This window comes from Crocodylus porosus, unplaced genomic scaffold, assembly GCF_001723895.1.
Source record: "Crocodylus porosus isolate Cpor-Errol unplaced genomic scaffold, CroPor_comp1, whole genome shotgun sequence".
Lineage (NCBI taxonomy): Eukaryota > Metazoa > Chordata > Crocodylia > Crocodylidae > Crocodylus > Crocodylus porosus.
This window is the reverse complement of record NW_017728907.1, coordinates 34,891,224-34,963,312: the sequence shown is the minus strand read 5'-3', so window position 1 is coordinate 34,963,312 and position 72,089 is coordinate 34,891,224. Positions and strand designations below refer to the sequence as shown.

The window sequence follows — 72,089 nt, the reverse complement described above, 5'->3', positions numbered from 1 at the left end:
TAGCTTTCTAAGTTGATGAACATCCAAATCCAAAATAACATAAAGAACATCAGGTTTATTCATTAAATCATGTCCCATCCACAGTCAGAATACAAGAACAGTATTTGGCTCCAATCATTCCTTACACTATGACGTTTTGCGCTAGTACATCAACACAGCCACAAAGCAGGCTATAGCAGCTTCTCCAAAATTTCTCTTTCATAAGAAGAAAATCCATTTGCTGAATGGTCCCTGTTGCAGCTCTATTCTGCTACCTTTCACAGCTTTTAACATGGGGATATGGCTGGTCTACCCCAGCACTTGGGGAATCTCCTGTTGCACACCTCTTGGGACCATCATCTCTGGACATCATTTCTACAGTAACCTAGAAACTGCTTTAAGATGTAGCAGAAATATGAGGTGACATACAGCCCATCACCTAACACCTAGAGATCCAAATCCAGTTGACATGGCTCAGAATCAGGATGTAGGATTGTAACCACAAAATCATGTAAAGATTTATTAGCATGATCCTACTGACATCTTTCTCTGAAGTTAGGTATAAAATATTAAAGCTTTTGTTGGCTAATGAAAATTCCTGCTAAGAACACTCCTATTTCTGACCCCATATGGAGTACTCTTAATTTAGTCTCATTTGGAGCACCAAATGTTCTAATTACATCGTCTTTATCTTCTATATATTGTATTAGACAAGCAAATAGGAAAATGTTATATTTATAACATTGACCAACATTATTTTTTAATCACATCAACAATGTTTCTAGATAATAGCTCAACAATCCTCTTCAGGCAGTCTATGTTATGTTATGTTAACACTACCTGAGAGCTTTACTAAGGAATTCTTAGGATGTGCACATTTCTGTTTGTTTTTTAAAAGACTCAGGCACATAAGGCCATGAATATTTCTTCCCCATCTGCTCCATAAATTTTTCTGTAAGGCTTATTGTAGAGCACAGTAAATGAGTTATACTTGGTCAGCTGTTGCTTTCCATTTTTGTTGCAGTCACTTAATATGTTGCAGATAGAGCCCATGCCTGCATCAGCCTATTTGATTTCATTTCCATCTAAATGAAACAGTTAGATGGAAAATCTGAATTACTATTCTGGTATCATCACCCAATGACTCATTTACTCTTGCTATACTTATATCTGCCCAGAAAGCTAGAAAAGACTTGGTGAAGCCTTTATGTTATTTTCCTTATAACATTATATAAAAGTGAAGTTTTTCCCTTTAATTTCTATCATCTCTGAAATTCAGTATAGGGAGATTTCAAGGATGTTGGTTGTAGCTGTGTTGGTCTAAGGACACAGGCAGACAAAACTCTTTGGGTAGAGGTAATATCTTTTATTAGACTAAATATTTGCAAACATGTTTTTTCTTTGCAAGCTTTCAGGATCACATGCCCTTCATCAGCAAAGGAGAAATTAAAAATAGTACGAATTCTCCCAGGTAGAAAAGCCAATTTGTAAAAAGCTGCTTTGTGAGAATGCAAATGAGGAGGAGACAATGACTGGACCAGGCACAGTACCTAGGGTTTTCAGATGGCAGGCAGGATGTGAGGTGCCATAAATCTGATGCTAACATTTAGTTCAGGCTTGGAGAGTGTATGTTGCTGTTGAATTTGGAAAGTATAAGGAGATCAAAACTCCAAAGCACTGCAGAACTGGCATTGTTATCTGAAATTCTCATCAAGTGTTGAGGCCACCTTTCTACAATTGGAAGATATTCCTTTTTTTCCTTCCTCTCTTTTCCACTTAAGGAAAATAAGCAACTTTTGAAGGCTAGTCTCAAATAACATAAATAAGTGTATTGCTGTCAGGAAAAACACACAATGGTATATTTCTGTATAGATAGGAAGCATAAAACTGAAGGTCAAGTATGTTCCACAGCTAAGAAATAAAGATTTAAAAGCAAGGAAAAGATTTAAAATTCCCAACCACTTATTTCAAACAATTGTCTCCTATCAAGTGGCTTAGAGCTTAGTTAGCCAACCTGATTTTTCCATTGCTCCTGCCTATTTTCTAGCATTTGCTATGCACTGAAATGAATCTGAAAGACAATTAGAAACACAGAAAAAAAGGTAAAGCATAGTCTACAATCAGGAAAATCAATTCATATTTCAAAATGGAAGCAGCACTGCCAGCCACCCCCACCACAACAACCAACCTTGTTCTGAACAACACATTTTATAAACTGGATTTGGGGCAAATAAAAGGACTAAGCTGCTGTGCCTTCTGCTCTGCAAATGTTGCCAGCCTTGGAGAGTTCTGTAGGCCAGCCTTTGAGTGCCAAGTTGGAATACCCTTCTTGTTATGGCTCAGTGAAGACAGAAGAGGGTCCCAGTGCCTTCTTTCCCTACTAGCTCATTTGCAGAGAAGAGATCAGCCTTTACTGTGTACTCATTCTCTGAACTTCTCTGCCAGTCATTTTGCTTCTTTGCTTGTTTAAATGTTTAATTGACTGAGAGTCTTTTCTTGCTTTGGCCACTGACTGATAACCCCAACTCACTATTGCTACTGGGAAATTCACATGATTAACCCTTTTGCTAAAGTAACCGGAGTGGAATTAGAAGCATCTCTCTTGTCTCTTTTATACTAGGAGCGAGTACAGAAAAATTCACATGTAGAAATACTTGGTTGGCATGGCCATTTTGAGTGTTGAGTATATTGCAGTAGGAGGGATCTGTCCTTTACAGAAGGCTCTAGCATTGGTTATGTCTTCTCTATTATGAATATTTTAGCATTCCTCTTCCTGTTCAGTTATAGTGGGAATGTTAATTTATTGTAACTTTGTCCTCTTGTCCTGAAAATCTCCTTTCACTTTGTTTCTGTAAAAATAGTCAATCCACATGATGACCATTCCGTAAAAGTGGTCAATCCTCAGGTTCCTATGTGCAAAACAGGGATATTAGCACTGTCCTACCCCAGAGGAAGAGTATAAATACAGTAAGATTTAGAGGTGCTCAGCTACTGAGGGGATGAAGGGCCACAAGCGTCTTAGATAAATCCAAGTTTTCATAGGATAATACCTACTAAGGACTTGCTCCCAACAACACTGACTTCCAGGCATGGTCCTATGGGAGTCAAGAAACTTACTCCTTAGCAGCATCAAAATCTTGCCAGAAGTTGCAAGACATTCACAAATGATAAGCTACTATTTACTGATTTCATTATAACAACAGAGTTTAAAAGATATTTGTTATGACATGAAATCCTAATATATCAACTTACTGGACAGATTGTAATGATTCCTGTATTTCTGTGCTTCCATATGGATTGCTTATGTTGGTAAAATGTCTAGCTAATGGTGTGTCACAGTGTTCTGCTTTTAGTGTTGCAATATTAAGGCAGGAGTCACCAGATGCTGCTGCAATGTACAGTTTTATAAATTTATTTTACATGGCATGAACGCAAAGTTTGATTACTTTGAAAAAGTACCATGCTACTAGTCACGTGATGCTGTTAATTTCATGGGGAACACTTGCAAACAATGTGTCTGCCCTCTCTCTTTCCCTAACACAAATCACTTCTTGGTGCAGATTCTGGGAATCAGGCATTGGCATTTGGACTGAGATTTCTGACAGAAATTACATTTGTGCTGTTTGAGACCATTCAGCTTGAGGACTGGTATAGCAAATGTTAACAAACAAGCACCTAGTCTGGACCCATTCAAAAGGGGTTTGGATGCTTATCTTGCTGGGATTATTTGACCCCAGCAGACCTCCTGCCTATGGCAGGGGGCTGGACTCGATGATCTCGCAGGGTCCCTTCCAGCCCCTAATGTCTATGAAATCTATAAAACCCAGTACACTAAAAAATACCAGACTCCCAAGTATGAAAAGCATTCAGATGGATGGTAGGTGTAGCTGAGGTGTGAAAACAACTAAAACAATTTTGTAATCACCTACTGGCTAATATAATAGTTTGAGATAGTGGAGATGGCCAGGACATAAGACTTCACCAAATATTTGAGTTTATTTGAGATGGGGAGAGCAGGAAAAGCTTGAGCCAAGGGATCTATTGGCCTCCCTTTTCAAAAAGCAAGTGGGAAGTGGCCATTCTAAATGAAATCTAGGAAGAAAAAAAAGATTGTTAATCTACTTGACTTCTATTTTAGGCCCCCTGAAACCTGAATTTAAAGCGTACCTTTACCAACTTCCTCAAACAATGATGGAATACTTCTTTGCAATCTATGTAACTCACCAAATGTAATGTTTTCAATTGTACCTGTGAATAAGTGAGTGCAATGAATTAGATGGGCTAGGTATGCATCCAATACATGCTATAGCTTGGCTTTATTCATGTTTTATGGCATACTCCCACATTAGATGAATTAGGGCCATATTCAAGGTTTTTTTATGAAAAGATGATGTGCCTATGTTTAAGCAAATTTAGTAAGTCCCACTGGGTGATGTGTCATTCACTGAACTGGGCTTATAGAGTCTGAGCCAGATGGCTGATGCAGAAGCCTTTTGCGGGAATACATCTCTATAGAGGATGATGTCGCACTGTACTTGCTGACCAGGCTGTCACTGAATGCAACTCCGTCACGGTATTTAAATCACATTACAGCTTTCTTTTATTTTCATACCCCCTTGTGATTTTGTCTGGCTACATTCTAATTGCTAGACTCAGTCCAATGCAGTGCAGCGCACTGATGTGCCACAACTAGCTGCCCCTATTTATACTAGGGAAAATGACCCCTATACATAAAACCCCTATACAGAAACCCCTCATACATAAAATGTTCACAATCCTGTTGAAAATACCATGATGAAGGAACACCCTATTTCTTTATCTTGTATTTTCCACCCTACAAAATAAGTATTATTGTGAGGCCTGCCTTCTTATTTATACCTATACAACATTTTAGAAACTGTACATACCTGATGCAGTTGAGGTAGGCTTCACGAAGTACTGTGTTATTACTCTCTCATGCTTTTGACTTATGAGTGATTGTTAATGATCAGTAACTTGTTATGCATATAAGGGGTGCAAAATATACATGTCTCAGTTATTCTTTTAATTTTTCATCTTCCATCAATGAAAAACTATAATTTATTTACTAGAAGACAATTTTTAAATGAGGTATGTTTCACTGACTTCTGATAATTGATTATCAGAAAATATCAAACAAGAATTAAGTGAGAGAAGTATCACAGCTCTATTTCCCAACTACTATCCTTTTTCCTTCAGAGACTCACTTCGTAAAAAAGAAAATTAAAAACAAAAGAGGTAGAGAATGCACTACATGTACCAAGGAAAGCAAAAGACTAGAATCAGGTGTGGCCTAGCCTCTTGTAGCCCTGGTACAGCCTATTAATTCATAGCCTTGAACATCACTTGCCATTCCAGTATCAGAACTAGCCAGTAATGAGTCAACCATTCCACACTGTATGGCAGTTTCATAGTCTGTCCCCTGTTCTGTAGCTGTCCATTTGAAGGAGATCCCCAAGCTCATTCTGACTCCTGACCAAAACAAAACTCCAAAGTAGTGGAAGGTTGACAGTATACTTACTATTTCACTTGATTTACTTCCTTGAGAATAACACTGAAGTCAACAAGGAGCATAAAGCATAGCACAGGGCACTTCCAATCTCGGAAGTGGGTTCTATGGACCTTCTTAGAGAAAAAGAGAAACAGATATAAGATAAACCAGCCACATAATTATATCCATTACACACCTAGATTTCTTTATGGGACCTCTCTTCATTATAAACTACACAGTTAATATTTTTCTTGGGAGAAGGAAAATCACAGTTATGTGCTGTGACATTTTTAGAGCGGTGGCTAACATATCTGAGAAACAAAAATCAGTACAAAACATTAATTGCACACAGACATGTGCCAGTCTTTCCAGGCAGCTAGCATATGAAATACCTGAAGTTCTGAATGCATCCAGTTCAATTTTTACTTACTACTTTTTGATTTTAAGAAGATTGGACTATTCAACCCATGGGTAGTAATAACAGCAACATCACTGCTGACTGGTAAGATTAAGCTAATGTATTCTACTGTGAGAACATGAAACACAGTACCTATATTTGAATTTAGGCAACTAAGTAGCAGCCTGATTCTCAGGGATTCTGAGCATTCACAGGCCACGACCAGTCCCCTGTAAAATCAGGATGTATTTTTAGGTGCCTAGCATTAGACATCCATGTTTTTAAATGTTGGTTGGAGAACTTTGAAAGAAGTAAAATTCTACCTTATTTTAGGCTATGAAGTCTAGAAGAAAGTAACATAAGAAAATATATACTTCAGATGAAAACACGGAGAGTATGTGCCATGTTGTAAACCTGGCTGTTTTGGGGACTGGTATTCTATCATTCTAACCTGTCTCTATCTAAAGTATAAACATCTTTCTTTTGCAACATGCCCACTGCTTTAAATTTTTTAAAGCAACACAAAGTGCCTTTCTATCTCACCAGTTCACACCATCTATAACCCACTCCAATGCACAACACATGTTACAGAGAGTGGAGATTTAAAGCTAGTCCTCCCCCCTCCCTGCCCTTTATTAAATTATGTGCCAGCTGCTACATACTGCAAAGAAATTATGCTAACCTGCAGGTTGCTGATTTTGTTTGCTGCTAGCAGTGTGGGGTTCAGATACTTTTGGCACCTTGCCAGATAAAAATCTGAAGTCACAGTTTAATTTAGTATGGAGAATTTCATGACATCTATTGCATTCATTATTTACACTTTAATTCTAGATCACTATCCCAGTGAAAATATCAGTTCTCCCTTGTTTAAAGGGCTTGCTCAGGAATAATTCAATCAAATGCTCAGTTTCCTAGTTATTTCCCTCTTTTAAATATAGCTGTTGGTAACAATTTCTACATATATCTAAGGAATGCAGAAAGAAGGAAAATGGGAGGTTCCACTCATCTATCTCATTCTAAGCAAGGAAATTCATGAAGAAAGATACTATGATCACCAGACTGAACAACAAGAATGCATCATAAACATCTAGATTACTAATTATTACAACTCTGACCCTTTTGTTATTACCAATTTCTTATTACCATAATCTATCCAAAAATTATTTTAAAGCATGAACAAATAGATGTGGAGGTCTATTTAGAGGTGAAACAGGAACTACTTTATTTTTAGGAAAAAAGTGACTATCAAAATAGGTAATAAGCCATAAGTAACAGGTATCCACACTAGCTATATCCCATCATTTATTCCCCATAAAATTAGTAAGCAAAGCTTTTGTCCTGACATATTATAGAGACTAGTAGCAGCCAAAGGCATAAGAGTACATACAGAAGGATAAGAAGAAAAGATCAAAGCCAGTACAGGAAGAAAAATGACCAGAAAAGATCCCAAGAACAAAGGAGGCAAAGGGGGAGGGGATATAAACAGGGATTGCTTAGGTCCTGGGGCAGTAAGGCAAGTAGCGTGCTTTATTAACATCCTCTGATGGCCAGATCAAAGAGCTCCATTAGTTTCAATAGAGGGGGTTGCTTGCCTATCGTTTCAATGGAGAAAATGACATAAAATGGCAGAAATCTTATAGGGGAGAAGAGACCTCTAAGGGGGAAATTGTAGTCTTAATATGAAAAAGAGATCGTGAGTTGAGGCCTCATCACTGTCAAGGCTATGACTGGTGCTAAAGTATGATAAAGAGAAGGTTTCATTAATTCACAATGTGACTAATCACAATGCCATCATTTTAAAAAGTGACAGTAAAATTAGTCTAGGTGGCAAAATAGATAAATATAGTAGCCTTTCATTTCTGGTGACTTGGAGCTAAAGTCTGTATTTGCCCAAGCCACAACATTTTCTTTTTATAGGTTGGAATCAAACTTGCTTTCTGGAGCATTCAGCTATGGCAGAGATACTGCGTGGCCCTTTAGAAAGCATGCTAAACTTTGAAGGAAACAGTAAATTCATCCAGGTGTTAGATTTTATGGAGCAAAACAAAGTGGTAGCCTTATGGTAACCACATCGTCTACTGCTTGCAGTTTCTCTTTCAGATGATTTATTAAGCCTTTTCCAACTTCAGCATCCACATAAGAGCATTTTCCTCTCATCTTCAATAAGGTAATTCTTTTTCATGGAAGAGGTAGCTGAAAGTCTACCTGTCTTGTAGTGAGCAGAGTTTATATGTGGATGACATACATTTCCTTATTCAGCTTAGCTGCAGCTTAATCTAGGTAACTCACTCTGCTTTGTCAGCCATTTCCCCTACCTGGAGTCTGAACTAACCGAGAAATTAAGCTTTTGGCAGTTACTACTGCAGCAGTGACTGAAGTTATTAACAAGCTGTATTTGAATGTGTTACACAAAGTCATATTTAAACATGATTTGTGTCTATAGCTGGGTAAAACAAACACATCACCAGAACTAAAAATGAAGGAAGCCCAACGATCTGGAGAACAACCCAACTACAACACTCCAAAGAGCACAGATCATTGTGACAGATCAACATACAGCACCCCTGCCCCAAATTATATTTAAATGCTGCATTTCAACAAGCAGCAATCCAACTATCAATTAACATTTGTTATACAAGCCTCAGTTCTGAGGAGCACTTTTTTTTACTGAGCTAGACAATGCTATTGAGAATTCAAATATTGTTATTAGAGATGTGGGAGAAAATCTGTTTTCTGGCCCTGCGTCCTACACAGAGTTCATTTAAGGGCAATTCCAAGACCTGTTGATCTCACAACTACTGATAATGTTTATTTCTGTGGCCTTTTCCATAGAAAAGTTTACCATGACCCCATGTAGGGATCCCCCAAATCAACTGTATCAAACCTTGCTTTCATATGCAAGCTATGCTTTCAGAGTGATGCCTCCATGCCAATCATCATTTGAATTGAACTTGCTTCCACTTAAGCTAACCACTGTTTTGGGCTCCACAATGTAGGTAGGACAGACAGCATTTGCTGCTGTATTTGTACAAGTGATTCAGATAGTCCTTTTCTATCCTCCACAGCTGTCTGGTGGCTTATCTGGCCTGGGTCCTGCATTCCAATACCTAGAGGTCACAATGGCCAAAAACACTTACCTGCACTACTTAGACATCAAGGATCTTCTGTGTGAATATGAAAGCACAGCATAAGAGTAAATTTTCTTACAGTCAAAGGGTTGTCTCCTGGCCTAAGAACAATATTCAGACTCTGGTTTCAATCTGGAGAGAGGTGGCGATGCAGGGTGACCAGATGGCCAAGCTTAGTATAACCAGGACCAGACAAGGATGCCAGGAAATTAAAGGCTTAAGCTACAACATATGGTAAAGCCAAGAGAAAAAATAGCAGTCTGGCTGTTGTGGAAAATATGCTTACTTTATAAGGAGGCTGTTTGGCTCCTGCATTTTTGCTCCTCCAGAAAGCTTGAAAATGCTGTGGATAGCAGTAAGATATTAGTAGGGGAGTTGGGGAGGAGGAAGAGGCAGCTGGGAAAATCAAACAGCTGCTCTGAGAGGTGATAGATAACTTACCAGCAATAATATATATACTAGGTAATTATTAGTATATTAGCTAACTAAGGGTGGGCAAGTGGAGCATGAGTCCTGGGCACTGAAAGAAGGGTGGGCACCTGAACACAGGTAGCAGGGAGTGGGGGCAAGAGCCTTCTCATCAGCCCCCCAAACAAGCCATGGAAACAAGGCACTGCTGCCACAGGTCCAGTCACCAGCCAGGGAGTTAACATTGCTAGGTGGCAGAGATCTTCTTACAGCCCATAGCCACTTTTCACACCACTGCTTGAGATGGGGATCAACAGCAGTGGCGGCTGCAATATTGGGTCATGAGAAAATTCATACATCTGGCAGCTGCTGGCCATGCTTACACCTCCCCCCCGCAGAAGCAGCAACTCCTTGCTAGCTCAGGATCAGGGATCCTCTTCAGGAGATAGTTACCAGTGTGAAGTGAATTCAGCAGGTTCGGCATCTGGGGGAAAGAAGTGTCCACATTCCTGTGAATGACTCCATTATTTATGAGAAGAACAGAACCTCATGCTAGGGCAGCAACGTACACCATCTCCCTTGGTTCTCCAACTGCATTCCTTATCTCCAGTTCTGAGTACATATAATATCTGGCTGGACTCTTCTTGGTTCACCCATTTCAGTTTTCTGAAAATATCTTGGGTCACTCAGACTCCATTTCAGCTGCAGAGGGCACTGTTCCAGGTTAGGTATGCTGGTGAAACCATGCATGCCATATGATTGAAGCCATGCAGGGAAAGCAGGGAAAATACTTAGTAAGTCACACAACAACTCACCATTTCAAAGAAATACATTGGAATATTTTATTGCAGGAGATCACACATGGAGCAATATGGCCAAAATGTTTCCTTTACATTGAATCTGCTGACCTATGAGCCAAGCAGTGGCATCTACATATTGCATTTAAATATGTGAAATCATACCACGGTCTAATACAACACACTGAAGACTTTCCATGCTTTCTACCTTCTCATTAATGTATTTACACCCCCATAAAATACAATTGTGAAATATAACTGATGTACTCGTAACACAGCCCACCAATTCCCAGGCTAGTAACTGAAATCTAGTGGAGTGTTGCTAACTACAGCCTCTCTTTTATCCCAGTCCATAATTACTGTATCACAAACACTCTTAATAAATGTAAGCGCTTGCTATTCAGTGCCATTCTGCTCCTGTTCACTATGCAACATGGTCATGTTAAAGTTTAATCTATGAACAAGTCCTAGAAGAAATTATTGGGTACGGATGTCATGTGGGATTCACAGTGGGACCAGAAAAAGTACTGTACCAGTCTACAAGCTGGTTTTGTTTCTATCACTTTGCAATTTTTTAGCCAAGCCTTATACTGTTTCACAAGATGCACCTTTCTGATCCCCGGAGTAACTGTTAATGATCTTCCCATAATACATGCTTACTTGGAAGGACTTAGAAGACCTCCTGAGCTTGTCTGGGAAGAGGCTGGGACACAGAATGGGTACATGGTACTTCTGTCAATGCATCTGGAACACCTCACAAAACTCAGCTGCTTAAATCAGGGATTAGCAATTCATGCCCCATGGTCACTCTCCCTATGCTGTCACAGGGAGAAGCAGCAGCTGCAGGACCTCTCCCTATGCCACTGTGGAGAGAAGCAGCAGCTGAGTCCTAGTGCCTACTCACTTGCCACTGTTTTGAGTGGGGTCATTCTGGCCTGCAGCCTGAAAAGGCTGCCGACTGCTGGCTTAAATCTATTTCAGGCTTGTCTGGAACTCAACCACAGCCCCCTCAAGGTATTAACCTGTACATATTTTCACTACAAAAGCAATTATTCCTGGTTCCCTCCAGCTGATAATTCTAGGATAGCTAATCACCTTCCTCTTGCTGAGACAGGTGTCTCATCCTCACCGTTTGGCACTGCAGTGTCAGAGTGAAGTCAACAACAGTTCTAGAACAATTCTCTCTCATCCTCAGGTTGTACAGGCAAAGCTGGCTGACCCAAGTCAACCAGGCAGCTCTGTCCTAATGATTACGGTACACCTGGTGCATAATGTGAATGGGACAAGTAGCAATAGGACCCTGATGAGGTCAGGGAGCTGCTCAACTCCTAGCTTCTGCAGGGTCTGCCCAAAACACACCACCAGCTTCCAGCAGCTGCCTCAGATTTCTTAACTGCTCTTAGAATCATAAAAAGTTAGGGTTGGAAGGGACCACCAGAGGTCATCTAGTCCAACTCCCAGAAAACTCTAGCATAGCTCTTCAAAAACTCTAGTATAAACCTCTTTGAGACATTCAAGTTTAAAGCATTAACTATGGCTTTTCTTTTCAGAATTGGCTTAGGAAATGGCACTGAAGCCATGGGACTTATGGAAGGCTCCTAAAAAAAAGAGCCTTTCCCCCCACACATCCCCAGGCTTCCCACAGCACCTTAGAAATCTTTTCAAAATTTTTATATATTGATATATACCCTTCCAAGAAACAATTGCTTATGTAAGCCTGCACCAAAAACAACAGGCAGAAGGGCAGTGCAAATTACCATGCTGTAAAATATCAGTGCAGAAAAAGAACAAGATTGCAAACAAATGCAAATAACTGTGTAGCTGTTTATCAAGCCGTGCAGAAGTCTAGCCATTAATCTTCAAATTTAAAAGCCTGATTCTAGAAATTGAATTAGTTCTTTCTCCTTCCAGTATTTTAAGATTAAACCCTCATGCTCCTCAAAACACAGCCTTACATGTTAAGGCATTACAAAAAAGCATTACTCTGTAGTGTTTACACTCTGGATTTGTTGTATTTGTATTTATTTTGTTCTAAACAGACATTTTTTCAGCTAAATTATGCATGGTATGGTTTCACTGTATAGTCCTACTTAGAAACACTGAACTTACCAGTTAGCTAGCCTCAGAATGTGGTCCTTTTACAAGCATCTTTTGGTGAGGAAAGTAAATACGTACTCCTTAAAGCACTATGAACAATCAAGGGAATTTCATTGTTCACAGCTAGTTTTACCTGCCTTTTAAAAAATGTAGTTTCTTAATCCGTTAGTAACTTTCAAAGTACATTTCCCACCCAAGACTAGGGAATCCTATAGGAAAATACTTAAAACTTCAGAAACATTTAGTTGCTTGCCAGTATCCACAGCTAAAACCAAACTCTAATGCCATACCAAATATGGCCCTAATCCTACACTGCTGGGCAGAGGGAACAGTGCTGTAGCTCTGTAAAGACCAACTGAAGTAGGTGGCTGTTACAAAGGCACAGGAGTCTGCCCGCATTCTCTGTTCTGTAGATCAACTAAATGGCATCAGTTTCTAAGCTAGAAATCAAGACTATACCAAATTTTGGGCTTATTAACCCAAAGTGAATTGCACAGTTGAGATACAGCACAATCTCTCTCGATATTAACCTACCAAGAGGCAGTGTAGCTTGTCAGGCTCTGTCCCACCCTACTGCATATTGTGCCAGTCAGCTATTTACTCACATTCTCATCAATCAAATGTAATGCATCTTTGAATACCATGCACTGTTGAAAGTCAGTGGCTCTTAACTACAGTGCTGCAAGACCCTTTCAAGGGTGCTGTGCGTGGTATTGCTGTTTCTGCCACCACAGCCAGGTGAAACTGCCCCAGGCAGAGGCATAAGCACTGCTGCACTAGGAAGTGAATGTAGCAGGCAGGGGCAGAGACAGCAAACAGCTCATTCCACACGGAAGAAATCTGATCACAGGATCAGCCCCATGTTTCCAATCTGAAACTGTTTTTGGTATATAGAAGGACAGTGACCATTTACTTATTTATTTAAAGAATGCAACTTCAGCAGGCTGCTCCTTTAAGCCATCTCAAGCTAAGGTGCAAAGAAATGCAGAAGACTGATGGAGCAGCAGGGACACAGCCAAACCACCCAGCCTGTTCTCCTTGCCCCCTGCACAGGATAGCTTGGACCATGTAGGTGCATGCACCTCTGCAGGCAGAGGCTGTGACAGCACTGCCCCTTTAAGGGCCAAGAGGGGACAAGAACACGTCACTCAGGAAGCAGGGCACAAGCCCAGTGACCTCATTGTGCCAGGGAATGTGCAGAAGCCTGGAAAACACCCCCTGCTTTGCCCAGCACTACCAGCTGCAAAACAGAGCATGCACTCTTATAGGAAGGTCTCAAAGTTAAGCCATCTCAAAGGTAGGTTTAAACAAACCTGTAAGAAGGTGGAGTCCTACCACTGCTCCTTTAGGCCCTGCCTGCAGTGCTTGCATCTCTGACAAGGACTGTTCTTACTGGCATAGCAACTGCTGCTCCCCCAGCTGAGGGAGGCAGCCTGGACTGCACCAGAGGTTATCTTACAGAGAGAGCCAAGCTGAGCTGTGCGTTCGCTTGCCTGGCCCCAAACAAGTAGCACAGGAAGCCCTGACGTGAGAGGCTGAGGCAACAGAGCCACACAGGCTTGCCTTGTACAGTTCAATTTAGAAGCAGTTAGTTACACAATGATTCTTTCTTAAAATTCATTTTAAGATAGGGCTTTTTTTCTTGCAAGAGAGAAAGATTTCACACTTCAAGCTTTTGGGTTCTTCTCTCACAGTGGTTCTCAACCAGAATGCCACTACCTTCAGAAAAATTATGGAGGGGTGCCTTGAGTCTAAAAGGGTTGAGAACCACTGCTGTATTTTACTTAGGCTCACTAACAGGTAGATCCTAATCTCAAGCCAAACAGATCAATTTCACACAAACTTATTTCACGCAAAATGCAAACAAGAAATGCTTCAAATTATAGACATTCAGATTTTCTTTAAACCTTTTTATTTAGAGATTTTTCTGGTAAGGAGATATACCATAGGAAAGCAATTTCACTGGCAGTGAGGTATGTATATACTCTACCAAAATACTCCTCTTGTTTTAACTGCTTTTAACTTTATTTACATATACAGAAAATATCAATGCATATCCTTGGCTTAACTACAGTATTAATTACCCTACATGAATAAAATGAAATGTTACTTGCATACAAAACTGATTCAGAGAGGAATCTGATTTACTGATTAAAAATTAAATCATGTTTGAAGACAGCCTAAATGAACAAACACAAATTTATCATGACCAAGACACCTGCACCATATTTTCCATCCTCACAGCACATTTATTTCAGTAACTCCGTAAGTAGGTCCTTAGCATGAGCATAGTGTTACACAGTTTCATACATATTAATCACATCCAAAACAAGTTCTAAAATTTAAATTGTAAACATTCTCTTCATATGTAGAAACATTTCAATTGGTGGTCAAATTTGCTAAAACGATATTTTGTTAAACAGAATTATAAATGAAAAGGTCTAGTCTAAACCGTGTAGTGAGCAATGCTTATTAGTACATTTCTACAGTGTTAAATAAAGTAGTAGAGGCAAACTGTTCTGTAAGCAAGTCAGACTTTCATAAAGAAACAAACGTGTTAACAAAAAGATGCTTCGCAATAAAGGAAGTTAGATTTGAATCTATGATACAGATGTAAGGGTAAATACCATCTTTGTTGACAAGTAGGAGGTAGCATAGATGCACCACTTTATTGTCAGTGAGAAATGCAACTGAAGTAAAGAATATTTCCTTACCACAAATAATTTCCAGTACTATGTACATATTTCTCTTAGAAATATTTGTTTAAACAAGTTTCCCTCCACTTTTTAGTACAAAAAAGCTTCATGTGATTTAAAAAAAAAAAACACTTACACACCTAGATAGAATAGTACTAATTGCCCTATTTGAATGAAACAGTCTTTTGAACTATGAAGTACATGATATTTAATGCCCTAAATTGAGTAAATTGTATTAGCAGTTCTTGGTATTATACAAAACACTACATACATACAAACAAAATATAATAATATCTTATTTTACTATGCAAGTCTTTTTGGAATAAACAGAGCCTTGATTCTGGTAACACTGCTGAGAACATGGTTTTGTTTTATTTTCATTTTTTTAATAAAATCTGTCTTTAAGTACCCATGTGCAACAATTTAAAAATGGCTGCTTTACATGTAATGGTTTTGTATTGATAAGTGAACACAGTAACTGACAAAAACATAGTAAACCTTAAAAACACATCTTTCACCCTATATAAAATATAAAGACTACTTACTGTAACTGTTAAGTACTCATTTTATTTTGATGTTACTGTAATTCACCTTCCCCATCTTTCCGGCTTCAGGATTTATAAACATAACTTAGTGTAGCAACTTTAAAAAAAAAAGACAAAGTATTTCAAATTTACACCCAATTCAAATTTAAAATGTTTGTTCTATGATGCTGCTTCTGCCATCAGTAAAGAAAATGAAGTTTCAGTAATTGAGGCAGGCTTTTTAAGTAGTGATGTGACTTCAACCATGCCAGCTCCAGTTCGTGGAAGATTTGCGTTGACAATGTGTCGCTGCAAGTGCTTTATCCAGTCTTCCTGAACAGACAAAGGTCCACGGAAGACCAGACCACAAAACCTGTGCAAATTAAAATAATTTCATTACAATATGTTAGCACTATTGAAGACATTATATGATAAGAATTAAAAAAAAACCAAAAAAACAAAAAAACACTTTAAGGTTAATATATTATTCTTTGATTATGCATTTCAGATTTTCTAAACACAAGATTAAAATTTATATTACAAGGTCTACCTATTCGTCTTGCCATAATTAACAATCTCTTCCCTTTAGCAGAGCTGGGTTTTTCCGGAGTAGGAAACACAACAAAAGTTTTTGTTTGAGAAGTGGAAGCCTAAAATCTGTTGAAAAATATAAGACTGTTTCAAAAATCTCTTGCTTTGTGTAACAAGTGGGCATCCCAGGGCCAATCTCAATTTATACCCACCCACTTGTTTCCAGCCAAACCACCTGCCTGTTTTGCCTGCCATGCCTCAATGTTCCAGATTATCAGATGTTAATCAGGCAGGAGGCTGCCCTTTACCTGCTGTGATGACAAGGGCCTCTGTACATGCTCAAACTTCCCTTTGATATGTCTCATACCTCACAGATGTTTCCTCCAGCTAGTTAGTACTGTGATCCAAGCTCTGGAGTCTCACATGCAACTTGCACTCCCCACTGGAGCTTGGGATCCCAGTGCCCTCACACTGGGTTCTCTATCTTGGCTCAGACCAGGCCTTATCATACTCTTATTATCAACAAGGCTCCCAGTCCCATCTCTGGGCCTACCAGCTCCTACACTAGGCTCTAGATCCCATCTTTGGGGGCCAAACTCCTTACCTGGGCCACAGTCCTCTCCCGGCTCCAAGCATTGACCTCAGGCTCCAAGCCCCATCCCTGGGCATCTAGCTACTCTCTCTCTGGGTCCCAGGCCCTCTTGCTATTGGCTCCAAGCCTCTCACGACATGGACTAGGGCTCCAAGCTCTGTCCCTCAGTGGAGTCTAACATCCGGATCCCCAATATGCTCCAGGCTCTCCTGCGAGACTGGGGCTGCCACAGGTTCCTCCACCTAGCCTGGGCCCTGCCTCGGTGCTTGCAGTGAACCTGGGTTCCCGTTTCAGATCACAACGCACTAGGGATGTGGGGGCTGGGGGTTTCAGGTGCCCCTACCCACCTTTCACTGGGGAGGTAACTGGCCCAGTATTTCTGGGGAGCTACCCCACCACAGGTAGCTCCACCAGGTCACCCTTCCCCAGCAGGGCACAGTTTCAGGTCATGCCCAGGAGCATGGGAACTCCTCCTTCCCCAGAGCTCCAGCCCTTACCTCCAAGTGGTGCTGACCTTCCGGCTCTTGGCAGCAGACTGCTGCCCTGCAGTTCAGGGACCCAGCCCTTATATACTCCAGCTGGGCCCTGCTCCCCAATCAGGCATCAGTGTCTGATTGGGATTACAACCAGCTGTAGGCTGCTGCCTGTGCCCCTATAGGTAACAGAGCACCCTTAGGTTAAAACTACTACTGAACTTGGGCAGCACTAAGCAAAACAAAGAAATACATCCTTTAACTTCAGTTATTTTTCGAGTTATTTTTCTATAAGCAGCCACAATTTATAACCTCTTTAAAATAAAAAAAGAAGAATGTGTCAAGTAACCAGTTGCAATTAACATGTATATACCTGCATCGGAGTATGTAAACTTCATCAGCACTATGAGGTAATGGCAGCATTTTTTTCTTGCTTCCAGATCTTGATCTTGACTTCTTTTGCTTACAGTCTAAAGCTGAGAAGAAACAAGAAAAATCTCCATAAATAAAATTGAAAAATTAAGTCAGTCTTAAAACTGAAGAGATAGTTAATAAACTTTCATTTATAGTAGTGCTGAAAAGCTATTTATTTCCCCTTACTATGCCATATTGAGTTGCAATCTAAATTCATAAAAGTTGTAACATGCATCAAGCTCTAAAGATTATTTAAAATGCAGGTAACTTTTTTTTTTTTTTAATTTAAGATTTTATAGATGAAAACAAGCAATATCAGCCAGGTCATAACTGATCTTAAAAATTAAGTTTTATTACCAGCCAGCACTAGTAACTTAGGGCATTTATATACATACTTTTCTGTCCCAAGATGCACTGGAGATCCGCCGCTTTGGAGCAGACTCAATTAATCGAGTTTGCTCTGCACATGACCTGAGGTGAACTGCACTGTGCTGCATGTAGTTGTATAAGCAGCAAAATGCATAGCAGTATGCAGAAAACAGTGGCAGTTTGCTTTTGAACTACAGCACCTCCAAGATGGTGTTTTAGTTCAAAAGTGTGCCACTGCCCATTTTCTCAGAGCTGATGTGCATTTCGCCACTTACACAACTGGAAGCATTGCAGCACTAGGCACTTTTCAAAGCGCCTGGTGCTGCACCGCTTAGATATGTAAGAATGCCCTTATTGTAGAATGATATGGAATTACTTAATGATAGTTTGAAATTCCTTTTCATTCTTAACATCATCTCAGACACAGAATCATTATTCATTACTGTAGTTCAAACTATGTTGTAAAAATACACATGCATTCAATCAAGTTACATTTTTCAAACTAACATCAGTGAGACTTTCCATCTGCAAGGGATACTTGTGTACATCTGTTACATCATCACGAATGCCTGGCTCACTTGTTCTCATCATAAAAGTGTCAAATGGGAGGAAAAAAGGTTTGGTCCTGTCCTGTCTCTATGGAATTCTGAGATGAAGCTTCCTTAACACTCCTGTCTATTTGAATGCTAAAAGAAATCATAAGAAAACATTATTATCCCATTGCAAAAGGTCTGTAGATATCAGGACAATGCAGTGATGCAAGGTTGCATGTTGAATCATTTTCTTACCAGCTGTTTGAACTATGTATGTAACCATGTAGCACGTAGTTTCAATTTAGATTAAGAACATCTGGACCCTCTTGGGGAGAAGGAATAAAAGTCTACAAAGAATCATTGCAGGGAAAATTCTCAGAACAAACCAAGTTGGGAAGACACTTTAAACTGAGGTTTACATTATAATCACAACACAATCTTCTAGTATAGCCAGGAAGAGCACATTTGAATTGTTCAGAGAAGGGTGGGAACTCTCTCTATACCCCTACTGCAAAGCAAGAACACTGACACTAAAAGCACAGAAATCCCAAAGTAACAGAAGTACTATCAGCATCTAATTCTTGCAGTCTCTCTCTTTTACAAGTCAAGTTTGCTTCATCACACCATAGGAAAATGTCACAAAGACAACTAACTACTCTCAGCAATCTAACAAAAACTCCTCTGCTTAAGATTTCACACCAGTTGTGAAAACCTCAAGCACAAGACTGCAGCTTTGTATTTTTCTTCTACAAAAGTTGAACATTCAGAAAGACCCTGTCCTACCCCACAAAGTTCTGTTGGAATAGCAGTGCTGGCTACATGCATGCAAAGACAAGGCTTGTAGCCAGCACAGCTCTGAGAGCAAAACCCTTAATCAAGATGCAACTGTTGTTAGAAAGTAATTTGGTGGCAGAAAAACTCCTGCTAGCAGAGACTGCATCCGTACCACAGCTTTGCTACCCTGGTTAAGGTAGCAGCAACCCCATAGCACAGACAAAGCTAAACACAGGCTCTTTCTAGACATACACATCTTCTGAACCCGGGTCTCAGCTCAGTAATCTAAACTAAAAACTCAGGGATGTGACAGCACCAATCCTAAATGCCTCCCAGTAGAAAGAAAGTGAAAAATTCTGTACTTCCAATTCTCTCTCATTAGAGCTTCAGAGCCCTGCTGTTCAGAGGAGGACACAGAAACAAGTTCCTGACTGAGGTGGAGGAATACCTTCAAATAATCATATTGCTGTGAAAAAATGAGTGAGAGGAAGGAATAAAACGACAGCTGCAAACTGGCTGGAAACAATAATGAGGGAAGTTACTGAAAAAGTGAGGAGAAAAGTTGAGGGGAGCAGAGAATTAAAATGAAGACACCAGAAGCGTACAAAAGCAGTGTGAAAGTGATTCACAGAAGGCTTGAAGGAATTCTAACTACTAGGGGATGGGACGCCAGAGCATGCTCTTTGTTGGCACTACGTGAATAGATGTTTGGACAGAAAAGTCAGTAAGGACGTTTAAATCCTCTTGGAAAAAGTGAAAACGTGTTCTAGGTAGCAGGAAGTGTCCTTAAATGCTTTGCGTCCAATCACAGTTTCTAGTTTCTACAATAAAGAATTATACATCTCTCAGGTTTTAGAAAAGCACAAGTTTCACAGGAGAAGCAGCCATTAAATCAATGGGTTAACATTTCATACACCACACTATTGGTACCAGCCTCTCCAGAGAACAGCCTTCTGGAGAGAGGAGACCAAGTACTGAAGCCTAGGAACTAATGTGTCTGTAGAGAACTTGTAGCCTAACCTTTGGCCCAGCTGACCAAGGTGGAAATGATCACAATAGCTTTGCCCCTCTGAACCTTGTAGACTGCCACATGAAAGGGAGCTCTTGTTGGAACCAAAAGGAAAAGTAGGGAGCCACTAAAACTACAATGTATCCATGTAAACTGTTTCCAGTCACTTAGCAGCTGCAAAACTAACTACAAAATATCAGCATTGAAGAAATGGATTTTTACAGAGGTTCAAGAAACAAAGAGGGAAAGAAAAAAAACATATGGTCTCATTCATCTACTAGACGGACCAATTATAAAAAACTTAAGACTGAAAATAGTCTTGATGCAAGATGTAAAGGAAGGATATCTGATCACCACCGATACATGGTCCTTCTCAGAGACTGGAACTAAGACTGGAACACTGGATCAGTTCAGCAAGAGACGGACAGAAAACAACTAACAGACAGCAATGCAAATGTTAAAACTGGCAACAAGTTGGAGGAGACATTTCCTACCCCTATTTTCAGTAAGTACACTTGGTTTTTTTTAAGGCATAAACACAGCATAAACATGCTCAAGTCCCAGCCAGTGAATCCAAAAGGAGAGAATAAAAGTTTTGATAAAGTTTGACTAGAGAACGAATCATCATCAGTGACTGCAAAACTTACTTGGATTTAATCATTTAAGCACTCAATATTAGTAAATTCACTTAAGAGTCTTGTGCACACATTCACACACTGTTCTGGGTCTTGTACTATACAATGCAATAACACAAAAAAGGAACCCAGCAAAGAAAAAAGGCGACTTCAAGCCTTACTGTTAGGTAGAAATCAAACCTATGTTATTAAATAAGATTTTGGGATCACAGCGCTGATTGGGTGGTTTTACTTCGGTTTACCTTTAGTTCCTAGCAGTTTCCACATAAATTACTGCCCCCCACAAACAGCAAGCTGGTAAGCCCTCTCAGGAGAGTGGCCTAAAATGCTGTATCCTTGTAATAGTCAAGGTAGTTCCTTTAAGATTAGGATTAGGCAATTTGTCAGAGAGTGGTAAGAAAGCTTGCACTGCCATTACCTGTTATGCCTATTTTGTGGCTAGGGAGATGTAATCTATAGAAGCTGACATGATCTTTCTTAGGCACCCAATTCTCTATAAAAGTCTCTCTGAAATGCACCTCTTCCTTTCAAAGAAAGCCCCTGTTGTGGAACTTGCAGCTGCTTGAAGATGTGTCTACTCTAACTAGACCCACCATTTCATCAACACCTCTGATTCCACATGCCAGAAGGCAGAGAACAACCAATTTTAAAACCAGAAGAAGATAATTAAATATTTGAAAATATCATTTTAAGGAGCTGAAGTTCCATTAAAAATATATATTTTTAACAGAATGTGTTAGGTAGGAGCATAGAGACAGTTTAGCAAGAAACACCACAACAGATGCAGGTGGAAGACTAAAATATATACCCAATATGAATGGGGAACATAAAATTGGTGGGAAACTCATTATGAGCTCTGTTACAGGTCTTTTTATCCAGTGATGTTGAATGTATGACTTTAGGACTTCACTAAATCGGAGGTGCTCTCTTCAACAGCACAAAACAAAGACTCTAACTGGGACTTCACTACTTTTCTTAAATAAGTTTTCCTAATGAAATATTAATATTAAAACCACACTACAATTGAACAGTCACATCTTACCCATCTGTTATTTCTCTGCTTACTTGATAATTTGCCAAAATGCAGTCATTCGTAATGTCTTTCCCAGTCATTACTGAAAATTAGTATGGTTCAAATGTACATCAAGATATTGTTACCTACAGTAATCTGTACACCAAAGAATTTTATTTCATATTCCTGACAATAATACATTTGCTCATTTTTCGCTGGCTGATCAATTATAAACATCACAACCGCAAAATAAAGACATTCCAGACGGTATCTCTTGCTCATCCTCTTTGCTTGAAGGGAGCACAAGCAGGCACTGCTGTACTTCACAAGAGCAGCAGCAGAAAAAAAAACAAATGGATACTCATCTGTAGGAGCAGAACAAAAGAATTAAAACAGTGATGATTCCTAGCCAGTAACAGACAGGGATAAGAAGACTTAAGTCAGGGGAGAAAAAGTAGAAGGGCAAAGAGAAGGTTGGGGAGACAGAAGGAGAACCTTGGCGTACAAGACCTTAGAAGAGGAAAAACAGGAGAACGATGTACTTTGAAGACGCTGGAGAAGTCTGTCTACCATTCTTTGACTGCCAGGAGGAACAAAGCTGTCATCTGCAAGACTCCAGGAGCTGACTGTAATCTTCCAGACTTTTTTCAAAAATAGGTAGGAGAAAGGAACCTGGCATCTTCTACAGGTGAAGGACTCCAACAATTTCCAGGTTGTGTAAATATGTATTTTACAGCTTGAAAAACTGTACAAATCGGACAACTGTACATACAAACAGACCTAGCCAGTCATTTGTGACTATGGCTATAAAGCAATGCAGACATAATGGGTAGCCATCCTGGCAAATTAGATCTGTAATTCTACAGTTAATTTTCAAGGGCCAAGAGCCTAGCAAGTTCCAATCTTGCTTGGAGACTGGGCCTTTTACTCATTCCTTGAGCACTGGCAACTGTTTCTCTACATTCAGCATTTTAAATTTGAAAGAATAGTGTCTGCAATAGACTATTTTCTACAGGACAAGATTAAATTAAATATCCTGAAATATATAAGAAAGCAGAATCTTCTAGTGTAAGTCCTATTATAACATGAATACTGAAAATATACAGTCAAGTAGTGGGGAAAAAAAATGAAACTTCCCCAAGATGGGTACATGAGGTAATGCAGTCCTGGGAAAGCTGCCTGCACAAATTATTGTATTTCTTTTCTTGAAAAGCAAAGTATATATAGTTCCTAAAGAACCTGTCTTATCACATAGGAACTAGAGTTCATGTTTGAATAAATTTAGGTAATTAAAGCAAGGACCCAGGACACAGTTTCAGCTAGTAATTTATTTCACTGTAGTAATATTTATTTTTAAAAGTGCAAAGTTGTAAAAAAGTAACCTCAAAGCTTTATGAAAGCTGGAAAAATCTCTAACAAAATCAACACATCCAATTAATTGCAGACAATGCTCATCTCAAACTTTGTTTTTACACTGAGCCCCGTCTCTTTAACAGCATAAGCTGGCTTCTTGCACTGCAACAAGAACAGAGTGCTCTAGTCAGGTCCTCTATTGCTAAGTGCATCCTACAAATGCACACCAGTACAGTACCTTTACTGTACACTGTAAAGCATCAAATGAAAGCTATATTTAGCTCCCTTAAGCTTTTTTAGTCAACTGACATATATAGGTCTATTTCTTAGTCTTTAGATTAATTTAATCTTCATAGAACTATGAAGATTAAAGTAAAACTACATTCTATTTACATGGTCTTCTAATACAATTAAACTCTCTACACTGCTGGTATCAACCTATGGTCTGTGTCAAATTTAAAGGTACTTAAGTTCTTCATAATCAGATTTGTACTCTATAGATCATAAGAGTTTTAGGTTTTACAAAATTACTTTTCTAACTCCAGAAGCAAGAAAAACTTTCAAGTGTAAATAATGGAAAACTCAGCTATTTTGGTGAAGTTTGCCAACAGCTTAAAATATGTCTACAAAATACGAGCTGCCCACAATCTCAGTATGTATTATATCCAGTTTCTACACAGTGCTGCTCAACAATAAAGTCGCAAAGCACTTTGGAAATCAGTCAATTTCCTCTATTTTATAGAAGGGAAAGAACTGAGGCATACAAAGGTGAAGTGAATCTCAGATCACCCACAAATCTCTAAATCCCAATCTCCTGCTGTTCCCTAAGCCTGCAGTTCCCAAACCCTGACAGACTGAGTACCACCAATTTGAAATGATACAGCCTTAAATACCAGCAGCAATTTTTTCATGCACACAGCTAACAGACCATGTATTAAAGCAACATAAAACAATGTTTTATGGTTACTGAATGTTTTAATCAGTTATGGTAGCCATATCGAACAATTTAAATTGGAAAAAAGATTGTAAACCAGAGGTAGGAAACGTTTTTGGCTAGAATACCAAAAAAACCACAATGTATACCCTGTCAGGTGCCGGACTGTGGGCACATCAGAAAAACAAAACTGGGTACACGGCAGGACGCACTGCGTATTAATATAGTTACTAATCATAAATGTTGTTTTTTTTTAAACAGTAAATAACAGGTTTTATAAAAATTCTAAACCTGGTGACAATAAATAAAGCTTCATACACTACCTTTACTCTTGTGTATTCTTTTTTAAATGTGTTGTGATGGGGGGGAGGAGGGAGACGAGAGGCAAGACAGAGGAGGGGGAGAGAGAGAGGGAGGGAGGGCGGTGCTGCAGGCAGGACAGCCCTGCCAGGCTCTTGGGAAGGCAGCAGCCAGAGGAGAGGGGGGGCTGCCCCAGGGTTCTGGGGACTCAGGCCGCAGTGGGGATGCTCAGCAGCACCAGAGGTGGGGCCTGGCCTGGGCCGTGCAGCTCCGCAGGGTTGGGGTGCAGCCGTCCAGCCCACGGGAACGCCGCCTAGCTGGGGCAAGACGCAAGGCTTGGGTGTGCTCCCTGCTTGGCCTGTGCACACCAAGTGCAGCATGAGCAGTGAAGAATCCCCCGAGCTGCAGCAGGGACTCCCTGGGCAGAATGCCATGTCCTGCTACCACCAGGCAGGCAGAGGCACTTGGCCAGCACACAGTATAAGGCAGCGGTAGCGGGTGGGGAGGGGCTGTGCACACTCCACAGCAGGCATGGGCAGCATATGCCCCCATGCCTGCCCCAGAGTGAGTACAGCAGCAGAAGGGCCCCCACACCCTGCTGCCTCTGGAGGTCCCCACCTCCCATGCAGGTCCAGAGGAAGTGCCATGTGGTGCAGAGCCCCGCACACAGATCTGGGGAACACATGCCCCCCCATACCTGCCCTGGGGTGCACACAGAAGGGGGAGTCCCCCCTGCATTCCTGGAAAGGCTCAGGCTGCCTTTGTGCTGGTCCTGTCACAGGGATGGGGCAAGCCGGCCTGAGGGGAGAAAACCCCCGAGAAACAGAAGGCTGCTGCTGCCCTCTGCACAGTGCTACAGCTGCGTCCGGAGCTGCATGGCACACCACGTGCCTGTCACTGCCGAGCAGGCAGAAAATGCAGTGCAGCCAGCACACAGCAGACACATGGCATCACGCAAGGCTCCCAGGCCAATTGCCATCACAGAGGCAGCCCACCTCTGCCCCATACACAGAACCAGGGGGCGTGCCCCCCATCCCTGCCCCAGGGTGTGCACAATGGTGAGAAGCCCCCCCCCCCATGCCCCTGGATGAGCTGCCCAGGCTCTGACCATTGCACCACCCATCCCAGGGCCCATTCACCCCAGTCCCTGCTTCTGCTCCCCTACCTCCTTCACCATGGAGGCCTTAATCTGCTCCCCCTTTCCCCCCAGCACTTACCTAGTGGGTTCTGTGTTTCTGGCCATGTACAGCAGGCTACTGCTGGCTCAGTGTGTGCAGCCCCTCCCCGCAGCCTTCTGTGTACCACTTAACATGTACCACAGTTTGGGAACCACTGTCCTAAGCTACTGTGCATCCCCAGTTAAGATGTTTAGATGTTAAATCTAACATCATTGTAAAAGCTGTATTTTCTAATAATTTAGGTGTGCAACTGTGCACACTTTTGTAATGACAACTGTCTCTACAAGCTGAATAACCATAGATAAGCCAAAGGTAAAAAAATAAAATAAAAAGCACAACCCAACCAGCCCTATAAACCAGAGGTGGGCAATTATTTTGGCTTGAGGGCCACTTAATGAGTTTTGGTGAGTTGTCAAGGGCTGCATGGGTAGCCCCACCCCTTGACAGTTGCTTCACCCCCTGGTTGCCATATTGGGACTGGAAGTCCCCAATCCCTGACCTTTGCCACAGGAAATCCCTCCGCTTGCCACCTGGAAATACTCCTTTTGGAAGGGGAGGGTTGCCATCTTGGAACCAGAAAAAACAAAGAAATCACACACAAGAAGTCAAACACCTACTATAACATATTTTAATTTTATCAGAAAAAATATGTGTCATGATTTGTGTTTGAGTAGTGTATATAGAGGGAATTGCATAATAAGCCAAAAATAAAGTCTTACTCTTGTATATTGTGTGTGGGGAGAGTGGGGTACGGTGAAGTGTGTAGGGGGGTATGCGTGTGTATGGCAGGGTGTGGGGAAGTATGGCAGAGGTTTGAGAGGGTGTGGCTGTGTGCATGTTGAGGGGCATGGGGGGATATATATGTGGGGAGGTTGTGGGAGCAAGGTGTGGGTATGTAAGGGAGAATGGGGGAGTGTATGGGGACTCCTCACACACTCCTGCACCTTATGTGCAGCCCCTGCTGCCAGCAGCAGCATGCAGGGACACTTGGGGTGCTCAAGCCCTGTAGAGGCAGTGGCGCGTGGCTCCAGCCAGCGCTGTGCATGGGGGTGAGGAGCGCAACCTGCCCAGCCCACCTCTATTATGGGGGCTCTGCACAGCACATGTGCAGCTCCCACACTTGTGCAGCATCAGGGGAAGCCCCGCACTGGAGCCGGCTGCCTTCCCTGCTGTGCAGATCCCAGGACTCTGCTGGGACTGAAGGGAGCCCCCATCTGCTGCTTCCACATGAACTCCTGGGACCTGCACAGCAGAGAGTGACAAAGGCAGCCAGTGCGGGGCATCCCTCAGTGCTGCACAAGTGCAGGAGCTTCACACACGCTGCGTAGAGCCCCCACAATAGAGACAGACTAGGCATGCTGAGCTCTTCGCCCCATGTATAGCCCTGGTTGGTGCTACATGCCTGCGCAGGGCACAAGTGCCTCAAGCACCCCTGCCTGCTCCTTCTGCTGGCTGCGGTGGCTATGCACTATGTGGGGGAGTGTGTGGGGTGCTCCCACAGCCTCCCCCCAACTGTCCCTCACACCCACATTTTGCCCAGCCAAGCTCTGCGGTTCTGCTACTACCTTGGCCATGGGCTCCACGCTGCTGCCAGCCCCAGGGCCAGGCCCACACAAATCGCTGCCCCCTCCCAGTTGCAGCTTCCCCTTTAGCCCCTGCCCCTTCCCTACCAGGGAAACCAAGCAGGTCCCCTGGGGCAGCTGCAGTAGCAGCTCCACTAGAAGCTGCTACTGGCTGGGCTGGGCCCTTCCTCACACAAGAGTGGGAACAATGCACAATAAAATATGTTAGAGGGAGGGGAGGGGAATGGTTTGTCTACATGGACAGAGGGCTGGGTGGGGTGCAATTCTTTTGGTGGGGCCTGCAAGTCATATTTTGCCCACCCCTGCTATATAAACACAACTCTAATACAAACTGTGGCAATAAAATGCCTCCATCTTTTCTCCACTGAATGATTCTGAAAGCAGTAAATGTAACAAGTACTACATAAGAGCCATATATTTCTATAAAATAAATGTATACTGATGGGTAGAAAATGATTTTTAAAGACTTCCTTTTAGGAACTGGCTTGTAAGCAGAATAAATATTGCATTATAACAATGGCCCAGGGGCATGGCAAAGGTTAACTGGTTTCTAAAAGTCTATTTGTGACAAAGTTTCACATTCTCAGCCTTCAAGGCAGACACTGCATCTGAAGCCAGCAGACAGGCAGGCTGGAAAATTGAAAACATGTCCTGAAAACTCATAGCAAGACATAAGGAACCTGCAGAATTGGCACTGGGTCACAGTGACCAGCTGCAAAGCCCCTGGGATTTTTGGTTTTGGTGAAATGACCAAAATAGGAGGCTGGGGATCCCTAATTAAGACACCAGTGAATGACCAAATTAAGATGTATGCGTATGATAATGTCTGAGAACCAAAGGGATATGCTGGCAGGATGGAAAGTGGACAGAATGATGACCACAGGGAAACCAAATCAACAGTACCCAGAAATGGAGTCATCAGGACAGAAAGAACACAAAAGGAGGGATTTTTAGAGCAGGAGGGGGGGGGATCCTGATGGCATGGGCAGAGGGCACACCACCAGTCTGTCTTGTCCACCCCAGAGGAGTTGGGCATTGCCCCTCAACCCCCAAGACTGCTGATATCTGACAAGCAGGCAAAGAACCACAGGGTGATGCTCACATACTGGCCAGGCTTACTGCCCTGTGAAAATCCTAGAACTGGTAGGTAAGTAGGGTTGGGGCAGGGGAGGAGGGTTGTTTACCTTTCCTGCATTACTCTTATCTGCTATCGCTGCATATCAATAAAATTTGCCTATTATCAAATGGAAAAAAGTTATGGTTGGTCTGAGGATTTGGATCTGCCTAAAACAAGATAGCGGGACTGGGTCGTAAATCCAGTGCCAACATATACCACCTGCAGACTTTGTCCAAACTTTCTGCTGTTAATAAGAGATTCATTTTTAAATCCTATGACCCTGCCTTCATGGACCCAGTCTGCAAACCTTAATTAAAAGTTTTTGGCTCTCCTCACAGAAAAAGTTTGACACCAGTGTTCTACAAATCTGAAAATAAATTAATATAAACCACTATAGTATATTGTGTATATCTATGGATAAATATGTGGGGGCACTGCCTCTTATCAGTTAGTATACAGACTTTCTATATTTGTTTTTCTGTGTAGTGATAACCCAATGCCTTTCCTATTACCTATTAGGTATGCATATTCTAGGCTTTTCATCTATTTTCCTCAGTCCTATCCCTTTGTCTCCCTACCTTTCACACTCCTTTTTCCCCACTACAGCCTACAACAAGTCCCACTGACTTCTGTAATGCTCTGTGCAAGTACTAGAATTCACGTACAGACAACCATCTGCAGGATCAGAGCTTTACATCTTGTTCCAAATCATAATACAAAATATTCAAGGGACTCTATCCAGCATGAGATCTAGCTATTTTAATATAGATACATTAAAAGTAGCCTCAGATACAACACATGATCTGAGCCTGCAAGAGGCCAAGCTCATCCCATAGGCCCACAACCAAACAATTCTGGCTCTGTGAACCACTGGGAAACTAACTACATAATATACTCTTAGCTGTATAAGCAATAAAATCACTCTCGTCTATTTCAACTCTACTACTCTAAGGGTGGCATCTAATGATGGACAGGTAAAAATTACCTGTCCAAATACTTTAAATTGTCCTGTCCCTTTAATAAAGGGTCAGTAGCTACATTTGGGGTATGAATGAAAGTTGCACAGCTTACAGCTTTTTTTACATACCTGGAATGCTAAATTCAAGAGTCAGTAGGAATGAAAACCAGACATGAAAAATGGACAAACAGCAACAGCTATATGCTTACGGGTTGCTGAAATTCAACTTTTGTGCATCAGAGAAAGCTTCAAAACTATTTTTTGGATTAACATGATTTTGTCCAGTCTGATGAGGAAAATGCATCATAGACAGACTTGCTTTTTACATCTGTAACAAAACATACCTGTCCCAGTCAAAAGTCCAGCACTCTTCTTTCGTGCATAAGCGCGTAAGTGGTTGGACAGGCTAACAGCACTTGTAAACGTCGTATTGCAATGCACACACGTTCTAAGCTTCACAGGCATACCTATCATTCAAAAGAAAACTATAATCCAGTTCTCTCTTCAAAAAATGAAATTCTCAAAGCGTTGTAAAAAGTTTTCTGTAATAAAGATGGTTTAAAATATATTCACTGCATTGATGCAATTGTTTAGTATATTAGAAAGATCTAAGTTAACCACTATTTACTTCTCTACATACTGTTTAGAGCCAAACCATGTTAATTTCAGAAAGAAAAAGAGGGGGGCAACTTGAAACCCCCCACAAGCTTCTCTGGATTTAACACCTATTATCACTTTCCTCCTGATCTCCACATTATGCAGATGATTTCCTAACCCCAAAATACAATCCTGTGATTTGAATAGCACAATTCTGTTGAGAAGTTTCAAAGCCTGCAACATTCCCAATAAGGAGAATTAAAAAAGTCTAGTTGACAAAGTGGTAATTAAAGTGTTTTACCCATGAGACTGTAAAAGGCTCAATACTAAATTAGGCTGCTGATGAAGGCTGGGAGAAAAGGTGGTAAAACACACCACTGAACAGCTGTTAGACAAAACATTTTATTCAGTGCATTTTATGTTCATTACTTTGGATGCGCAATCAATAATGAAAGTTAATGATTTGAAGTTTTTTGCTAAAATCTTTGTGCTAAATAAATGATCAACAAAGTAACATCTTAGTTATCGCAGGAAAGAAAACATAGTGAAACAATACTAAACTCCTCACTTACCAAAGAAACCATTATAATTGTTTCTCCCTCAATGTTACTATAACACCACAAAGTGTTTTCTTTCACTTTCTCAAAAATACATTAATCTTGGTCAATGCAGTCAACTATTATTTTTTTATTTTCTATATGCTACGAGACTGTTTAATAATTAGTTGGGGAAGCTTCTATTTGCAGGATGAAAAGAATTCTATTACCCAGCAGCCCACAGAAAAAATAGTTTGCAGAAAAGTGACAGAAGAATGCCTGGTTCAAAAACAATGTTTAAATGGAAACTACATTAAAGTTAAGTGGAATAACAATTTTTGCTTAGGAAACAACCTAAGAGATTTTCTTATTAAATCAATGGTTATAGGAGGTTAGTTGTCAAATTCTACTACCTTAGATCACAAGTAATTCAGGGGCCTCATTTAAAATTGTTAGTATTATGCAAGCATAGGCTCATTATTACTTGATTTTGCAATACAGCCAAATAGGTGGCACCTAACATTCACTAGTAAAATATTAAACACAAAGCAATACACTATGTCAGGTTTGGAAAACTGTCTACTCTGGTTTTCTAAATAGAGTAAACCTGCCAAATATACACTTCCTTGTCAGGCAACCTCCCCTTCTTTAAGGGACAACCAAAAATACCCACAAGCATTGAATACAATTCTGTTCCACCTTTATAAGGCGATTTTGGAAAGCAACCTTTGTTAAGGAACTGACTGACAGACCTCACTTGAGTGGTAAAGACAACTTCTATTGCAAAAGCAAGATGTTTTTCATAAAGATAAGAATACAGGTGAACAACTATTAAGCACTGCACTGCCAGATTTACTTTCTTCACTAGATAACATCAAGAGAACCAGCAAAACAAAAATGTTGATCCTGTACGCCAATATAAAGGATATTGCAGTACTATAAGGTGGTGTCCAAACTAGGAGCAGAAACATGCTAACTTTATATACACATAAGTGTTATCAAAGGATGCTAGAAGAGTTTCCCTGACAGTGGAAACAGATAGTGTGCGACAGCTGCATAAAGAACATTTTTCGAAGCTGTGCTAAGGAGCATCTAAAAAGCAGTCTTAAAATTGCAGAATTGTTTTGTCAGCACAATTCTCAGGGAAAAAAAATCTGTCCACAACAAGTCAGGAATTGTGTGTTAGAACCCTGCAGGCAACAACTGTATTCAGAGCTCTAACTAGCACAGTTCTTCTCCCAGGTTAGACAGGACCGAAGAGAACAGCAGTTTCTCACACCAGCCACAGTTCTATAACAGACATGCATTTATTTACAAAGAAAGAGTATGTTTGCCTAATATGTTGGTATTATTCAATAACAGTTCGTCATTTTGAAATACCATGCCATTGTAATACCGACAAATAGTCCTGTCAGTTTGGATAAATGCTGATTTTACATGAACTAATGTTTGGAAAAATCTAATGTTTGCATTCAGCTATTTCAACTGATTTTGGGGGGAGTAATATATTTTGCAAACCAAATGTGCTTTGGTTTTAATTTTTTGCTCATTTTTATGGCCCCTTTTTAATTTATGCACCTACCTAAATGCAGGAGAAGAATTATATTCCATGAGAGAGGTCTCAGTACTGATGAATGCTAATATTAGGAAGGTTACTCAAGAAAAGCTCATTGTACTATTTCCTCATTTAATACTTGGCAAAATAAGGAAAAAGGTTGAATATGGGTCTACGAAAATAGTCTACACTGGCAAACATTCTAATAAATAAAAAACTCTTCCGAAGTGTTTTTAGCCAGAAACGTCCTCTTACCTGACTGCATAGTCAAGTCCATTTTTTGTGGTTGATACATCAATGGACCGTCTTCATTTAATGGAAGAACACATTTCTGAACAAACCTCTTTCTTGCAGTTTGATTATGAATCTTTTGCGGAGAAATCTCAGGATTCCTTTCTTCTCCTAACCTTTTATTTTTCAGAAGTTCTATCAGTGTAAGTGACTGATTTTTTTTTTCATCATGCAGTACTGTTTTTGTTTCATCACATTCATTTAGGAAATTCAGCCCTTCTTCCTCTGATGCAGACACTGATATATCTTCAGTCTTTAGGCCATTACGGTATGCTTCAAGAGGTATAACATTTTGAGATAAAAAGTCATCATTTGATGCAAGTTTCTGAGCGACAAATGGTCTGGGAATAATACGGCGACTGTTCAATGCCTTTAGGATTTTTTCATATTTCTCTTCATTTTGCATCATCTCATTTAGAACACAGATAGGAGACTTGTGCGCATCCCACTTGGTTTTGCCAAGCCTTTTCAGGTGTCCTCGCACGTGATTAGACAATCCAATTTTAGTATCAAACCAACCTCCACAGAGCTGGCACGTGTGTTCAGAAGAAGTTTCAGATTTCTCAATAGCTAAAAAGGAAAATAATTATTTATATTTTTTTCAACCATTTTGCTCTACATAACTATGGTAAAATTTTAATACCAAGTATAAGAAAAATGTTTTCAGAAAGATTTATTTTTATATTCAAAAGACAATTTAATCCCCCTTCATTGCACACCCAAACTAAGAAACCGTACCTTTTCTAACTCGTTTAACAGGAGTTCCTGTTCCAGTTCTTTTGAAATGCTGCATTTTGTCACTTGTTGCTATCTGCTCTGGTGAAACAACATGACGGGCTTCATAGCTTAATCCAGCTCTGTGAAGATGTCCACGGACATGATTAGACAATCCAACACCTGTTTCAAATGTTGCTGGACAGTACGGGCAAGACTTCTTCTCAAGTGACAAATCAGTCCAATGAAAAACCGAATTATGCTTTGGCAATGTCGTTCCTACATTTTCTAAGTTCTGAGGATCGTGTAAATCATGTAGGAAGTTACTACCCTCAGCATCTTCATAATACTCAAAATAAAAGCCATCATTCTGCTCATAACTAAGAGAAGATTTATCACCAGCTTCACGATCCTCCATTTTACCTTTGAATATGGGGAATAGGTTTACATGCTCCTGATTAATATCAGTGTAAGACTCATCCTCCACAGACTGTGTAGTGTAATCACATAATTCAACATTATCCCATGAACTTTCATCCTCCGTTTCATAGCTGTCTTTTTTTTCAGCAGAGTTAAGTTTCTGTAAAACAACAACAGTCATTTTATGCAGAAAATCTGGATAGCAATCCAAATCCTCTCCTGTAACAGAGCCTTCCCTCTTGGATTCTTTAACCACTCTTTTTATAGCTACATGCCTACGATCTTTATAGCCTTCTGACCTTTTGGAATCAAACTTATGACAATCCTTGATAAAACTATTATTATGGAAACTATTTGTTGAATATAAACATAAAGAACTGACAGAGCTGGACTCTTCCTTTTTAAAATGTAAAGGATAAGAGTCACTAGATTTTTTAATCATTCTGTTGTTTTCATATTTGTGTCTACGGAAATAATTACCACTTGCTTTGACACTAGCTTTCTGCTTTGCTCTTTGATGAAAATATTTAGATTTTTGGTCAACGCTATTTCTAATAAAAATAGCCTTGTTGGTAGAATTTAGATTGCACACACTTACAGCTGATTGTGAAACGCTTTTCCGAGCCTTCTGTATCCTGTGGGGCCTCTTGTGAAGTTTTGCGAAGTTACTGGATTGTGAAGTTGAGCCAAATGATCTCTTTACATCTTGTTTTAAAACAGAGTTCTTTGGAAATGTAGACGATTGTTTGATCAACTGTTTAGTTCTGCTACCAAAATCTAAAGGTTCTTCAATTACACTACTTTTCCTTTTTTCTAATTTAAGATGGCTCCCAAAAGGATCAATGCATGAAGCTGGATGCAAGTATTCCATATGTTTTTTTAAAATGCTTCTGGCAGACGTAACAAATGGACACATCTTGCACATATACGTAGATGACTTTTTTGATGACCCTAGATATGGGTCTTTCATTGAAGTCTTTTTCTGTGTTTTCCTCTGGGATATATCACTACTGATGATTGAACACTTCACTACCGCTCCATGAGCAATACCTCTATGGCATTCCAACTCATTTTCTGTCACAGCCATGAAGTTGCACTCCTCACAACAGTAGTATCGTTTATCTTTTTCATGGGTTTTAGCATGCTGCACAAATGTTTTGGGACAATTAGTACCAAATACACACTGAGGACACTGTAAACGTGCACTTCTACCCTCATCCTGGAGTTCTTTCAACTCACGGATTTCTTCCATCAATTTTTGCCTTCTTTCTTGGTGAATTATCATATGTTTAAGAAGTGAATTACGATCTCGAAAGGTCCGTCCACATTCCCTGCATGCATAGGGCCTTGGGACATTGAGATGACGGAAATGACTATTTCCGTCTAAATGATACATCATATGCCTATGCAGGTGTTTCTTCTCCCTAAAATTCACATTGCACTTTGTACAGGGATAAAACGATGGTTCATCAGTACTTAAAGTGGATGGTGATTCTGAATCACTCTGTTCACATTTGTTTTTTAAATTATTAGAAAGAAAAGTGCTAGTGTGAACAGGAGAAGTATCTTCTGCACATTTATTAGTGGGACTATAAATCAATTGTTGGATAGCATCCACAGCTTCCAACTCCTCATCTGTTGATTCAGGCTTCACTTTTGTCAATGCATATTTCTGTGGTTCTATTACTTGTAGTTCTTCATTCTGCTCTAAAAAATCAACATTTAGTAATTTTGATTTACTGGGAACATAATTTGAATCACTAAAACAGTCCTCAGTATACCGTGTTATTTTGCTAACATCCATCTTTCTTTTTCTTTTTTTCTCTAGACCTACTTTACAGTGAACAGGAGACTTCTCTATTGTTTCTTCATTTGTCATAAGAAATTGTATGAACTCTTTCTGAGGATCCCAGTTGGGATCACTTCCCGATCTGAAACTACCTGTACCTGAGGAAACACCTGTTAACGTATTGACACAATCATCTTTTACTAGTAAACTTTTGCCATCTTCACACACTTCTACTTCACCTATTAAAGTGCTATCTACACTATTTCCTACAGATTTCTGCGTATCACAACCAACTGAAGCAGAGGTAGGTAGATTTTTAATGGAATGAGTCAGGTTCTTCGCATGTGCTACATCAGGTAACAAAAATAAAACTTGGTGCTGACTTGACTTCTGTGTTGTACTCTTTGCAGGCAGCTGAAGGTCGTGAACCACTGTCAAAGTTGAGCACGAATCTGTATGATGACCCATAGGTTGCCCAGTGGTTAATGAAGCACCGCCTTTATTCATAATAGAAGTCTTAGTTAAGGTGGAGTGTGAAACTGGTCCATTAACTGCAGTTCCTTTCGGCAAGATAAAGTTTTCACTAGAAACAGTAGGAGCACCAGTATGTATAAATAGAGAAGTCTGGCCTCCGCTTAAGGCTTTTTCAGATCTGTCCCTTGATAGCTCTTCAGGCAGAGTCAATGTATCATTATTCTGAAATGACGTTTCGCTCTCTTGTGATTTAGGAATGCCACCCTTTTCCTCAGAGATGAAGTTGTCATCATCTAGGAATTCTTCTTTAGCACCAGTAATTTCAGTATTTGTATTTGAATCATCCATATTGCTGATCTGTCCATTAAGTACGTTTACACTAAAACACAAAAAATATAGCAGTTAGACATTCATAGAAATAATGGATAATGGTGGTTTTTAATTTGATTCACTATCTCTAGTAGTTTGTCATTATGATTAGAGGTTTACAGCTATAATCTGAACAGTTATTTTGAATTTCTTAAAAACAATTGTTATCATTTAAGATATTCAAAGCAGACTGTTTCCACGTTTACTTTGAAAAAACAGATAAAGTTAATATATAAACCTTAACATTCATATATGATTGATCATGTAAGTACTTAACTTTAAAACCTGAATATTAAACTCAGCCTCTATACCTCGAGATATAGTGTGTTGTACAACAAGGTATAAAGTTACAGGTATAATGTGTTACCCTAAGGCAGGGATGGGCAAAGTCTGGTCCATGGGCTGGATCCGGGCAGCAGTGGACTCCAGTTCCCAGCAGCCCTTGCCTGCATAGCTAGGGCTGGTCTCCATGGAGACCCCAGCCACAGCTGCCCTGTGATAGTGCAAGGCTGAGGCCCTCATGGAGACCGGCCCCAGCTGTGCTGGCAATGCATGGGGCAGGACAGGGGGCTGTTCCAGAGCCCTAGGATCTTGCAGCAGGGGCATCCTGGTCCGGGGCCAGGGCAGAACCACAATCTGCAGCCTGCACGCTTGGGGCAAGAGTGTGCAGGCAGCAGATCATGACTCTGCTCCTGCTCAGGACCACACTGTCACCCATCGATGCAAGGAGCCAGGGTTTTGTCGCAATCCACTACCTGCACATCCCTCCCCAGAGTGTGCAAGCTGCAGATCACAGCTGTGCACCAGCTGCTTGCAGCAGTGACAGTGTGGTCCCAAGCAGGGGCAGCACCGTGATCTGCTGCCTGTGTACCCCGGCCCTGAGTGGCGTGCTGCAGTTCTGCTCTGGCCCTGGACCAAGCCGCCCCTGCCACAAGATCCCAGGGTTCTGGAGCAGTGCCCCGCCCTGCCCTGCCAGCGTGGCTGGGGCCAGTTTCAATGGCAACCCCAGCCTTGTGCTATATCACAGTGCAGCTGCGGCTGGGGTCTCCATGGAGACCAGCCCCAGCTGTATGGGCAGGGGCTGCTGCGAAATGGAGTCTGGCTGCCAGCCAGATCCACCATTTTGCCCACCTTTGCCCTAAGGGGAAGAAATACAAGATGATGACCTTCTTTGAAATTCTTGACTCAAAGTTTTCGGCCTAATCTAGTAGCCTTAATGTTTCATTATTCTCCTTTCCTTTTTTTAATATCCTACCATTGGTATTTGTTCATTAGGGGAAAAAAAAAGTATAAACAGACTTCAGCAGTTTCAAACCAACCGAGTTTAGGGTCCCAGACTACAAACAACTGTGTGTGCGCTTAACTTTACTACCAGGAATATGGCCCACTAATTGCAATGGGATTACTCACAGCAGTAGATAAGGAAAGAGTCCAACTTCCCATCTCCATGTCTTGGGTTACCCCTTTAATTACATTTTTTTTTTTAAATGTACCATGCCCCCCTCTAATGATCAGATCTTAAACAGCCCATTTTTTAACCAAGCAAGCGAGGACATTTGAAAGCAACTTTTAGAAGAATTTGGGGGTAGGGATGAATTTATATAGTACCTTAATTCTGATATAGCATGGAGAGTTGCATGCAGCTAGTAAGTCTGTTGTGGTGGAAGAGGAGGGAATGGGTGTAGGGGTGGCAGATCAAGACTCCCACTGTGAGGGAGGGAGTGGGGCTGGGACAGGTACTGCCTAGCCAGGGTGTGGGATGGAGCTGTAGCTCATCTGGGGGTGGGGGGTGGAGGAATGTGTGCCCCCAGATCTGTGAGGGGCAGGGCAGTTGCTGCTGTGGGCTGGGGCCAGGACCATGCCAGGCTCTTCCTGGCAGAGGTTGGGCTGGGCACGGGGCAGGCAGTGGTGGCAGCACTAGGAGGGGCTACAGGGGGGCTGCAGCCAGCCCAAAATTCACCGTAGTTCCCCCCTAATCCCCTTCCCAGTGCCACTGCTGCCCACCCCAAGTACGGTGCAGCCCAGCCTCTGCCAGGAAGAGCCTGGTGCAGCCCCAGCCCTAGCTTGCAGTGGCAACTACCCCGCCCCACACAGATACTGGGGCACATGCTGCCCCCCACCCCCTCATGCCCTCCCAGGGTGCGTGGCACAGCTTTGTCCCATGCCCCGCCCCGCCCCACCCCACCTGTGCAGCACCTACCCCAGCCTCTGCCCCAGACCCAGCCCTACTCCCTCCCTCACCACAGGAGCCTTGATCTGCCCGCCCCCCCACACCCCTCTCCTCCCCTTCCACAACAGATTTATCAGATGCACACAGAGCCCCAACCTGCCAGGCTGTGCTCCTCACTGCCTGCCTACATGGTGTGCTAAGGCTGTACATGTGCATGGGCCATTTATCAGCCATATCAGGCAGATTGCCGATGCAGCCAATTTTCTTTGTATCTATGCCAATCCAATATCGGACAGACATATTGATGCACTTCTATTTAGGTCATATCACAGTAACCATAAAAAGCAGGCCTCTGTACTAGAATCAGTTACTGAATTCAAAGATGTCTTGTAAGAAAAAGGAAGAAGAGAAATTGCTTCTGCCCTTTATTTCTCTCTTAGGACATATGGTGGCCTGAAAGACCACATTAATGGCTTTGGCCCTCAGAGCTACGGCAGCTGCCAGTCATCTTACCACAAAATATCTCACTTGCATTTTGGATCCAAAGCGTGAAGCCCTGTCAGATGGCTTGCGGGGCAGCCCGCAGGCTGGAAATTTAATGGTGGGACAAACAGTGGCTGCCGTGGTTCTGGGAGCTGCAATAATTAGCACCATCCCCGCTTGCTCCACCACCAAAATTTCCAGGTGACAAGTGACCACAAACCAGGTCTGGCCCAGAGGCCCTGCACTCCAGATCCAAACCATGAACCAGCCATGCACCACTCAGCTGTGGGCCAGATAAGTTTTTTTCCTCTCTTCTTGGGTTGTCAAAGTAAAACCATTTAAAAAGAGAGAGAAAAAGAGTTAATTAGGGGTTATCTACATCGGGAAGTTAAATGTGAAGTAAAACCAGGGCACAAGTTCACAGTGTGTGAATTACTTCATGCTAAGCCCTGCTGAAGTCACTTATAAGTCAGATCCAAACTACCCAAGTGGTACTAACGGGTGCCTATACATGCTTGGGGGTGGATGTGGGAGGGCATTTTAATTAGAGTGCATCCTGCAGAGCCACTCTAATTTAAACTCCACAGTGTCACGTGTACTAAGCCCCTGTGTTTTTAAAAATGACTGTGGGATATTTTAACTAAACCTCATTCAATGAGTTTTAGTTACCATACCCCAGCGGCCATTTTTAAACCTGCTAGGTCTTATACATGCGATACTGCAGCAATGCTAGAGTGTTCCAATTAGAATATGGACCAGACTCAACTCAAGGCTGCTCCAACACATTCCAATTAGAATGCATCAAAGCATATGTATAGGCACCCAAGAGGTCTAATGCAATCCTATTCCCTCCTGTTAAAGTCCCTAAAAAGTAGACAGCACAAAGTGAATGGTGTGAAGGAAGAGGTGTAATTTGTGACTGAAATGAAGTTATGTTATATATGAGGGACTGAAGCAGAATGGAATAAGATCACATTTTGACTCTTAAATGTTGAATAAGCAGCATTGGACCTGACCTTTAGTGTTTTAACAGTGTACCTGTACAAGAGGTTCTTACTGTGTTTACACACTGGAACAAGTTACTTTGAACTTGATACACATTAAAGGCTTGTCTGCAGATGCAAGTCAGTGCACAATAAGCTAAGGTGTGAATTTACAGCACTCAACTGCTCTGCATTAAGTCCCACTTAACAGACATTCTTAGTGGGTAGATTGTTTTTGCACAGAGAAGTTACTGCTCAGTTGGCTTGGATGTTAACTTACACCAGAGTTTCTCAGCCACTGGTGAGACACAAAGGTCATGTAGGTGGGACTTCAACTCATTTGAAAATTTCCATTAATGATTAATATAATACTAAAATGCATATAAACATAAAAATACACTTCTTGGAAAAAGTGGGATTTTCTTTTTATCATGGTGGGACCAGGATTTTTTGAGAAAATGGTTGGTGGGATGCAAGGTACTAAAGTTTGAGAACCACTGGCTTACAGCATTCTAGCTACTCAGCTCTAATTCTACACGTATAATACCCTTAGAGCACAGTAAGCAAAAGTGGATTAAACTCCCTTTTAGTATGCACTGAGAGCATACATGTGGGACTCGGGTAAGGAAGCAAGTGCACTGTAAAATGCACCACCAAGCACTAGTTTCCTTAGACAAATACACTCAGGAGTCATTGCAGAGCAAATACTGTGGGTTTGTGGCACACCAACTTACCCCTCCCCCTCAAATGATACATACCCAGAAAGAGACACCAGTCACGTTTGAGCTTTAAATTTTAACCTAAATTTAGTAATTAACATTCTGAATAAAACACCTGCTAAAGAGTCATTATCTACACTACTTCTAATAAGATGTTAGAACTCACAGTGAACATCCATGGCTCTTCCCAATGGTCCTTCACTAAAAACAAGGAAAGCCACACTTGACATCCTTGTTACCTAAAGGAAAAAAGTTAAAAAATACTTCAATCTTTATACATCATAAAGCGGTAAAACAGACCCAACGTGTCTATTCTACCCTTTATAGTCCACTTTTAAGATGTATTCCATATCCCTTCCAATAGGAGCTGGCACAAATGCCTTGTCTCATGAAAATTCAGTCTCATGCAAATTCAGCTCCATCCCTACTTACCACATATTGGCACAAGTTTATAAGGACAGCAAAGCACAGACTTATCAACCCACTTTTTTTTTTTTTACCCCCCCCCAACCTTCTGTTAAAAAATACAAACAAACCACATTACTATTTAACACTCCCAGCATTTATTCTGTACAACCATATAGAAACTAAGTGGGACTACAGACTATGAAGTGATAATGAAAAAAACTTTCCAGCAGCAGCAGAATGACACAGAACAACCCCCACTTAAAGTTATGGCAACAATCATCTCAATTAGCAGACAAATATATGTAGTATGTTAAAAATGCCTTTGAACAAAGCAAAACAAATATAGTTAAACTGATTTCGCTGTGTTCTTATGCAAGCCTATGAACTAAACAAAATAATTAATTTTTAATCTTTCCAATCTGTAATTTCTGAAGATCTCTACAGCTTTGAGATTGGCAAATTTCCATGGTAATAAAAATAGACTTCCAATAAGATCATATTCAATGTTATCACCCTAAAATGGTGATAATGCAGCACCCAGCAGGTGTCTTTACATCCCATACACAAGTTAAAAATGGGCAGCACAAACATTTGCTAAAAAGCAGTAGTGCAAATGTCAGTTAAAAGAAAAGCAAGTTGGAAGATGTACTCTTTTTCTATCAGATCTAACCAAATTAGCAAAACACATTAAATTTTCAATAGTAGCTGGGTATTCAATAGTTCAGAAATAGAGTTTAATGTTTTTAATCTTTAAAAATTAATTATCCTTGAAAGATTTGTATTTACTTCATCTTATTATATTCACAGAGGTAGACAAATGTATGCTCAGTCAATTTGAGAGCCTACATTAGCTTTTCTCAACAGGAAGCAATGTTGCTAACGAAGTGGTAAATTCAGTGTTAATGAGTGGCTTCACTGTTACCACCTCTGAGGTAAAACCTTCCATGTTCCACCCATCTGTTATGGTGTTAGGGGTTCAGAGACAGAACAGACGCTTCCCATTTAAAGCAACTTCATTGGTACCCCCTGAACAGCAGGGTGACAAACCGAGAATATCATGCCTGCTTGGAGATTGCAATCCTCATTACCAGAACGATTTCGTGAAAACTTTCCACAAGTTTACATGATGAAGCTACAAAACGATGTTGTTGCATACACACAGCTGTAAACATACAAAGAATTTAGCACTTTAATTTTTTCATTTTCTATAAGTTTAATAATTATGTAATTATTAAATCACCCAAGCGCCTCCAGTCAGAAATTTACATCAGTCTTATGGAAAATAATTAGACAATTAAATCATACCAGCTGTTTTTATTTTTCATAAACTTCTTCAGGTATTACCTATTTATGAAGCTTAAGAAACAATCAGATCACCTAATCAAAAGATTCTCATCTCAACATGGGTCATTCCATAGACTTCAGCAGGCCCAAGATCTTTATTATAACATCAGGTTTAATATTTTAATAATTTTATTTTAAGCTAGTTTCAGCAATTTCCCAGGTATTAAACAGACAAGCTGTAGTTTACTAACCTACAGCTATCACAGTACATAAAAAGGTAACAGTCATGTGTAACAGCTGGTATTAGAACTATCCAAAGGTATAACTAAGTTGACTTACAATTTTAGGCATTCTCTTCCTAGATTCAAGACTGAAATCAATACTTAACCCTCCTGGCATGTGCTTAAGTATTAGACATACAATCGCCTACTCTGATACCTGGAAATTTATGCCTGAATGATACACTAGGTTGAAGGAGTTTAATGCAGTTTTAAACTGAGATCTGAATGTGCTTAAGGGGATATTCATTTGGTATCATATAACACAGAAGTTACTTATATTTACTGTACTTGCTTATCAGTCACTTAAACACTGAAGGATTTAAAGAGATTTATAAATGCTGAAAGTAGCACATATTGAATTTTGTGTCATACTAAGCATTATCTGCATTTTTCTAAGCAAGATAGTGGAGCCAATTTCAAATAAAGAAATAAAAAGACATCTCCTGACTAAAATCTTATGTGAAAGATCATTGATATTGCAATAGTGCCAAAATTATGGAAGGCACTATATAAAACCAAACCAATACAAACCCATCTTGAAAAGGTTTCACAGTTGTATTCATTGTCAAATCAGGCTCACAATGGTTGTGATATTATTTAAACACCGTGTCATATTCTGCTCAGTTACTCCAGCTTTAAATCTCAAATAACTTTACCGCAGTTACTGTTAGTCTAGATTTATAGACGCAACCAATTATATTGTAATTACTCCAGATTCACACCAGCACAGCCAAGAGTAGAACATGTCCAATTACTGAACACCCTTCCCCCTCACATCTTCATTTATAAGTGGATTTACAAAAGTAACTGTTATTTTTAAAAATAAAATATTCATTTTTTAGAAAACCATAATGAGTTTTACAGCTACAACTGCCTGTAGCCAGACACCAGAAGCATTAAAAAGTGCAAAAGGTCAGATCTGTCTTCAAGATGACAGATCATCACTTAAATGCCTCAAGCTAATCTTATTGTCTTAAAAATCTCAAACATCAGTATTTTTGCAAACTATCAGCACTTGCTATAACACCCTTACTACACTACATCTTGAGGTTACTACAGAAGAAATGAGGTGATAATTGCATATTAACATAATTATTCTGTAATCCCTCTGAGCAAGCTTCCTAGGTCACTCAGTAATTCAGATTAGATGCCACCTTCCTGTCATCAAATATATGCTGTCCACTTTCTGTTCATTAATAATTCTTTTTGATAGAAAATGTACTTAATTTCATTCTTTTATGTACATTATTAATTGTATTTATTACAAGTAGGTTAATATTTCTTGAATACTTACTCCATAATGACAACCTTTGCTATGCAATACAATCACACACCAAATTATAATAATACCCTCATTCAATGCTACTTCATTAAAACTATACTACAGAGTTAAATGTATTACACTGTCACCTACTACTGCAGTTAGTTACAAGCTTATCAGTTTGTTATAAAAATCCTTGTTTTACTGCAGCTTACAAAATGTCCTGGAACTGAAAGTTAGCATATTAGAACATAACCAGATCTATGAGAAGTAAAAAGTGCTTTTCTATACACACGTGTTAATTTTCATGTGAAAGCTACAAATGCAAACTTCCATGCGCTAAAAGCATACATCCTGAAGTGACAAGCATTAAATGCAATTAGCAAAATCTTAAGCTCTGCTTTCTGAAACCCTATAAAGACTAAAATGGGCACTTCATCAACAAGTGGTACAAATACTTCAAGCCAACATGTACAGAGACTTAATTTTATTACAGCTTGGGCTGAGCACTGTGCTGCCATGCCTAGACTGCTCCAGTACTCAAACTAGCTCACTTAAAGCTAGCTTAGGTACATTCATTCCACTGCAGTCTCTTCTGTGACTGCAGTGTAAATATATCCTGCCATTGGTGGTTCTCTGATCTTAGAATCAGACACAATTGTGGACAGTACAATTAGGTGAAGAGGGAAAAAGATGACTACTAAGTAGAAAAAATGGTGGTGGAGTGATGCAAGAAATAGTGATAAAGGAACAGAACAATGTCCCTGGATAGCTTGGAAACTGCTCCCTAACTCCTCTCCGCAAAAACCATACAAAGAAGTTCTGATGGGAGGAAGCAGAGCTGAAGGAATCACAAAAAGCAAAATCATTAAGAGCATGAAATGGAAATGACAGAAACAATGAAATGCAGGAGAAAAAGGAAGAGAAACAAAAGATGCACAGTTTTAAGTTGATTATTTTAGGAGATGTTATATTTTCTTTCAGTACCTGATATACCCTTCCCCAACGAAATCTGAGGTAGCAAGAAACCTGAAGTGAAGGTCAATTCTGTAGTAATCCAAGTCATGCTTTATGCTTTTATTAACATGGACTTACTAGAACAGACTTCCAATACGATCAGTGGCAGAAAACAATTAATGAAGACAGAGTTTGAAAAAGTTATGAATAAGGTTATATCATTTGGATGTCTGTAATAACAAATGATTCAGTTGGATGACACAAAAATTCCTTGCTGGGGTTTATAAGGTTCAACTTGTCCCTCTGAAAATAATATATTTAAACAGGTCTTGCTCTCTGCTCTGTAAAGCAATTGTGACTCATACCGCAGATGAAAATGCAACTGTAAAGCCTTTCATTATGGGCAATCAGTGGTTCACTTTCTATTTCTCCCCTTTTCTACATGTGCTTGCAGACTAGAAGCTATTGAATGTGTGCTTCCATGCTTGTGGACCCATGGATTATACCATTTCCATTCTCTGTTGGATTGTATTATTCAGAAATCCACAAATTAAAAAATTCCAGTAACTCTCAATCTGTGTTTTTCGTTTTTGTTTTTTAAAGTGACATAGAATTGTGTTATACGATTCTTCTCAACTTGAATAAATGGTTGGCGTTACTGGTTATTGACACCCTTTAGGCATGTTATATAGGATCATGCAAGGTGCATGTGTCCCAGCCTAACTGCAGTCTGAATTTTTGCTTTTTAAAATAAGTTCTTAAAGCAACTATGATGTATGGCTGTTATACCTGACATAATACCAGACATCTGAAGTCTTTGACAGTCGGTTAGATATTCTCTAATTCCCATTTTAGAGAATCAATGATTCATATTAGAAAGGGTTTGTAATACCTGCAGTATATTACACTGATGCACGGTCATGAGTTTTAGGAGCTTTAACTCAGAAAACTAGAAGTCATGGCACTCATTGCTATCAATTTTACCACTTTGCAAATTTTACAGAATTACTTTTTCACAATCTCCACAACTTCTAAAAGAAATTATAGTGAGCAACAAGCCAGAATTGGATAGATTCTTACAGTTTCTTCTGGTGCATCTGGGTGGGAAAAGCTGCTCTCTGATCAGGAAGGACCGACAGTACAATTTTTACCATTCACTAACTCTGAAAGGCTGGCAAATTCATTTTAGACCAGACTTGAGATTAATTTCCGTACAATAAGGAAGCAAGGAATGCCACACTATTTTTGGAATCAACAAAAGTTAGATGACTAAAGAGTCACACAAACCTTTGTCTAAATAAAAACTATATATCACAACGAAGTTACAACATTTAAATACAAAAATAAATAATATTTTCAAAACTGGGATTGTACCACAGCCCTAATAGCTAGGGATGATGATCTCTTTATCGAGTGATGTTACAGGAATTGTGCGAGGGAAAGACTTCTTAGGATGGTATCTTTTACTGGACCAACTGCATAGCTGTGATAGAGAGTTAGACAAGCTTTTGAATGCAAGATGCTCTTTATTAGACTTAAACTATGTAGTTGGTCCTATAAAAGATATCACCCTAAGAAGTTCTGCGTCTTGCAAAAAGATGTCCATCTGAAGTCCTGTTTAGCCAGAGAAATATGGCAGCCTAGGTTAAAGCAGTACAAGCTTTCCTAAGCCCCGCCAGTTTTCTGCAATTTTCTTCCCTACTAAATTGTAAGGTAGTTCCACCTCCACATGTGTGTAGTTTTGGGCCATTCTAATGAGACTGCCAACAAGGCGTCCTTTCTAAAAAATGGTGTTTAAAAGAAAGAAAAATGAAAGAAAAAAATTCTTCCAAAGGACTGGAAGATAACAGTCAAATTACTGATTTTCCAAGAATCATATGTACCCAGTAAACCACTGCAAGTGGAGTTCATCTTGCATTTTTTCAGACCGCATACATTTGAAAGAGAGCGTGTTTATCTTGAAACACTTAAGTTAAGGTTAGGAAAAAGTCACCGTCTTTAGAAGCCTTAAAACCAGCATAGGGAGGGGAGAATATTTGGCTCTTTATTAATACATGAATAATAAAACAGCCAGCATTGTCACTTCACAAGCCTTTTAATATCTAACATTTTTATTAAAGCCCCAATACCTGAACTGCAAGGGAATGACAACTTTTGAATTCTCACCACTGGCAAGTCTGGAGAACAAACTGGTGGATATTTCAGCTCTAATTACTTCATCTGATGTAAATGCCTTAATAAAGAAAAACCTAGAAGTTAAGGCACGGATAAAGTGGCTTTTTAACATTAGGTACAAATCATTTAACTCTGCTCTAGCAAGAGCTGAACAAAATCAGTCTTCAGAAATTCTACTATAAAATGGAGAAATTCTTTTTTTTAGTTATGTATTGTGCATCTCCCTTTTATAAATGTTTTGATTTATTTAAAGGGGAGAACCCTAGTTCTGATCAACAATATAGCATTATCACTGTTCAGAACAGTGAAACTCTAGAAACAGGAAATTTGTTTGACTGAGCTAAATCTTGTTTAGTATGCACCTTTGTCACATGACAGTCTTTAAAATGAATATATTTTAGTAGTGGCAAATAACCAGCAGTTTCCTCTAGCTGTGATTCAACACTCATTAAAACTGTTAACAAGTTTTTGCTTATTACATACTCAATTTTAGAGTTTAATTTACTATTGGAGAGACATCCGTTCAGTATAAATTTCAATAATTTAAAAGTCACATTCATAGTTTACAGAATGCACTGCCATATGTTATATGCAGTATACGATTCTGATAAGAAGTTTTTTTTTTTGTTTTGGGGTTTTGCTTTGTTTTTGCTTTTTAAGGGGAAAAATTACTGATGGGAATTGGATTTTGTGAAATTTGTCAGGAAACTGATAAGTAGCATAACACAGAGAAAAAAAGAACTCAAGTTTTGCAAATAAAATACTTCCTTGGGAAAGAAAGTACAAAGTAACATTCAGAACAGGACAGGACAGGTAAGGTACAGAAAAGCTGGGCACATTTGGGAAGTGGTACAGAGGGATATATATTTTAATTCCATTTTTCTAGTTCTAAAATAAAGTCAGTATCGATGGATTTCATTTTAGATTATATAAATCACCATGTGGAATGCCTTAATTTAAAAAACCTATTTCAATAAGTTTTTCCCATTTATATGTTAGTTATTTTCTCAGTAAAGTTACATTTGGATTGGTTGGTACAACACAGACTTCATACTGAATTCAGAGTTAATGTTATACAACTTATTTAATTTATATTCAACTTAAATCTAATTTATCAGCTTTTTATTTTCTGAAAAATATTTTTATTAAATTTGAATAAAGTGTTATTTCCCAGGAGACATTTACAAAGAGTATTCCCCCCTATCAGTCAGCACTCTCAAATTCTTTTAACTAAAACCAACCTGATACTTGGTTCTTATATGTGGGTCTTTGTCAGATGTCCAGCCAAGCAAGACTGAAAACCTGAGCATAAACATCATTCTCCAATCAGTTATGTAAATCATTTAAATCATTCTTATTCTGCATCTTTTACCACTGACCATTACTTACTCTGACATCCTACTCATGGTAGTCATCTGTAACCTTAAGACTTCTGATTCTTTTGGGTGTCAGAAAATAACTAAAGAGCATGCTAAAACACAGATATCAAGTATCACAGTTGATACACTATCTTCTGTTTCAGTCCTTGTTTTATGCATTCCTTGAATGCAAGATCTTTTTTCTTAAAATTAAGGGGGCTCTATTACCATGGGGAGATTGATTAATTAGAGATAAAAACAAACTATCCTGGAAGTATTTTCCTGTCTCTATCTGTGACTGGTTATAGAAGCCATTCCTTGACTAACTGTGCTTAAAATTTAAATCTCTCTCAAAATTTTAATTCTGGCCCTCTACTCTCTTCAAATTCTGAAGCAAGTTTGGCATGATTCAGGTTTTCAGTACCCAGTCCACTCTTCCTTTTTTCAACTACCATACCCTTGCAGGAGCCAATTTATCCCTGCATTGATTTGGGGAAAAAGTAGTCTACCGAATCTGAAACCAAGGGATAGCACGTCCTAAGTAGAATAAGGTGTTTCTTCCTAGCTATAGGGGTATCTGGTTATCAAGTAACAATCTGGAATTCTGGAGGATCCAAAAAACACATCTCCCACCAAGTCTCTCTTAGACCGGTTCTACTCAGCTATTCATCCAAGAATGAGTTTTACCAGACACTGAACCATCCAGGAAACAGTGCTGCTGTCAAGATGCACAGCAAGGTTTTATGCACAGAGTGTGCAGGAACAAAGCAATTCGTTCTAGAACAGTTCATCATGGTACTATGCAATGCTTAATAACATGGAAAAGTAGCATCTCCTCCTGGCCTGTTCCACAGCTGAGATATAAGCTTTTTTAGATTTTCTCATCCAAATCCGTCTGCTGCGTTCTTCAAAACAACGTTTTCTCCTTCTGTCTTGGGTCAGAAAGCCAAAAAAAATCTGAAGACAATGGGTAGAGGTATATTTTGGCAACCACATGAACAGCAGCAGTCAATGAATTACCAAATCACACAGCGCTTTTACTTGGTAGTTTAACTTGATTATGGCACCACAGATAAACCATGATGGTAAAAACTGACAAGGATCTGCCTGGAAGTGTAGATGAAAAATACACTGGTGAGGATTAAGGGGGTTGGTAGCACTTGTATCGTATATATCAACATTCAGGTAAGTCCTGTGTGGTTGTTGGTTACAATAAGTGATAGACATAAGTATTGTGTCTATAAGTGACTTAATGAAATGCAAATACTTAAAAAAAAAACAAACAAAAACACAAAACCACAATTTTTAAAATAAAATGCTGATACTGTTTTTGCATTCTGGTCTATTCTTCAATGACGTGTCTCTGAAGATGGCTGTGACATTTGGTCAGTCCCACAGGGGAAAAAAAAAATCTAGGTTCCAACATATCTGTGTCTCATATTACTCTACACCAGAAGCTGGCAACCTTTTTAGCTGCAGGCCAGTAACCCAGTTCAGGAAATGGATGGGTGGGCACTAGAACCTGGCCACTACCAGTGCTTCTTCCTACAGCAGCACAGGGAAGTGACTGCTGCAGAAGTGCCCAACCACCAAATGCCGCTGAAGTGTCACATCCCTGGGCCAGATGAAATGGCTATGGACCTCTGGTTGCCAACCCCTGTACTACACTGAAGAAATACTTCTGTTAGGGGCAGGGGTAGAGGGACGAAGGTATTTTCATCCTGTTTTCAACATTTACAAATACATGCACTAGTAGGGTTGGAGTGTTGCTGCAGCTGCGACAGGCCAAAATACACAACTGGTCCAAGTGTCACTAAAAGCGGTCCCCCTAAAACCTTACTTCAATATATGCACTAGAAAGTTTTACTAGGCGTTTCCATTTCATGCTACCACCAGATTCAGCTACCTCAACCACCCAAATCAAACACATGATGATTCACGCAACACTACATTGCTGGTGCATGTAAAAAAAAAAAAAAAAAAGGACAATATTTCTCTATGTGGTAATAGTGATAATTTGCTGTCCCTTATTCTGTCCCATTACTTTTCCAGGTTCTCTCACTGAACACTTTTGGATTTTACTTACCATCTCATTTTCTATTAATAGTTCTAATGTTCTAAGTCTCATTTTCCAAACTGTAAATTTCACTAACACGCTGGATTAATTCCTTTTTAGGTCAGGAAAATATCACATTTCAAAGAACCATAAAGGCACGAGGCACTAACCCATACAGACTTCTGAGATAATATAAGAAGAGAATGTACTTGCTTCCTGAAAAATGATTTTCTTCTTTTATTTTTACTCTTTTTTTGCGGGGGGGGAGGGGAAGAGCAAAAGCCAATTCCAGCTCCAGTTGCAAGTGATGAGACTTGTCCCAATAAGGGACACCTTGCCATGAACACATGGAGAAGGGATGTCAGTGGTCAGCCTGCCACTGACTGGGATGTCTGACACAGCCTGAATGCCAGGGATGCATCCTCAGCCCTACAGGGCATAGCACCACAAATAGAATATTCATGGAACAAACAATGCTGGAAATCACTGAAGCTCCACTTCTCTCCCAGCCAAAGGAGCACTATAGCCACAGCAAGTGAAAACAGACATTGCTCCAGTGCCTAGAACAGTCATTTCCAAATATACATTCAATTATGCTATTTCAATACACAAAAACCTAAGAAAATACCACAGATCAAAAAAAAAAAGTCCAGACAACTTAAAATTACTTTGGCCTTTTGCTGCTAAACAGAGGGAAAATACTTCCCATTTAGGTAGTATCACATCTTATTAATATTAGACTATGGCAATGGCTTGAAGTATACTGTCCTCAAAAAAAAAAAAAGGGCTATGCAAAAAGACTTGAAAAGGGATTACACAATGAAGGGCACTCAATCTTTATAGTTAAGCATTGCTCAAAACAAAGTAGCACCTCTTGGAATACATATTCTAGATTACTTCTCTATAAAAATGTTCATGACAAAAATACAAAGCTTTTCCATGTAGATTAACTATACCTCTTTCCTTTTTAACACATGCTGGCATATTAGTATTTCCTCTTTTAAAGTAAGGTAATACAATTTCTTTTTCCCCTATTCTGTAATTTTCAGAGAATCAAGGCCATTTTGTCTACCCAGAAACAGGTTCCTTTTGAAGCCAAGTACTGCCATCAAGTGGCAGTCAATTTCTGCATCAGCAAACCAACAAGTTAATACAAGCTATGAAAAGCATACAGCTGAGAACACTTTTCCAACATTAATATGAAAGTCTAAAGTTATACTAATGTGAAAATTACTAAAACTGTGCAACCAAAGAAGGTAAAATGAAAATTCATTTTATACTCTTCCTAAGCGAAAGTACCTTTCAGTCTAAAGGACTAAAGCTTTTTTTATATGCATACGTACACACACACCAGTAACCTTGTCTTTATATTTACTCATAATTAGTTATTAATGTAGCATAGGACAGTTACTTCAGAGAGGTTATATTTTAGATCAGTATTGGCAGCTTGAAAAAAAAATATTTTTTTAAGAATAATTAAGATTGTAATCTATGAACTGGATGTCTTCTCTTTTGATCTAGGTACAACAAATGTACCATTACACTCTAAAAACAAGAATTAAGATGCTTTGTGTCACAAGCTAAAGCTATGAAAGATGTCAGAAAGAAGCTGGGAAGGAGGAAATTGATTTTCAAAAGTTGTTTATTCTCCCATTCGAAAATGCACAAAAGCAGAACCATTTGATTACAAAGCTAGTGCTCACAATCAAAATTATTTTAAGTCTGCTTTTCTGTATTACCTGTTTCTGCATCCCATAATTCAAAGAATGTTATGGTTTTAGTCATTAGATATTCATATTCAAGCCCAGTGCTGACTGCAGCAGCAGTATTCTAAAACTTAACTTTCAGTAGTATGAAAATGGTCATGAGTAGGCTGGGAACAAACAAAACGGAAGTAGTCAGCTCATCCGGAGGTTTAGACAGAAGTCCTTCTCAACTTTCTCACGCTTTCCAGTTCATTATCTGTGTACGTTAACTCCCAACCTGGCAAGCACTGAAAGACTTCATAGGATAATACATGACAACAGCATGCTTCATCAAAAGCTTTAAATAAATATTAACCTCTCCTATAGCCAACATTAAGAAAGCTTAATTACATTTTCAAAATCTTATCCTATTTTGTATCACTTGATTTTTTTTTCCAAAATTCAGTTCCATCAAACTAAGTGATAAAAAAAGAAAATTCTTCCTTCTCCTCATCTCTTGAAATATTTAACAACTTCCACCACATTCCTTGGTTAAAAGCAATTTTAAAACAGTCAAAGTTACTGCATTTCATGAAATGCACTATTTTTTTTCCCCATGACAACCATTTTTTCAATTTGAAAAATACAATCTGGGTGCCTCTACACAAGATATTAATGGTACTAATTCTACTAAACTGCACTATAATTACAATTACAGCGCTGGTGTCATCGGGAAGGCTTTGGCTTCCATGACCACAGTCTGCTCTTTGGCAAGAGAGGCGGCGAGCTGCTGGGAAGGGACGGCCTCCACCTCTCACCGCTGGGGAGGAGGCTCTTCTCAGCCAGACTGGCTGACTTGCTCCACTGGGCTTTAAACTAAGCCCGCTGGGGGATGGGGGGACTACTGCCACTGCTGGGCCTCTGAGCAACCCTTGCAGAGCCAGCAGGTGAAGGCACTTAAGGGAACCCGCCCCTGCCACAGCCCTGGAATGAACTGAAGGCAACGCTAGGGCCCCCAAGGGGACACTTGCGTGCCTATACACAAAATGCCAGGAGCCTGGGGAATAAACAGGAGGAACTTGTCCTCCTGCTAAACACAAACAACTGTGATGTCATAGGGATAACAGAGACCTGGTGGGACTCCACCCATGACTGGGCCACAGCTATAGAAGGCTATACCCTGTACAGGAGGGATCGAGTGGATAAGAGGGGTGTGGGCATAGCTCTCTATGTCAAGGAAAGCTACGCATCCCTGCAAGCCGGCACTGGCACCCACGGTGGACGACTTGAGCCCCTTTGGGTTAAAATCCATGGGGAACATGGCACAGGGGATACTATGGTGGGTGTCTACTACAGACTCCCTACCCAGGGTCAAGACCTTGACCAGGAGTTTGCCAGGGAACTGGCTGAGGCTATGCACCCCCAGTGCATGGTTGTCATGGGAGACTTTAACTACCAAGACATCTCAGGGGAGGAGCGCTCAGCCAAATCCGAGCAGTCACAAAGCTCTCTCTCATGCATGGATGACCTCTACTTGACGAAGGAAGTCTACAGGCCGACAAGAGGTAAAGCACTGCTCAACCTGGTATTGGCAACTGGGGATGACCTAATCAGCAACCTATCGATAGAAGAAGGGAAGCTGGATGAAGGTGACCATGGGCTGATCACCTTCACCATCTGTGGTAAAGCTGACAAGTCAGCCAGTAATACAGAAGTCCTTGACTTCAAGAAAGCTGACTTTGACAAGCTCAGGAGGCTTACCAGGGATGCCCTAAAAGGCCACAACCCAAAGGGGAGGGGAGTTAAGATGAGTGGTTGCTCCTTAAGGAAGCAATCCTGGATGCGCAAGCAAAATCTATCCAGTCTTGGAGGAAAGGCAGAAAAAGGGCACAACAGCCCCCTTGGCTCTCCAGGGAACTAGCGGACCTCCTGCATCTTAAAAGGAAGACCTACAAAGGATGGGGGGCTGGATCCACATCCAAGGAGGAATACTCTGCTCTGGTCTGGACCTGCAGAGAGCAAACCAGGACAGCCAAGGCTGTGATGGAACTCCAGCTAGCTACAAATATTGAGGATAATAAAAAGTCCTTTGTCAGGAATGTGGGGAGCCGGAAGAAAAGCAAGGGCAACACTGGACCTCTGCTAACCCAGATGGAACAACTGACAACCGATGTCCATTGAAAAGCAAAACTTGCTAACCGGGTACTTTGCATCGTTTTTTCACCATTCCCATGGGATGCCCCTACCCACTGTGGGTCAGGGAGGCCCGGGTGAAGGAGATTCCTTATCCTCCATCGAAGCTGACCTCGTGAAGGAACACCTTGACAAGCTGGATACCTTCAAGTCAGCTGGCCCTGACAGTCTACACACCAGGGTACTCAAGGAGCTGGCAAGCATCATAGCTCAGCCCCTGGCATGGATCTTTAAGAACTCCTGGCACTCTGGTGAAGTGCCCAAAGACTGGAAGAAGGTCGATGTGGTGCCTATCTTCAAGAAAGGGAGGGAAGTAGATCTGGCAAACTACAGGCCCATCAGCCTGACCTCTATTCTGGGGAAGGTCTTGGAAAAGATTATGAAAGAGGCCATTCTTAACAGACTAGCTGATGGCTATATCCTGAAGGATACCCAGCATGGGTTTGTTGCAGATAGGTCTTGCTTGATTAGTCTCATCTCCTTTTACAACCAGGTGATCTATCACTTGGACAAGGGGGAAGAGATTGATGTCATATATCTTGACTTTAAAAAAGCCTTAGATCTAGCATCCCTTGATCACCTCTTAGCAAAAGTGGCGAACTGCAGCCTCGGTCTCACCATGATCCTTTGACTGTGGAATTGGCTCTGCGGTAGGACCCAGAGGGTGGTGGTTGACGGAAGTCAAACGTCGTGGTGCACTGTGACCAGTGGGATCCCTTAAGGCTCTGTCCTAGGGCTTATACTATTTAACATCTTCATCAGCGATGTAGACATTGGTGTCAGAAGCACGCTGGGCCAAGTTCACTGACGACACCAAACTCTGGGGTAAAGCATCCACACCTGAGGACAGAAGGGTGATCCAGGCAGATGACAGGCTCAGGAAATGGGTGGATGAGAACCTGATGGTGTTCAACACCGAAAAATGCAAGGTCCTCCACCTTGGGAGGAAAAACCTGCAGCATGCTTATAGGCTCGGTAGTGCTACGCTGGCTAACACTATGGATGAAAGGGACTTGGGGGTCATGATTGACCACAAGATGAACATGAGCCTTCAGTGTGATAGTGCGGCTAGTAAAGTGAGCAAAACCCTGGCTTGCATCCATAGATGCTTCTCAAGTAAATCCCAGAGCGTCATTCTCCTGTTGTACTCGGCCTCGGTGAGGCCGCAGCTGGAGTACTGTGTTCAGTTTTGGGCTTCGCAATTCAAAAAGGATGTGGAGAAGTTTGAAAGGGTGCAGAGGAGAGCCACGCGCATGATCAGAGGTCAGGAAAACAGACCTTATGATGAGAAGCTGAGAGCCATGGGACTCTTCAGCCTGGAAAGGCACAGGCTCAGGGGTGATCTGGTAGCCTCTTACAAGCTTATCAGGGCTGCTCATCAGAATCTGGGGGAACGTCTGTTCATCAGAGCACCCCAAGGGATGACGAGATCAAACGGTCATAAACTCCTCTGCAACCGATTCAGGCTGGACACAAGGAAGAACTTGTTTACTGTCCGAGGCCCCAAGGTTTGGAATAGCCTGCCGAAGGTGGTTCAAGCACCCACTTTGAATGCCTTCAAGACACATTTGGATGTTTATCTTGCTGGGATCCTATGATCCCAGGTGACTTCCTGCCCCTGGGGCAAGGGGCTGGACTCCATGATCCTTTGGGGTCCCTTCCAGCCCAAATGTCTATGAAATCTATGAAATACAGTGCTTTAATGCACGTGCAGACACGCCCTCTTTGTCATACATGGTTTTTGTTTTGTTTTTTTTAATAGATAACAAGATCAGGTATTGGTACATACAAGAAACATTATGTGAGAAGATGCCTGGGCAACAGCCATTATCTGCTCCATTGGTAATGCATGAAAACATACTATAGGTGATGGGGGAAACAGGCAACAGTCACCCCAAAATGGCCGCCACAGGCTAAGGATATGTCTATAACAGCAACAGAACCTCTGTCATGTGGCAGAGAAAACAAGACCAATCTGCATGCTTTCATCTCATTTCAAATTCTGGAATGAAGTAATGAATTTGGGGATTCTAGTTTTCTCCACTAAAAGCCCTAAAATCTCTAATAAAAAAAATCCCAAATTGCCTGATTAAAAACTCCTGCAATTAAAATGAAATGCTATTTTATATATATAGGTATCAGCTGAACACAATGTTTTATTGATATATTTACCATTTTAAAGCAACTTGTAAGCCTACCAGTGCCTTAATCATTATACTAAAAACAATTCTCAATACCTATATATTTTGACTTTGGTTTTTTCATCATGGAAAATCAGAACTCCCACTGTCCCTTTCACTCACTAGGACATGGGTCCAGCGACAACTGTCCCCACCTACTGCTTTGTGGCACTGAATCACCCTGATATGCCAGTGCCCTTCACACCCCAGCCCCAGCCTCAGCCCCCTGGCCTTGCTGGTGCCCTTCACTCCTGCTCCCCAGTCCTCTAGTGTGTGAGGAATGAGGGGTGTGGGCATACATGACGTGAGGGGGAAAGCACAGGCACCATGTGGGGGGGGGTGCGGAACACAGGCAATTCAGCAGGGAAGTGCATGTTCCCCACCCCCCAGATTTGTGTGCCCATAGCAGGGCCTGGGGCTGCAGCCTGGCTGGACCAGCTCTGGGCAAGAGCAGTCTGTGGCCCAGTGGGTGGAACCCAGCCCTATAGAGAGCATGATGCTGCCACATTCCCTGACCTTGCTAATCCAAAGGTGATGATGTTAAAAGCTCAAGTCCTGCACATGTGCAGTAGGTCAAGGTTCTAAAGTGAACATTTTACCTCTAAGGAGGGACTGACCTAAACATACAGCATGCATAATAGAGACCCAGCAACAGGGATTTTGGCACCAAAAGTGGTGACCACTATTCCCTGAGGTAGAGTGGATGAAGACTGGTCAAAAGTGTGAAAAGTAATGTTTGTTTCAACATGATGATTGATGGATGCACCAATTGGATGAGTGTTTAAGTGGCAGGTGCCCTGGAGAGATAATTGGATTGTAAATGTGGGGTGATTTTGAGGGTTAAAAAGGAGCCTGAGCTCTGGGGGTGACTTGTGTGACTTTGGTGCATCTCCGAAGGGACAGAGTTGTGAGTCTGAGGCCTCATGTCTGAAGAGAGACTGCTTAGGTCTGGCAAGTCTGAGACTGGATGAGATTAAGGGTGTTTGGGGAGTTTCTAGTGTCTGTGGAACGACTGGAGATGCATGTGTATCCCAGGTAGAGTAAGACTCCTGGTGACCCCTCTGGAAGCACAATCATAAACCAGGACTGGTGTTGACCAACACTCCTTCGGTAATGCATCACTCATTACCTGGATTGAAGGAAAGAGAGTGCCCTGAAGAGGGGAAAATCTCCCAGAAAAGTGGGGAATCATACGGTTTGCATTGTAAGCAAAGGGCCTGAGAGCCGGTAACAGCTAGGCTCTCTGTGCCTGTGCTAGTCTAACTTGCAACACTGCAGCTCTCACACTGTGGGTCTGCATTCTGTTCTATTCTGTTCTCCCTCTCTCTGTTTTCTTACTTATCATTGTATATAATCTTGTAAGTATTGTAAGTATTGTTGTCTGTTATCATTAATACAGTCCTGTGGTTTCCAGTTTAATTGAAGAGTCTGCTCATTTGTTTTTGCAGTGGGGTAGCATTGGGCTGCAAGCGAACAGCCTGCTTAGAGTCACTCACCACCTTAAAAATATTCTCCCTGGGCTGGGTTCTGAGAAGAGTAATGCCCTCATCCGCTTAATTAAGATGCCTATATATTTTGGCATTTGATTTTATCATGGAAAAATCAGAGTTCCCCCTGCCCCCTTCACTTACCAGGACATGGGTCCAGCTGCAGCTGTCCCTTCCCACTGCTTTGTGGCACTGAACTGCCCCGATATGCCATTGCCCTTCACTCCCCAGCCACAGCCCCCCTGGCCCTGCCCATGGCCCTCCTTCCCAACTCAAAGCCACACCCCTCCACTGGTGCCCCTCACTCCTGATTCCCAGCCCACCACCACTCCAATGTGAGGATGGGGGGTGGGCATAGGCATCATGTGAAGGGGAGCACAGGCAACACAGCAGGGGGGCGCATGCCCCTCCCCCCCACTTATCTGTGCTCACAGCAGGGCCTGGGGCTGCAGGCTGCCTGGATGAACTCTGGGCGGGAGCTGCCCCTGTGGCCCAGTGGATAGGACCTGGCGTGGGAGGAAGCACTGCATCACCTGGCTTTCAAGGTAGGGTGCAGTGGCATGGAGTTGTGCCCTCTACTGCTGCCAGGTGGGTAGCAGCTCCATCCTGCTGGGCCAGAGGCAGGATTTTTAGGCAATTTTTCCTAATGTCTAATCTAAATCTGCTCTCCATCAGTTCATGGCCATTGTTCCTTGTAACCCCAAGGGGCACCCTGGTAAACAGAGTATCCCCTATTCCTTGCTGCCCCCCACCCCAATGAATTTATAGATGGCTCCAGATCAACCAGATTGCAGCCCCGTACCCCACTATGGGCATGGAAATCTTGGGGGGGAGGGGGAACATGTTCCCCTTCTCACTGCATTGCCTGTGCTCCCCGCCTCCTCCCCGACCCCCAGAGACTTACCTGTGGGCAGCTGCAGGAGCTGCTCTCCACTATGCCATGCTGCCTGGCTGCCCTGTGCACATATGCACACATGCACGTGGTGCCTCCTGCCCTCTCCCCTCCGCAGGCCAGCCCCAAGCAATGCCTTGCATGCTGGAACTCTGCCATCCTGCAAAGGGAACCCATTGTTTCCCATGTTTTTCTCCTTTAAAGGAGAAAATTTACATTTTTCTGTGGCAAACAGAAAACCCAAATCCCTGGTAATGATTATGCCATGAAGGCACTGGAGGCTGACACTCCTGAGCACACAGGAAAACCAGGTCTTGAACATAGTGCTAGCGGTACCCCTAAAAGCACACATTTCCATCTCATTTCTTGGGCTGAGACTTGCAAAGCAGAGAAGTTTATTTACAGAACATTCTGCCATCAGGATATGATCCAATGAAGATTTAATAATAAATAAAACAAACTCAACTTTATCTGTGCCAGATTCCTGATCAAGTTTGAGTAGCGGCTCCCTAAATGTAGCATTCTTGGCAACTTTAATATCTACACGAATCACTAGGTTCAATCACCAGTTTACCAAAACATCATAAATTTTATAGATTTTTTTAAGTTCAAAAGGGATCACAGTAGATCACTGAGTCTGACCCCCTGCCCTGCTCAAGAAAGAATGCTGGGGTCAAATGACCCCAGCTAGATGCATGTCTAGTCTCCTCTTAAAACCCTCCAAGGTAGGGGAGAGCAACCACCTCCCCTTGGAAGCCCATTCCAGATTTTGGCAACCTTCACTGTAAAGAAATTTTTTCTAATGTCTAATCTAAATCTGCTCTCCATCAGTTCATGGCCATTGTTCCTTGTAACCCCAAGGGGCACCCTGGTAAACAGAGTATCCCCTATTTCTTGCTGCCCCCCACCCCAATGAATTTATAGATGGCTCCAAGATTCCCTCTCAGCCTTCTTTTCTGGAGGCTGAAAAGATTCAGGTCCCTCAATCTCTCTTTGTAGAATCTTACCTGCAGGCCCTTAACCATAGAATAGCCCTCCTCTGGAGCCTCTCAAGGTTATCTTGAAGTGCGGTGCCCAGAACTGGATGTAGTACTCCAGCTGTGGTCTTACCAATGCTGTATAAGAGGGGAAGTATCACCTCCTTAGATCTGCTCATGATGCACCTTTTAATGCATGAAAGAATGTGGTTGGCTTTACTTATCACTTCACCACATTGACGAGACATGTTCATTTTGGAGTTGACTATGACTCTGAGATCCCTTCCTGCTGCTGTGTTGCTTAGAAAGTCACCTCCCAGTGTGTAGGCGTGTTGGTGATTCTCTCTCTCTAGATACAGCACTTTACACTTACTTTTGTTAAACTGCATTCTATTCTGTTCTGCCCACATTCCCAACCTGTCCAAATCTGCCTGAATCCACTCCCTGGCCTCCAATGTGTTTACTTTGTCCCATAATTTGGTGTCATCCGCAGATGTAGACAGAGGGCTTTCAACGCTTTCATCCAAGTCACTGATGAAGATACTGAACAGCACTGGTCCAAGGACCAAACCTTGGGGAACTCCACTGCCACATTTTTCCAAGTAGAAAACAACCCGTTCACCACCACCCTCTGGCTGTGTCTCATAAGCCAATTCTCCACCCACCTGTGTAATAATCTGTCACAATCACTTAATTTATTTATAAGAATGGGATGTAACACTGTATCAAAGGCCTTTTTAAAATCCAAGTAGATGACATCTACCTCAACTCCTGCATCTAAAAGAAACAAGTTTAGTCAGGCAGGATCTACCTGCTATGAAGGAAGCCATGCTGGCTGCCCGTCAGCATTATTTTTCATATTTAAATGTGATCCTTAATTTTCTCAAAGGTTTTCCCAAGGATAGAGGTGAGGCTAATCACCCCGTTACCCGGATCATCCTTCTTCCCCTTCTTGAAAACAGGGACCATACTGACCCTTTCCTAGTCCTCTGGGACATCCTTTGGTATCAAATCAGTTACCTTGGAAATAGCTGAGCAAGTTGCTGATAGATTCTGATAGGCATGAAAAGAGGTATGGTCTTCTGCAGTCCCATTCCCCCAGTATGAAGAGATTTCAAAAACACTAGGTATCTGATTAACAATCCCTTAATAAAGAAGTCAAAGAAATGTGGCACAATTACTTTCCACAATCCCTGTTGTGCAGTGTTGTTAAATGGAATCAGAGTTAACTAATATACGTGTGCTTTACTGTAGAGTTGACCAATTAGCTCTGCAGTAACGTGTCCCAGTCTACATGTGCACCCTTATTAGGGCACAGTAAAATAATCAACTGCCATAGGATAGTACTACCGAAGTACTATCCTACAGTGGAGTGCTTAAGTGCACTCAAATGCACAGGCAGACAGGGGCTGGGACTGGCTGGGGCATGAGGGTGCTACAGTATACAAGCTGGCTGCAGCTAGCTCTGCACTGTGCCCCAGTCACCCCTGCACTGTGCCCCAGCCAGCCCCTCTGCCACCCAGAGCCTGGGGCTGACCCTTTAGGTCCCCTGCTCCAGGTCAGCAGCAACAGGGACTACCTCAGCTCAAACTGCTGTAGTCCCAAGCACATGTAAAGATGTTGAGTCTGGGAGCAGCTGACTCTGCCACAAACTGTGCTGGAATTTATTCAGGTGCATGAATAGCATTATAGATGCACCCACAAGTTGGGTTTACATGAGCAGAGGCATGCCCACAAATAGTAGTGGCACAAATTTGTCCCACAGCACACGCCCTTGCCTGTGTGCTATGCAGTGGGACATATTACCCCGCTGCTCCATGTGCTACAGGAGGGGCCAGCTGGGGCATGGAGTGCCTCAGCAGAGGCCAGTCATCTCCTGTGCTAAGGCACCCTGTGCCTTGGCCAGCCATAGAACAGTACACAGCAGCATACCACCCCTGTCTCTCTCCAAAACTCTGCTATCTGACAATTTGCTTACCATGGTCACTCCCCTGCCCCATCTCTTCATGTGATCCTGAGCTGGATACATTCCTGAGGGAGTGGGTAAACCTGCTCCCTCTGCCTACCTACCTGGCATTACATACCTGGGTGAAGGGTTTATGCTCCCTAGTGTTCTAAGCAATGCCAACCTGACTGGGAAGAGGCTAGAAACCCTGCCAGTCTACCAGCAACCAATGATGCATTTCAAATTGGTCGGCTGGCAGCCAACAGGTGCTGGCCTCCACTGGACCAGGTAAATGAGGTTATGAGGTCTATATAAGTTAAGGACTGCCCAGGCAGACGGGCAGTAGCCATGATGAAAACTTGAGAGAAGCTGGACCATCTGAAACTTGCTTTTTCTTGACACTCATGTGTGTGATCAAAGGCTACCCAGCCACCTGGTTTGCTCTATGGGATTTCTTTGATATTGCTCTACCCTGTACCCTATTCCAAACCTACTACTTGTAACCAATAATGGTCTCCTTTGTACCTAGCGTGGGAGACTTACTGGGAGTGGGTCTAGATTATGCCCTGGGGTTCCCTTGGTTTTGCTGACTAAGGGAGACCACTATTTGTGCTTCAGATGGAGGGAAACACCCCAAGTTCTTGAAGTGGGTCAAGTACCTTCAAGGGCTACTAGGCCTGTGTTTCCCAGGAGGCACAGAGCCAAGATCAGTCCAGACCCTGGCTGGTGGCAGCATTAACCCTAGACTAGCAGGTGTGCTCTGGGAAGGGGGTCGGCCAGATGTGAGGCGTCCCCAGGGAGGCACTTGGAGCCTGGAAGGTGGTCAGGAGCCATGAGGTAGGTGGCTTAGCACAGGATCACCCCGTACTGGACTGCTACAATCTGCTCCCCCATCTCCATGCACTGCAGAACCCCCAACTGCTCCCCATCTGGCTGGGGCGCAGTGTGCCTTGAGATGGGGGAGCAGGCAGCCTTGGGCTGGCTGCTCCCCTGTTTCTATGTGCCTCAGTGTGAGGACTTCAATGCGGAGCCCCTGCACCAAGGCACACGGAGACAGGGGAGCAGCCAGCCCAAGGCTGCCTACTCCCCTGTCTTGGGGTGCAGTATACCTCAGCACAGGGGCTCCATGTACCTCAGTACAGTGGAGCCCCTACACTGAGACATGTGAAGCCAAAGGAGCTGCCAGCCCAGGGCTGCCTGCTCCTTATCTCAAGGCACAGTGTCCCAGCCAGCTTCTCCGAGGCTGGCTGGGATGCAGTGTGCCTAAGCGTGGGGGGTCTGCAGTGAAGCCCCCATACTAAGGCACATGGAGACAGGGAAGCAGCCAACCCAGGGCTGCCTGCTCCTCTGTCTTTTAGGCACCCTGTGCCCCAGGTGTTTACCATAGAGAACTCTTACAAAGGCAGCACACTTTCAAAAGCCATTGGGAAGTAAATTCTGTCTGGAATGACAAGCAACATTTTCATAGCTGTTAAGTCATTCAACCATAATTTCAGTGAGCATTTAAGTGGCCGAGGCCTGAATAGAAAAAATCATCTATATGAGTATTTGGCTAGAAGTTCGGTGCTTGGGAAACTGCAAGACAGTAACACTCTAGATACTGTACTCATGGCGGGAGATGGACAAGGTCTAGAAACAGTTGAGAAGTATGTTATTCTTCAAAAGAGGGGGAAAAAAATCACTTTCAAGTAACAGAGTCTGGTTATAAGAAACTCCACATATCTTTGAACAGAGGAAAAGCTGAACTACATCTTATTTTTTCTATTAATTAACGCTGACATTTCCTATATCAATTATAATACTGCATTTGCTTGAATATAAGACAACCCTCAATATTTTAGATTCCATATACAGAAAAAGTATACGTTTGTTATGATTTTCCAGGTATAGAATCTAAGTATTGGAGAGGGTGTCTTGAATCTGCCCCCCCCACCCAGTGCTAGAGCAAGGAAAGCAGTGGCTTGTGGGGAGAGGGGGTCAGGTGGCAGAGTGGAAGGTGGGGGGGGGAGGCAGGGCACTCAGGAGGTTGCTGCAGCTCTGACACTGGCCCAGGACCAGAGTCAGACCTGCAGCAGCTACCTCCCCCCCTCTCCCCCCCCCCAGCCACTTCACATGCAAATATGAGACAAGGGGATCTCCATCCCAGTTTTGGCCTCCACAATTCAAAAAGGATGTGGAGAAGCTTGAGAGGGTGCAGAGCAGAGCCATGCGCATGATCAGAGGTCAGGAAAACAGATCTTACAATGATAGGCTGAGAGCCATGGGACTCTTCAGCCTGGAAAAGCGCAGGCTCAGGGGTGATCTGGTGGCCTCTTACAAGCTTATCAGGGCTGCTCATCAGGATCTGGGGGAACAACTGTTCACCAGAGCCCCCCAAGGGATGACAAGATCAAACAGTCACAAACTCCACTGTGATCAGTTCAGGCTGGACATAAGAAAGAACTTCTTTAATGTCCGAGGCCCCAAGGTTTGGAATAGACTGCCACCTGAGGCAGTTCAAGCGCCCACTTTGAACGCCTTCAAGACACATTTGGATGCTTATCTTGCTGAGTTCCTATGATCCCTGCTGACTTCCTGCCCCTGGGGTGGGGGGGCTGGACTCGATGATCCTCCGGGGTCCCTTCCAGCCCAAATGTCTATGAAATCTATGATAATGCTGATGGGTGTGGGGAGCACACATTTTATATTCAAGTAAATACGGCACTGTGTTTCAATCTTGGCGTTAGTCCTCCTTCAGCTGTCAAACAAATTTCCCTGACCGAATACATGGAAAGATACCTGAACAATATTTATGATGGATTCATAGAAAACTGATGTACTGAATTAATCTGATGGGGGTTTTTTGGGAAAATATTAGTGCCCCAAAAGGATCTTCAGCGACTATGCATCAGTTCTTGAAAGGCATCTGACAAGATTCCATATCCAAACAACTGCACCATTTGGAAAAGGGTTATAATGTGCAATTAATGGAAGGGGTCAGGTCTAAGACTCTGGTCAATATGGATATATTTTTATTTACAGAAGTTTACTGTAAAATGTAGAGGAAAGACTCCAAGTTTACACATTGCTGACTTTCAGATATACTTTGAGATCCAGAAAAGTTCAGAGAAACAGCCCCACCAAAATTAAATATTCAAATATCTGGATACCCATATTTTAAATATCAAATTCAATAATAAAATACAGAGAGATCACTGACCAAAAAAGTACAGATAAAGTACATTAAGCAAATGATTAGAACTCTGCCAGTCTGCAAGGGAAAACTCATGGCTTCCCATGTTTTTCTCCGTTAAAGGAGAATGCATTTTTACAGTTTGTTCATAACCCTTTCATATATTCTTGCTACCCATGGGTTGAGAAATGCTATGCTAATATGGCAACGCGTTACAAAAATAAAAGCGTTAAAAGTTTTTTCAGGGGCTTAAGAAGGGTGGAGCAGGATTACAGCGGAGGCATCTAATATGATCTGGCCCTAAAAACTTACCAGGTTCAACTTCTACTTCACAGTAGATGTACCTGGCTACTTGGTAAGTTTACCAAATGAAGGGTTCTAGTGCTGTACATAAACAAATGACTGGCATCTAGCCAAGAATACTTACTTAACTTCAGTAACAATAGTTCTTAGGAAATGTGGAATTCTTATTGACAACACTTTTCAGGCACATGCACCAAATGTGTAAGACTGTTTGTTTTTTTGGTGGGCAGGTTTTGGAGAGTAGCATCCATTGGGACTATTCCTATACCATCAGCATCCATGCACTCCATTTAAGCTCATGTGAACACAGATGCAATTCAAAAAATTCAGGACCTTGTAGTTACAGGACTCCAAAGAAGCAAGGAAAGTGGCAAATCTTGGAATACATGTAGATGTAAAGATTTCATCCTAGATCCACAAATACGTCACAAATCTGGATCCTGGCACCAAGCCAGGAACTATAACTTCATAATCTGCCTTTATTGTTACTGGTATCTAGGAGGTCTATGACTGTAGAGCACTGTCTATCACAGTGACCCCTTCCCAGTCAGCCCCATGGCCTGGGAAATACTCCTAGAAATTCTGTACCTCTGGGGTTTTCAAATCTATCTTCCTCCTCCTTTCCCCTTTCCAACTGGCTCCTTCCTGATCCTGAGCACTCTACAGTACCCACAGGCTCAACCTATTCCTCTTTTCCCTACCCATTCCAGTCTCCTACCTCTACTCACTAATATGTTCAGTACATCTGCATCCTAATTACTTATAGTGATAGTTGCCCTAACCTCTCTCCATCCCTATGTTTTCCCTCCCTCCTATGTTCATCATCCCTTTCACAATTCCTAGCTTCACACTCAGTCAACCTTCCTAAAGACAGCAAGAAAAAAGGAAGATATCTCCATCTCAAAAGGTCCCAACCATCCACTACTACTTTGCACATTGCTCCCTTTGTTTCCTTCCTTTCAGAGACCTGGATCCCTTCTTCTGACATTGATTTTACAGGTGCTGTTTTATATAGTCCTCTCATCCTCTTGCACTCCCTGTCCTGGGTTGGACTATGGAAAGACCAGGTTCCTCTTTTCTACTCTTTCAGCTCATTTGAACAGCGCTGCATCCGCCAAGTCAGTCTTCTTTCCCTCCATGTTACTCTCTCTCTAACATATACCTGACCCCTTCCCCCAGTGCTTTTCTCCAATTTCAACTCCTTCCTCTATTCAACCTCAAATTGAATAGAGGAAGGATAGATATCAGGCTAGATATCAGGAGGCGCTACTTCACGGTCAGGGCAGCTAGGATCTGGAACCAACTTCCAAGAGTGGTGGTGCTGGCTCCTACCCTGGGGGTCTTTAAGAGGAGGCGAGATGTACACCTTGCTGGGACTGTTTGACCCCAGTACTCTTTCCTGCCATGGCAGGGGGTCGGACTTGATGATCTGCTCAGGTCTCTTCCAACCCTACAAACTATGAAATCTCATATTCATTCTTGGTGACTTCAGCTTCCACACTGATAAGACAACTGAGCTCTTATCTGTCCATTTCCTTTCTCACCTCTTTTATTTGACAAGGAGCTCTAGGTGCACTGTTACACTCACCAAAATACTTGGTGTGACAGAGCGCACCTTTGGGTGCCTCTTACTTTAAGGGCCAAAGCAGACATCAGGGCAGCCACCAGGTGTGAGCCAGAGTAATAAGCCAATCACATGACTGAAGGAGGGCCCTGGGATTGGAGGAGGGAATTGAGCAGCCTCCATTTTAGACCCAGGCTCTCAGAAACAACAACAGGATCTGGCTGAGCAGCTGCTTAGGAACACCTTAGAGTCAAAGGCAGAAGCTATGGGGATGGCAGGAGGCTCCTGGTCCTGGCTATGACTGAAAAATGCATCCTGCTGAGGAAGGACAGTCTGGTAGGGCTGCCTGTGGCGGGGTAGCTCCCCAGAAATGCCAGGCCAGTTGCCTCCCCAGTGAAAGGTGAGTAGGCATACCTTATAACCCCAGCCCCCACTACCCAGTGGGTTAAAGAGCAAACAGTAGGGCCAGGCATGCATGCCTAGTGAGAGGCACCTGAGTCCATGGGGGTGTAAGACCCCAAAGGTAGTGGGGCTAGGCACACCTACTGAAAGGCACCTGAGCCCGTGGGGTGCAAGACCCCGAGGCCCAAGTGAGAGGGCCAAGTGGGGGCAGGTATGCCTGGAGGGAAGCACCTGAGGGGGTGTAAGGCCCTGAGGCCCCAGCAAGAGGAGCAGAAATATGTGGCTCAGAAAGGAGCCAGCAGCTGAGTCAGCCCAGGGTGGGGCATAAGGCCGGTGGCTGTGTAGAGTAGGGTGCCCGGTGGTGCCTGTGGGCTGGCCAGAGAGTAAGTAGCCAAGCCTAAAGATCATGGAGTCATGGAGTAGAGCGGGCTGAGAGTGGCCCAGTGAGGGACAGTATGAATGAGGCCCTGTAACAGGCAGCAGTGTGCAAGAAAGTTTGCTAGAGGACCAAAAAGGGGCAGAGTTTAGCTCAGTCCTGAACTAGTGCTATAATCAACTTATGATTTCATAGACATCAGGGCTGGAAAGGACCTTGGGAGATCGAGTCCAGCCCCCTGCCCAAAGGGCAGGAAGTCAGCTGGGGTCATAGGATCCCAGCAAGATAAGCATCCAATTTACTCTTGAAGGTGTTCAATGTAGGTGCTTGAACCACCTCCGCTGGCAGACTGTTCCAGACCTTGGGGGCTCGGACAGTAAAGAAATTCTTCCTTATGTCCAGCCTGAAACGGTCTTGCAGGAGTTTGTGACAGTTCGACCTCGTCATCCCTTGGGGCGCTCTGGTGAACAAACGTTCCCCCAGATCCCGGTGGTCACCCCTGATAAACTTATAGGTGGCCATCAGATCACCCCTGAGCCTACGCTTTTCCAGGATAGAGTCCCATGGCTCTCAGCCTGTCATCGTAAGATCTGTTTTCCTGACCTCTGATCACGCACGTGGCTCTCCTCTGGACTCTCTCAAGCTTCTCCACATCCTTTTTGAATTGTGGAGCCCAAAACTGGACGCAGTACTCCAGCTGCGGCCTCACCAAGGCCGAGTACAAGGGGAGAATGATGTCCCGGGATTTGCTCGAGAAGCATCTATGGATGCAAGCCAGCGTTTTGGTTGCTTTACTAGCCGCAGCATCGCACTGGAGGCTCACGTTCATCTTGTGGTCAATGATGACCCCCAAGTCTCTTTCTTCTGTAGTGCTATAGTGTAGTCCAACGTAGCACTGCCGAGCCTATGATGTCATCTGCAAGGTATGGGACACAGTAAGAGCACGTCGGAGCAATGTGTAAACCCGTTGGCACCATGGCATTAAAATGGGCAGCCTCCCACTTATTACATCAGGTTGATCCCAACAAGTCACGGCAAACAAGACAGGGCAGACTGCCCTAGATGAAGTGGTGGGTCGGTATGGTGACCAAACACGAGTTGGCGCCTTGTGTCACACTTGGTCTTCAAGCACCTTCTGTGATCTGTTGTAAATTTCTCTCTCTGATCACCACCTACTCTTTCAAAAAGTTGCAGTCAGTGCCATCATGCCCAATCATGTCACTCAGCCCTTCTAAGACTTTCAGGCCAGTGTTGGTGCTTCTAAATCTGCTCTCAGTCCTCCCCTTCACCCACTCTTCTGTTAATACAGAAAATTTCTGGATCAGGCCTCCTCACAGGTCCAGAAGTTTTGCAGTGTGGCAGGTGGTGGCAGTATTAGTTGGTGTGGCTCCCAGAGCTGCAGCAATTAACACTGGTGCCACTCATCCTACCGCCAAATTTCTGGACCCATGGGGAGCACTATGGGGCACACCTAGAGATGAACTAGACAACCCAGTACAGACTCTCTCCATGCATCACACTACTATACCTTTCTCTCTTTGCCCTTCTTCCCCACTGTACAATCCACCTTTCCAACAACCAGCCCTTGTTCTGCCCTGACATTTAATTCTGTACATCCACTCACACTACTGAGTGCATCTGTCAGAAATCCTGTGATCAGGGCAGCACCATATCTAGGTCACCCATCTTTCAAAACAACTCTATTCCTCCAGCTTACTTGAAACCAGCACCTGTAAATCTCAAACAACTTAATACTTGTTAAACCCCTCACTTTTTCTTCTGCAAGGAATCTCAATTACTTCCATGGGAGGACCAAAACCAACCCTGTGACTTCCATATTCCCCACCTTCCAAATCCAGCTCAGCTTTCAACCCTCTGCTTTTCCTACAGAAAACAAATTTAACTTCTCTCTAACAACTGTCACTTGCACCAGCAACCTTTCTTCTCCCTTGCACCCATTCTCTTTTATCCCATACTTTAAGCTTCATGCTTACCAATCAACAAAGTAATATTTTCTTTAAAAAAGTAACTAAAATGCACAAATGCAAAACAAAATCAAGATCAATGATTTAAATTAAACTTTCTTGTTTCTGATTTGAATCACAGTTAAAACTGTTTTTTTAAAAACATTTTTCTTTAAATTAATCCATCCTGCCCTAAACCTACTCTATCTACATAGTCTTACTGCAGACATCAACACATTCCCTTCTGTCACTCATCACCCAGGTGTCATCTTCAACATTAATATCTTTCTCCAGGTGTTCACATCCAAGTTACACCTAACCCAACAGATTCACTCTCCATTAGATTCCTAGGATGTGGCATTTCCTATCCGTCAACACACCTTGAATCTCCAGTGCAGCAAAAATATTTTCATAGATATTAGGGCTGGAAGGGCCCTCAGAAGATCATGGAGTCCAGCCTCCCATACAAAGGGCAGGAAGTCAGCTGCGGTCATAGGATCCCAGCAAGATAAGCACCTAATTTGCTCTTGAAGGTGTTCAATGTAGGTGCTTGAACCACCTCCGATGGCAGGTTATTCCAGACCTTGGGGGCTCGGACAGTAAAGAAATTCTTCCTTATGCCCAGCCTGAAACGGTCTTGTAGTAGTTTATGACCGTTTCTAGCCTTGACAAATGCAATCTTGCCTTGCTCATTCTTGTTCAAAATGATGCTCTAAGAATTTTGCCAGTCCACCACTTTGACATCACCCCCCACTCCTCAAATTTTTAACTGGATGCTTAAGAAGATATATGCAGTACAGGGTCACCATACCATATGATGAGTATTGTTTTGGAGAAGAAGCAATATAAAGAAAAAGGCAGATAACAGTTGTCAAGAATGAATCAGAAGAAAGACTAAAGAGTTTGGATTTATCCTCAATAAAAATAAACCTGGAGACAATCCAGTAGGTTTTCAACCATATGAAACTGGTACAACAGAGTGATAACTTAGAAATTAAAATAACCCAAATGAAGCAGGAAAACATATAGGTCAGATATTTTTGTCAGCTCCTGAAGTCTCTTATGTAAATTTCTTAATGCAGATGAAATATTGGGTCATTCCATCTCTCAGGAGTGCTACAGGTATTTCTCCATCACATCTGATTAATCCAATTAAATGTCCTCAAAAAAAAGATTTATCTATGTTCTTCAAACCTAGAGCATTCTGAACACAAATGATACCACTACTCAAATAATTCAAAAAGAAAAATAAACCCCCACACAACAGGAATAGAATCTAAGGTTGCTTGTAGACACTTTAAAAAAGGGCAGCCCTTTACTTTAAACTTCGCTTGCTCCCACACCAAGCCCAGCGCATGCCCAGAAGAGGGAGTGCATTACTTGGACCCAGCTCACCCATCATCTGTATAGATTGAGCACTTTAGTGAGGCTTTCTTGGCACTTTCACCTAAAGCTGACTCCATCAGCTATTAGATAAAAGTGTCAAAAAGTCCCACAGAAGCACCCAATCCATGCAGACACTGTGGACCAGGTCAAACTAATGTGCTGCTTCTTCCACTAAAGCACATTTGTTTGTGTTTGTTTGTTGTTGTGTTTTGTTTAATGTCTGAAACCAGCCTAGATGCCCTTCTTCACTAAGATCACACACACCTTTAAAAGTCTTCATTTAGAAGACAATTTTGCATGATAAAATTGAATGACTAAGTTTATCCAACTCGAAAGGATTCAGGATTCTCAAAACTTTTTTTCCCCCCATTGAGACTATGTTTTCTCTGTGCTTGGATTAATCCAGCAAAATTTTCAATCTAGAAGAAAAACTTACCTTCAGATTCAACACATTAAAAACAATGTGTTTTATGCACCCTATGTTTCAGGAAGAAATAACATGTAAGATTGTAATATCAGGCATGAAAACAGCAGGCAACAAGGTCATTAAGTTTTGGATGAACACAAATTTTCTCCCTGTCCATCCATAACTCTTCTTTTATAAATTCATCTCTCAGGTATAAAATAAAATAACTGGGTGCACAGCTTTACAGAGTTTTCTGATACACTTTTCAAGGGAGCAGGTTTTATAAGCTTGCAAGCAGCAACTTGAAATTGTCATTGGCTCCAACATTGAAAATACATGCAAACTACTGAATATTAGAATTTTTTCTAAAAGATAAACAAGTTATCAGCCACCTCCCAAAGTAGGACTATCACAGTTCAGCACAAAGCTACTTCCTGTATTACACAAAACTACCCACTAGATAACTTGACATTTTAACTTCTTAGAGCAGTCTCTCTCATAATCGGCTTCAGATCCAGACAAGTGGCTTTTCCAGAATCTTAATAAAGCAGAAGAAGTAGATGTACAAAGCAACTATTTTAAGACTTCTATGTATTTTCAAAACCATTTTAAGAAACGTAAGCCTACATATTAATCAAAGAAAAGCAAAATAAGCTGGTATCTGTATGTGCATACCCACTCCATCCAAAATATGAAGGCAACATAGGGGGTTTTTTTGCAATTCAGAAGGTAAGTGTTAGCCTACTAGAGAGCAAAAAGATGCATATAATCTACATTTGGTTAGATAATTGAAGAATATGATGTACATAAAACACCAACTTTTATGTATACAAAATGCCATCAGGACCAGATTTTAAAGCACAAAAAATTCCTTGAGAATGAGGTCCTTACCTAAAGCTGCCATGGTCAAAATGTAGGAACAGTAGTAGTGCAGGAAGCTTAAAAATACATGGAATCAAATTTAATTTTGTTATGAA

The 72,089-nt window shown here is 41.8% G+C and overlaps 1 protein-coding gene across 3 annotated transcripts; it reads right to left on the bottom strand.

Annotated features, from left to right (window-relative positions):
- Positions 1 to 14,215: 14,215 nt before the first annotated feature.
- On the bottom strand, positions 14,216 to 40,639 carry ZNF644 (zinc finger protein 644). 3 transcript variants are annotated; one of them, XM_019531131.1, is made up of 7 exons: positions 40,567 to 40,639; positions 34,012 to 36,055; positions 33,018 to 33,573; positions 32,244 to 32,849; positions 29,645 to 29,767; positions 17,505 to 17,607; positions 14,216 to 15,908 (listed from the first exon to the last, which is right to left on the bottom strand). In XM_019531131.1, the coding sequence occupies exons 2-7, from the start codon at positions 36,022 to 36,024 to the stop codon at positions 15,716 to 15,718; spliced, it is 3,594 nt and encodes a 1,197-aa protein (XP_019386676.1). In that variant the 5' UTR covers positions 36,025 to 36,055; positions 40,567 to 40,639; the 3' UTR covers positions 14,216 to 15,715. The 3 variants fall into 3 exon arrangements, with proteins under 3 accessions (XP_019386676.1, XP_019386677.1, XP_019386678.1); XM_019531132.1 differs by lacking the exon at positions 29,645 to 29,767; XM_019531133.1 differs by lacking the exons at positions 14,216 to 15,908; positions 17,505 to 17,607 and having other exon boundaries at positions 29,757 to 29,842.
- Between the last annotated feature and the right edge of the window lie 31,450 nt (positions 40,640 to 72,089).

Coding starts and splice junctions, on each gene's coding strand:
- ZNF644 (XM_019531131.1), bottom strand. CDS start 36,024: ATGGATGATTCAAATACAAATACTGAAATTACTGGTGCTAAAGAAGAA. Junction 29,768..32,243: donor GGACTTGACTATGCAGTCAG/GTAAGAGGACGT, acceptor TTTGAATGATAG/GTATGCCTGTGAAGCTTAGA. Junction 15,909..17,504: donor GTTTACATACTCCGATGCAG/GTATATACATGT, acceptor TAATTTGCACAG/GTTTTGTGGTCTGGTCTTCC.